Here is a 72,089-nt window from a genome sequence, read left to right as displayed (position 1 = left end):
GGAGGCTGCTACTCTCACACTGGCAAGGAAAGCTCAGAAACATGACACATCCGGCATGACATCACAACGACATTGGCGCCTCTAAGCAGACTCAATTCTCCCCCATCCCTACAATAAGGCAGCACCGTTCTATCCCTGTGGACCTATTAATGGACGGCACGTGGCATCTTGGAAGCAGGAGTAGGAGATGGCCTGACCCAATAGTCCAATGCTACATCTGGGACGTAGTGAAGACCTACCATATCGGCAATGGACCCTGTGCCACAGTACACTATGACGTAGTATAGAGTGTACAGCTGTGATGTGTGAGAGATGGAGAGAGAGCTGGTTGGAGACAACACGTTCAAGACTTTTAGAAGGAAAGGAAAGGAGTGACATTGAATGGAGAATTTGACATTGACATTGAATGGAGAATTTACGTCATGATGTACGATGATAAGAGCGCCCCTCACTTCACACGGCTGTGATTTTTTTTTAATATACTGTATATTATTCACGTACTTGTGAATTATCAGAGCATGGGAACCAGAGACAACCCATACGTTTAATCAATATGCTAAAACTTCAATTAATAAAAAATACAGCTAGATTGTAAGAAGTAATGTAATCTTCATTGAGTCCTATTAGCTTATTTGACTTAAATTAAAAACATCTGGTATTGGAATGCTTCAGTTGCTTTAGTGTGGCTGGTATACTGCATTTTGGTTCTCACTGACAATTTTCACATCATGTATTCGTCACAACCCCGGTTTTTAAATAACATATCACAATGCATAAATTAAGGAAACACTACTACTGCATTCATTCAACCGACAATGACCTACCAAACACTTTACAGCTCACAATAATATGTAATTCAGTCAAGAGAACAGCTCAATTACAGCTACTAAACCACAACTGGACATGAAATTCTGAACCAGATACAAGGCATAAACTTATCAGTACACAAACTACAGTACATTAAAACAAAGCAGAAGGGAGTTCCAGCCACGCCTCTAGCCTATAGCAGGCCAGTCTGGTGCATCTCAGGAGCAGGACATATAGCATGCGAACAAGAACAAGTTTCGATGTGTCAATTACATCTTCGTCATGACCTGACGAAGATGTAATTGACACATCGAAACGTTGTCACTTTTTACCTGCACCCTGATATAATAAAATAAGGGCCTAAATCGGCTGAGCTGCTCCAGTGCCTTCTTGTTCGCATTAAAACAAAGGCCATACAGTCGTATAGTATCAGTGTCATACATATTTTGAAGAAAGACGTGACATTCAGTAATTGGGTCTTAATATGCCGTGGACAAGACAAAGTATTTGGTCTTATGGACATGTTGATGACCCCTGATCCTCAGCCCAACATAAATCACTTTTAAATCACAGATTTTTATTTCAGTGTGGAATTATAGTCACACCTAACCTGGGGGGGGAAAAGAAAATAATGGTCTCTTCTCTGCAAAAGTTCTAAATAAGGAGGGCAAAATCTAACTGTCATTTCCAGGTACAGGGGTATTGAGGCAGAACCTATTCGTTTCGACCTACATAGACTGGGCTGGGTCGTCTAGAGAAAGATTAACGCTCCAGCACCTCTCTCCCAGCATTGTGGGATCATTAGTGAACATTGGTGAAACCACTGCAGAGCACTTGGACGCCACAACTCTGCTGGAATAGTGCCGTCGAAACGGCCTATTTTACTAGGCCTTTGCCAGAGTGCATGTTTCATCTTATGGATGACCGCGCCCTTCTATATTCCTATTCCGCATCTCTCTCTCTCTCTCTCTCTTCCTCTCTTTCTTTCTTCACTGTTTCCCTGTTTCTTTGCTGTTTCTTTGCACTATATTTCTCTCTCTCAGTCCCCCCACCCCCGTCTCTCTGTCTGCTTCTCCCTTCCACTCTCTTCCCCCCGCTCTCTGAGTGCTGCTGTGTGTGGGTACACAGAAAATGAGACAAGGAGAGGGCAGAAGAAACTGGATCAGGGGGTCACCGCCAGGTGTCAACAGCCTCGCTGTCATCCCGACAAGGGAAGCATTTTATCTCGCTGATAAAGCTGGCCGCATCACAGGCAGATTAGAATACAATCTAACAACTGCTCCACTCACACTGTGACAAGTAATGCTGGCAGACAAGGCGAATAGAAGGGAGGAATAGGATTGCTGCAAAACCACCAGGGAAGTAACACATCCCTTCATTCACATTATCCAGCCTCAAAAACATGGCACTCTAAGTGGATTTGGACCACTTTACAGGTAGGGCCCACCGCGTTGGCTCAATGAGTAATGGGAAAGTTGTCCAATGAAAGCATGATTTTCCTTTTTGTCAAGAGGCATTGCTGATTGCTGATTACAGGTGATGCCAACTGATCTGTGGCAGCCTTGTATGTTTATTCTTTTCATGGGCACAGTCTGGAGAAAAACAAAGGCATGCAGTGTGTCAATTATCACCCACACGCCATTGTACAAGATGTTGCTAAAGGAAGAAAGAAGTAAAGTAAATAACTCATAACAACATAACTTTCAGATTAGTAATGTTTTGTACTGAGTAGGTGGTGTTTTTCGAATTAAATGAAAACACTTTCTGTGAAACCCACGTGTCTATAAACAGTACATTATAAACATATACATTATAATCTGATTAAATGCAGCATTTGACACTGACGAAGGCCTGCGCGCCGAAACACGTTTGTCTGTCTGGTATGACTGCTGCTGCAGAGCACTTTGATCATTAAACAAAGACTCTTACTCGACTGGATGTGCGGATTTTAGTTATATGAAGCACCCATAAATACTCTTAATGCTTTTCAAAAATAATTATTACATATTATAAAATATAATACGCAAAACAAGTGGATGCTTTAAGTGGAAAACATTGGATGCTTTAAGTAAAAATCACACCTGTGTGAAGTGAGGGGCGCGCCGCTAATATATTAAAGTCTAACATTAAACCTGTGTATAGGAGGGAGAAAAACAAAAAAAACATTAATCTACAAGCTCATAATGTATCGCGCTCCTTGTAGACCTGCTACTGTAGAAAAATGTCTTCCTATTCTGACATGACCAGAAAAGTAATGATAAGGTTACTGTGCCTTATAATCACATGCTGGCAGTGAAACTAGTATAAAAGATAACCTGTACCCAATAGGTGTTCTTACAGGTTATCTTTAAATCATATTTTCACATTAGCATTTTGTTGTTGTTTGTGGTGTTGCATAAGGGACTCTTTGACCTGCTGCTGGGCATGGTTCTATGGCTGACACAAGACAATTTCTCCCAAGGCTCCACGCAGGCGGCGACATTTGAGAACATGGTGCAAAACCAGGCCTTGGAACTTAATAAGCTGCGGCGGTTTTGCATGAATACCCCAGGAGCTGACAGTGCAGACCTGCCCTAGCTGTGTTGGCAAATGTTTATTTTATTTATTTATTCTTGACAGCAAAGAAAGGGACACTCTGCTCTAACGTTGTCTCCAAATTGATTTTCTTTTCGGCCAAACAAAAAGCAATACATATTTATAATTTGATTATGCAAAATGGCATACTTTGCTAACTATTTTTATTTTGATTTTGTACCTGTTCTATCTCTTTCCTTCTTGTCTGTCTTTGCAAAGTTTGTATCTTCTGCAGTGACATTGGGTCTTTTGTTGTCTTTCCCTCAGACAGCATGTCCTTGGCTCTCCTCCCCCTTCCATCAAACACTCTGCAGCCTTTCACTGCTCTCTCCCACTGTCTGTTTCCCTCTATTAGTCTATCTGTCGCTCCATCTCCCTCTATCATGTCTCTCCACCTGCACTGTTTCTCTCCACAGACTCCACTCAATAACATACTCTCTCTCCAACCAGTCTTTCTCTTTCCATCTCACCCTGTCGGCTCATCTCCTTTATATCACAGTTCTCAAGCACCTCTTTTTGTCTCTCAGATATAATTTCTAAACTTTCTCCCAGACAGTCCAACATATCTTTCTTAACATTCCTACCCCCCCTCTCTCTTTCTCTCTCTCTCTCTCTCTCTCTCTCTCTCTCTCTCTCTCTCTCTCTCTCTCATATCTAATCTCCCTTCCTCCATCTCCTGCTCATTCAGAGCTCTTTAGATCCTTTGTCTTTGTCTTGAAATGTCTTGACATCTAATTGCACATGCTCCAGTTGCTCAGAGCGCATGATGAGACTACAGTCAAACTGTCCTCTGTCCGTTCCCCATAAAGCACAATTGAGCACCAGAGAATTGACCTTGCAAAAGTGATGACACACATGTATCTTTCAAGTACCACTACCTCCTCTCTCTCTCTCTCTCTCTCTCTCGCTCTCTCTCTCTCTCTCTCTCTCTCTCTCTCAACGGTAACACCTGCGAAGGATGTATGGAAGGGGCCCGGAAGCAGGAAGAGTTATACTGTGTGCATAGAGCACATAGAATCCAGTATGGAACTCTACCAGCCATTGTTGTTTTCGTCGACTAAAACTAAGATGAAAAATGTTCGTCATACGATTTTAGTCGACTAAATCTACAGTTGATTTGGTCGACTAAAATGTGTTTTGACAGGCCTTGATGTCGTAATGGCAGATTTTACACTTTGGTTGCATGCTGAAAATAGCAGATCTGCTATTTTCAGCATGCAACCTAGCATAAAACTGGATATCTTGTCCACTAGTCCCTCCCTAACATTTTAGTCTAGTTTTTATTTGTTGACAAAATTGTCAATATATTTAGTCTTAGTTTTAGTCATCATAGATTTGTTTTTATTTCGTTTTAGTCAGTGAAAAAAGGTAGTCGACGAACATTTTTTTATCTTAGTTTTAGTCGACGAAAACAACAATGGCTGGTAGAGTTCCATACTGGATTCTATGTGCTCTATGCACACAGTATAACTCTTCCTGCTTTCCGAGCCCCTTCCATACATCCTTCGCAGGTGTTACCGTTGATACTAATTACTTTTTAGTCCGCTCTGAAGAATTGCCGAAACTCGTCAGCGTTCTCAAATGAACATGAGGAATTGCATCTGAGCCAGTCTTGCATCTTTTATTTTGGAGTGCCGCTTTTTTCCATTTAGTTGGTTTATTAGTTATGTTCAAAGCTGAGCACCCACTGCCTTAAACAAACGGCAGTGTCCAGAGGCACCTGTTTTTTCTTTCGATACTAATTAAGGCTCTGTTCCATTTAGTGTGCAGTAGATCGCAAATGTTTTAATTTCAAGGACCCCCATGAATCTGAGACTCTCAGAGTTACACACCCGTACAGGCCAGAGCCATTTGGAACCCACTCAAGGACACTTTGAGACCCACCATGTTGAAGCAGAGTGTTTCCAGTGAGCCAACATCTCTGTTTGACCAGAATCGAACATAGCCTTGATTAATGTCATCAGTAACACCTGTGAAGGAAGTAGGGAAGGAGCCCAAGTTCGTGCATATGCCCATTCCAACAAAAACAAGTCTATACAACTGCTCAGTATTCCAATAGAAGACCAACATATTGTCTAGTACTATAAACAAAACAAAACTAATACAGTAGGTGGATGGATTTTTCTTTCTTTTTTTTTGATAACTTGTATTTATACTTTTTTATTATAGCTTTTTTTGTAAATTCAGGATGGACGGATGGACAGTCGGACAGACACTAAACGGTAAAGAACACAATCCATAGTAATCTTTCTGTTGGCACCACCCTCACCCCAAAATAACAACAACAACATTAAAGCCAGATTTGTTCCTAGTAAACTGCATTTTCTTTGTGAACTCATGTGGAACTAATCTAACAATATTATCCGAAGCGTCTTGCGTCTCTCTGTGGTGAGAATTGTGTGTGTGTGTTTCTGTGTATCTGGCCGTGTGCCAGGTTCTTCCCTTAATGCCGGTTTAGCATTACATTATAACATTTCTGACTAAAACCAGACTCCACAGGGACAGAGTGAGAGTCTGCCTGGCCAAACTTCTCCTTTTCAGATTTCTATTTTCAGGATAATACCAAAATTACCTATCATTTCAGGCATTTATCCAGAGATAGGGGACAGAATCAGAATAAAAGAGAGAGGGGCAGGGCAGACAACGCAAGAGGATGAAAGAACTGGGATGAAAGTAAGATTGAAAGCGATATGGGGAGGACAAGAGAGGAGAGGGATGGGGAGACAGGGACGAAGAGAGAGGTGGGGTGGAGTGCAGTGGGAGATTATATTTGACTTACCGCACCGCACATTCATCAAACAAGCCATGAGTCGCCTACTGCCAAAAAAAATGGACTGTTTCCGCAACAGATGTTAAATGGCATTCCTGTGGCTGCGTGCAGACACAGTTAAAACAAGCTTGTCAATTATAGCTGCGATGATGAAAGTGTTTCTCTCCGGCCACCATCACTGAGTGGCGGCCACATGAGAGAGGCACTGCTGGGAAGAGTTCTGCCGTATGGTCCACATGTGCACGTGGATCTTTTATCCTAGTCTGCCAGCAATGTATTCACGAAATAAATTACATGTGCAATTAACCTACAATTGCATGTGCATGCCACACACACACACACACACACACACACACACACACACACACACACACACACACACACACACACACACACACACACACCCCCTTTGCGGCCCATGGGTAACTGATCTGGTCCTTTGTTTCATTCGCTGCAACTTTATTCATCATCTTTCCTTGACTGTGCCATTTGAAGGACTTCACAAAGACAGACAGAAAGAAGTCCTCACTTCCCACATTCACACGGCAAGCTTACACCGACCGACTCATTGGAGGCAATGTAGGGTTCAGTGTCTTGCCCAAGGACACTTCGACATGTGGACAAGGGGAGCCGGGATTCGAACCGCCGACCCAGGGATCATTGGACGACCTGCTCTACCTCCTGAGCCACAGCCGCCCTAATGTCATGTCCGTCCGCATTTGGTGGCAGAACATGTTATCTCGCAGAAGAAATTGTTGGGAGAAACTGGGTTTGGATGCAGCCTTTTTGCTTATGTCTTCTGAAAACTGCACTTTCAGGGACAGATCGTAAAGGAGAGGGCCTGAGGGAAGAGTGTTATTGTTAAGTGGAAGGAAGAGGAGCGGTAAGTGTAGCCTACAACACAACACAAGAACAACAGGACCATAACCCAAACGAGCAGAGACAGGTGCATGTTAACCAGAGATGGAAGTGCGATCAATGACATCTTTTGGCCAACAGAATCATTTCTCAGTCTGCCAAGATCCAGGAAGTAAGTGCAGATGAATGTGTGAAAACCTGGAACTTTCAAAAAGCTCCTTGTCTCCAGTGGTGGAAAGTATAGCCTGCATGGGCAGCATTCATTTTCGGGTTTCTGATCCGGTCAGGAGCGGATGATACCGTTACGTCATGTTGTATAGTCATTGTTTTGTAGTCATCAGGCCGGAACCCTCAATCTGGAACTTCCTTTCCCTCAAACCGATTTTTCCGAATAAAAGCCGCAGGCTACGAGAGAAAGAGTCACACTATTATTGGGAAGGTTATTATTCTTCCTGTTTGAGGGAAAGGATGTTCCAGATTGAGGGATCCGGCCTGATGACTACAAAACGAGAGAGAGAGAGAGAGAGAGAGAGAGAGAGAGAGAGAGAGAGAGAGAGAGAGAGCGAGCTAGAGAGAGAGACAGAGAGAGAGAGCTAGAGAGAGAGAGATGGGAAGCATATTTTATGTACTGTGGCTGGAGGGTATCCATGAGGAATGTGACTTGATGTGAGTGGACATGACTTCATGTACGTGTGCTGTACTGTACACGTTCCATACAATAATCAGACTTTTATCTGGATTTGCAAGCTTTCCATGTTCATTTCAGAGAGAGAGAGAGAAAGAGACACACACACACACACACACACACACACACACACACACACACACACACACACACACACACACACACACACACACACACACACACACACACACACACACACACACACACACACACACACACACACACACACACACAGCTAAATGAGTATACAGTGGTTGGCCTTGTGTTGGGACCTGAATAGTGGTTGGAGTGCATTGGCAACACTAGCTTAAAACCAATGGCCTAACAAGTGTTTGTGAAAAGTCATTTATCGATATCAATTAGGGGCTCATAACTCAGAGCAGATTGCCTTACAGACACATTACGGCATCTCAAATACGATTGTTTACTGCTTAGAATTGCTCAAACATTGCAAACTTCCCCAGAACGCAGACACATTGCTGAGAGAGACTTCTTTCTGAGATCGGCCTCAGTGCAACTGCCAAGTCTTTTCTTGCAATGTGCACACACTCACAATTGAGTGCAGACACACAAACGCAGACACACCCGACCACACGCAGGCGCACGCACGCACGCACGCACGCACGCACGCACGCACGCACACACACACACACACACTATGTTTACCGCAAACTTTCTGAGCCGATGCTGAACTTCGGAGTGATCCTTTCCATGGCAAGTTGGAAGGAATGAACTGGTAATTCACCAGGTAAGAGATAGTAGAGGTTTGCATCATCATCATAATGCTGCTAATTCTACTGTGTTGCTTTCAGGAATGGATTTTACAGAATACGTGCAAATAGGGGGAATTCCAGGCCCCATATTAACACATTAAGACCTGAAGGCCGATAAGACAAAATATTTTCTAAATCTTAACAGGTTCGGGGAGTGAGCCCAAGTAGTAACCTGACCAGTTTGTTTTTTGAAGGTTGGGTGAGGAATATACTTTTTTCCCTTTTTGAGCAATGCATTGCTTTTTTATTTGCTGACTGTATGGATTACTTGATTTTAGGAAAATAGGAGATTTTGGTGGTCAATTTTGATGGTCTCACCCAGAGTGAAACTCAAAAGGGTGAGCTTGCAGACATGACTCTCTCTGAGGAGCCGCAGTCTCAAAGATATCACACAATCACAGTTGTTAGATCATGACTGACATGTGCGTTCTCTTTCTCGACCACAGGACGGCCTGTCTTCTTTCCTCCGATATTTTTCATTCTCCTCCTCTCCTCTGGTCTCTTGTCTCTGTTGCAGTGTTGATGTTGACAGCTAATTTTGATTTAGTTTTAGTCAGATATAATAGTTATCTGAAATGTTTCAGTTAAAATATAATATGACTAAATGTCATGAATCTACAGTTGAGTTTGTTGTCAAATGTATTTTGGCAGTGCCTTGATGAACGCCTTGATGAACACCCGAGCGCAACCAAACATACAATTACTTGTCTTTTAGTTCTACTGGATCTCTTCTCCACTAGTCCCTCCCTGACACTTTAGTCTAGCTTTTATTTGCCGTTTTGTCATAATTTTAGTCATCATAGCTATACTCATAGAGTTAGTCCTCATAGCTTAGTTTAGTTTTCGTCAGTGAAGAAAGGTAGTCAACGAACATTTTTCATCATAGATTTAGTCGATGAAATCAACACTGCTGTTCTCTTGTCTGTCGCTCTGTTACCTGATGGGTAGAGTCACTAAGTCAAATAAGTGTTAAATGTTGAGAGATAATGACAACATTAGGAGCATATGAATCTCTGTGCAGATGTGATTATTTGTATGGGCTTTTATTTATATGGGGGTTGCCTGCTGTTCTGCCCCAGATGTTCGTCTATGGCTGCCAACGTGTCCATGAATGTGTTATAGAACACGTGCCGTAGTAAACTTATAGCAAGGAGTAAACAAAGAAAAGAAAAAATAATTAAGAAAAAAAGAAGAAGAAAAAAAATCCCACTCTATTTCAAGGGTATCCACAAAGGATGCCAGATGTACAGCACTTAGTTAAAACGGAGTTGTTTTTAATTTCTATGAAGTACTGCGACTATAGATCGTTGAAAGAAATAATTACAGATGAGATGAGAAAAGTTTGTTTTGTCTTATTTATTCCCTATATTCTGTTTTTCTTTTCGAATGCCTTATGATGCTTTTAAGTTTTAATGCCTTTGCATGAGCACTTTGATTTGACTTTTCTGTATGGAATGTGCTGCGCACATAAGGTTGCCTTGCATTATGCTAGGCTAATTACATGCAGGTAACGAAAAGACCAGGGAGAGTTCCTGTTACCTCGTATACCCTCGAATTGCTTTTATTATACAGCCACCAACCAGTGGAATAGTTGTCCATGTGAAGTCCCTATAGTTTCACTATACCAAGGTTTAACATGGCTCCAGAAAAATTCTAATTAAAATTGTTCTACATTATTCTTAGGATCCCTGGCTCCCCCTTGTTTTGTTTTTTTACATTAGTACACGTTTGCACTGTTGTTCTGTTTGTGTTGTTATTCTGTGTTGAGTGTTTTTATATAGTGGACCACCGCTTCATCTTTGTTTTTGTGTTAATCCTCATCAGGGGTTGTCATTTAATTCACCCACTTTTTGTACCCAAGGATCATATCGTTTAGAGAAATGAGCCGCAAATCAAGCTTGTTTTTGGTCCAAAAAGAATAATTCGAGATATTACGAATACGATTCTAAAAACCGTGTCCCCATAGACAGAGATTTTTTTTAATATATTTTTTTATATATTTATATATATATATATATATATATATATATATATATATACTTTGGAAAATTGCTCTAATCCGGTGTGCACAATAGATTTCCATTTTCTTTCTCTGCAACAAGGGCCAAACCTGGTGTCCACCAGGTGGCATTGAATTGCTTGATGAACCAAATATAACAGGTCTACTTCTCCATTGAATTCAATGGCATGGCCATCATCGTGTTCTATTCAGTCGCCCTATTACTTTGAATGGTGTCCATGTTCTTGATTAGCCTGGCACGGCCAGACCCCTCTGTCAGCAGGTGTGTCTGGGTTCCAGGCTAGTTATTGATGCCATTCTATTCTGCAGGCTGTGCAACAAGTGAACAGATGTATGTGCATAGACAGAGATTAAGATTGTGCACATTCTCTAAGATGGCATCTGTTATTACATTTTATTTTCATAAGATGAGCCCAGAAATAAAACATAATGGTTTTCTATTATAAGGGTTCATACAAGGACTACAGAAGTATAGAAATTCGTCTGAACTGAGTCAGTCATTTACATGTGTCACAGAGCGGTGACATTCAGGGCCCACTCAACTGCAACCGCAAAGGGAAGAGAAGAGAACAGCATAAAAACAAAAGGCGGCTTCTGCCTCAGTGGGTGAGAGCTGCTTCCTGTGGCATGTTTCAGCCTCACCATGGACCTTTAAGCTGACAGTGTCAGGTAGAAATGCTAGTAGTTCAATATCAGAGAACTATATAGTGCCAGCACTCACAGAAATGTCTTCCAGGTAGTGTTGTTCAGAGATAGGCACGCGTACGGGCAAACCACGGACATGTTTTGGCACAATCAAGCCTTCCCCATCACTCTCTATCTATCTTTCCTTGTTTTATGTATTTATCTCTCTTTACCCTCTCTCTCAAATGTTCTGTCTCTGGCTTTCTTCTGTGTATCTCCAACTTACTGCAATTCATGAGGGATTGTCCGGAAAACAATTTCTCCACACTTTTACACCTAACTTGTAATGTGACAATAAACTGAACACTCAAAGTTGGAGTTGGACGTTTCTCTTTCTTCCATTTGCCTCTGTGATGATAGGCCTTTATTATTACCTTTCTACGGTGGAGCACTGTGCGTTTGAGTCTGTCGATCTAGTCTCTGTCTACAAACTTTGAGGCGTCCTCCCTTTGAGAGCTCTAAACCAATGTCAGCATGGCCTGTCAGTGGCACAGCACTGTCCCTCCCACCCTGCCTCTCCTATGATACTTTTAAATGTTTTTTGTTTTTGTTGCTTTCGCCTTTATTTTATATATTTTATGGAGGGACAGACAGTAGGCTGACAGGAAATGGGGAGAGAGATGGGGGGGAAGACATGCAGTAAAGGCTGTCAGGATCGGGAGTCGAACCCGCGGCACACTGCCAGACTGGATTACCAGCCAAGGTGCCTGGACCACTGAGCCACGGCCCAGGCCCTCCTATGATACTTTAAGGCATTTTCACACTCGCAGCGCACCCGCTTCGAATTCTATCGACCCATAATAGTTCTGACTGTGCTTGCTGGGAAATAAAATTATCTATACATAATCCCACGGGAACAAGCAGTGACATTAGAGCGCCCTGTAGATGGAATCAATTATTTTGACCATTTCCGCCTCGTCTTTGCTCAGACCCTTATTTATCCCTGCTGTCTGTCGGGCACTGAAGTGGTAGAGACAGAGAGAGAGAGAGAGAGAGAGAGAGAGAGAGAGAGAGAGAGAGAGAGAGAGGGGTGGGGGTGGTTACATTGGGATAATTAGTGTTTCTGTGGCACCGCTCCAGAACGTGGGGCCCCCACACGCTGTTCCCGCCACTGTGTATTAAAGCGCACGTCTATTCAATCAGGCCGCACGCCACACAGCCCTCCATGCTTTATTAGACTGGCAAATGTGCAGGAGGAAGGCCCCGAGTCTAATTAAGGAAGACTCCTGTTCACCCACCAACACGAGATACACTTTCTTCCACCACTGTTTTCTCTCTCTCTCTCTCTCTCTCTCTCTCTCTCTCTCTCCAATTCATTTCAACACAATTCAAAAGGGCTGTATTGGCATGGGAAACATACGTTTACATTGCCAAAGCAACTGTGAAATAAAACAATCAAAACTAAGAAATGGTCTGAGAGGCAATTAAAATGGAATAAAGAATATGTGTAAACAGCTGTGTCACATTGCAACTTAGCAATCAGAAAGAGAGAGCGCGAGAGAGAGAGAGAGCAAACAGTGGTGGAAGCAAGTGTGTCTTGTGTTGGTGGGTGATCAGGAGTCTTGCAGCGACACATCCAGGGGCCAGTCTATCACATTGGTATCTCTGTTTGTAAGATTTCTGCCCAAGCTGCCTGTCCATTGACTTCAAGTTTAAAATGTAAGTTAAATATGAAAATAAATCATAATAAAATCCGTTCCTTATCCTTTTCCGGATACACAGCTACATGATACTAAATCCGCCTCGGGGCATATGCATATGCAATAGGGGCGGGTTTAGTGTGGCTGCGCCAGGCTAACATGATACAGTGGGTGCATTTTATATGATCCGGTTTCCGCCTATGGTTAAACACACTGACTATACTTTGGGAAAGCATGTGGGGGTAATACTGAATGAGAACTGACCCACCAGTCCAAACTAATAGGAAAAGAGTGCACTGGTAACGCTAGGTCTATTACTACCAACGTTCGTGTTTATTTTTTACAACGGAGTGGCTTCCCTCTTGCTTCGGGGGTAGGAGCAGAGCAGGAAACAAAACATTGCTCTCTGCTTCCTCCAGGTGGGCAGGGTGTCCTCGACGCAAGGTACGCAATGCAAGCAATTTGGTTGCGTTGGCTCGGGATCCGAACCCGGCGCAAGCAGACGGATCACGTAACTGACGCAACGCAAGGGAGAATTTTTTCCCTTGCGTTTCTCAGGTATTCTTGCGTCGATTACGTTCGACTCTGCAAGGCACTTTAGTCGTTACGTCATCTCCTCTACCATAAAGGCGCCAATGTGCCAGAACTGTTCTTTGACGAATTAAGTTTTCTTCTGAGATTGTATCTAAGATAATATCCGAACCTTAACTTGTTCTTTGAACTCCTCCACCTTTCCCATCCGAAGTCCTATCAATTCGGCTAGCCTCAGTCAAGACTCGGACTATTAACAAAGTCCGATTATAGTCAGCACCCCCGCTCTTGTGACTGCGGGCCATTATCAACCCTAACAGTCTAAGGAAACCTACAAGGTGGTACTTGCTCACAAATTGGGCAGCAGAGGGTAAAGTGCCTCTCATTTATAAATACAAGTCTCCTGGTTCACGGAACGAGGCTGATAATTACCATTAGCAATTACTGCTGAGCAAGTACAGACACCCTTGTACCGATGTGGACGAGAGGCTATAAAGATGTGATCTGGAGGAGGAAACGAGCGTGGATGAAAGACGCCTAGGGGCCACACTGCATGGCTCCGCTAATGTGGCACAAGCACATGCTGCAGTTTACGTTAAAGTAGATTTTCTGTGAAACGACGCTGGCTTGACTATAGAGTGTCGTAGTCCCACCCCCAGACGAGCGGCCCGGAAGACCATTTCCAATTCATTTTTCCCATAGACGTTTCAGAAAGTATTTATTTAAAGACCTTTACGCATCGGACAAAGCCAACTCGGATCGTGACAACTCATGAGAACAAACAAAAAAAATTTGGGCCGAACAAATAATTAGAAAGAAGAAGAAAGACTCGGTGGTATAGAGAAATCTACAGAGTACTTCCAATGGAAAGGCTCAGTGCCAAATTAAAAGAGAGAGAAAATAACTTTATGAATATATGGCAACCGCTGATAGATTACTTGCCCAGGGATCTATCTACTGTGATTTATAAAGGAAGTGATTCATTGGATTGGAGAGCCCCAGCTGTACTCTTGCAATTTGCCTTCTGATGTGCCCATGTGTGTTGTGTATGTATATATATATATGTGTATATATTTGTATTTATATATTTTTTTCCCTAATGAATAACTGACTGTATTGTGTATGTGTTGCTCGCCATTTTCTTTTGTTTGTTTTTTTGTTTTGTTTCTGTGCTTTTTGTTTTTCTTGTCTGTTTTCTTGTATTGTGCTTATAATTTATACCTTTCATTCATCTTTATGTGAAAACATAAAAATTCAATAAAAAGTTATTTAAAAAAAAAAAGAAAGAAGAAGAAAAGGGGGTGGGTACAACACTTTTTTTGTTTTTGTTTTTTCCAATTATTTGTTCGGCCCAAAAAAATATGTTTGTCATGAGTTGTCACGATCCGAGTTTGCTTTGTCCGAGGCTTAAAAGGTCTTTAAATAAATACTTTCTGAAACGTCTATGGGAAAAATGCATGGGAAATTATTTTCCGGGCCGCTCATCGTTGATAAAAGGGGAGAATTACAAGCAATAGCAGGTGGAGAAGGCATGACCCTGGCGAAGTGCACAGGTGTATCCATCTGTATCCTTGGTGTAATTCAAGGGAGCTTATTTGCAGATGGTGTAGGGGCTTTTTGAGCTATAATACAGAAGTGCATCTGAAGTACTGTGTTACATGGAAAGTACGAGTCATACTGTAGGTAGCTTCACTATTTCACTCGAGAATTTCCATTTTTCAATACTTTCTACTTCTACTCTTGAATCTCATGCAACTATTGTACTTTTCACTCCAGTACAGTGTTTATTATCTGACAGCTTTATTTACTATAGTTATTTTGCAGATTTAGATCATTATTACACAACATACATTAACCCTTGCATTGTGATAGAAACCCGATGACACTGTTGGAGTTTCATATTTTTTCCTCCCCCACCTCATACTGTAGCTGTTTGGGGTTAGGATTGCATTTTATTATAGCTCGTTTTCAATGATACTGTACTCTATATAGTGACAGTACAGACTGGCAGATACACCAATATCAATATGTATCTGACATGTATCATTTCTACAAATACATTTTCATCATGTCACACACGCACGCACAGACACAGGTGAGCCATGTGTTCACAGGGTCATATGACTGCTTGTGTTCTCCTCTCTGCAGCACAGCACTGTGCCATGTCATTATGTTTTAGCCAGGGTACTCAGTGGTCCCCTGCCATCCATCACCCGGATGGCAGGGGAAGCAGGGAGCTCTCTCTATAAGCTTATCCACGCCGACGGACTCTCTGAATTCATTAAATATTAATGTCAACGTTACACGACTAGAAACGTCATGACCGGTTTGAGAAATATAGTGTGAGAGTTGACAGTAGGAGAGTTGACAGTCTGTGCCCACAGAGTTTTCCCTTTGGGGGACAGTACTACAATTACAGTAATGTTATTTTTCACGCCGTGGCTCATGCAAGAGGCTGTGAGAGGGTCTGTGTATAGAGAGTATGCGCGTGACATCATCAGCATACCAGGAAGTTATGCAGGAACGCCTACTGAGTGGCAAAAAACTACTTTCTGATCTTGACAGCCCATACAGGCTGTCAAGATGGTTGCATTAAACAACGTTAAACTCACTTTGCCACTAGATTTTCCGCTCGATTTTCCATTCACTTTATGCATGCGCATCGCATAGGCTACCCCTCTATATATGTCTAAGTAAATAATTACTAGGGGTGTAACGATAATAGTAACTGCATCGAAAAATTTATTTCAATTTAAAGAAGTGAAGTATATTGAAATGTAAACTTCAACATTGACTTAGTATTGCATCGTGCAAATAATCGGTAGGCCTATTGAATCGTTTTGCAATGTAAATAATCGATTGCATCAATACTAAGTACTGCGTTGTCTTTAGCAATTTTGAGAAAAGAAAGAGGGGTTTAATTAACTTTTCCATTCATTATCACTAGACTTGGTCTATTGATAAATGTGTGTATTCTCTGAGTTCATGTCAAGTTCCCTTAAAAAAACCTGCGCTATCCACATGTTTGACACAGATTTAATTTCTTTGCTAAATAGTTACTGTATCAATTTTAAAACATTGAATTGTCTCGTAACGCCATAATGAACCAATATTGTCCATGTATCGTATCGTCAACCATGTATCGTGATACATATTGTATCACTGTTAAAATATATTGTTACACCCCTAATAATTACCCTTAGGCCTATACATAATGTATAATGTTGGAGATCAGCAAAAACCTGATTTGGCAAAGGTTTTAAATAATCCCTCCAAAGTATTTGAATATGTCAAATGTCATGCAATGTCAGCAGAAGATACTGTAGCATGTAGGCCTACAATTATTTTCTTTTACCTTTTTATTAGTATTTTATCTCTCTTTTTAAGACAATTGTGAAAACTGATACAAGAGATTAAGGCTCTGGCAAAAAAACAGAGGTCATACTGTAGCCAGTGGTTCCCAAAGTGGGGTCCGGGGACCCCCAGGGGTCCTTGAGGGAGTTCCAGGGGGTCCCCAGCTAAATGATAGTTTTGAACCAAATGAACCCTTATGGGTGTGTAACTATGAGAGTGTACGGTCCATTTGGTTCCATGTGTACACTCTCAGAGTTAAATTAACATTGATTTTACAATATAAATTGGGGTCTCAGAGATAGAAATGCTGTTAAATGGGGGTCCGTAGACTAATGCATGTCAAACTGTGGGTCCTTGAAATTAAACGGGTTGAGAATCACTGCTAGAGCCGTAAAAATCTTCTCTTATGGGGGTCCCTGGCATATCTTTTCAAATGGGGGTCCGCAGGCTCATTAGTGTCAATTTGGGGGTCCTTGACATGAAAAAGTTTGGGAACCACTGCTGTAGGCCGATTGAGGGAAACATGTCACCCCAGAGACAGAGGTCTCAGTGGTTCCCAAACGTTTTAGCTCAAGACCCAAAAGAGAAATTAGACGTTTGCCCGGGACCCAAACAAGTGAAAATAGCAGATTCTACAGTACAAGCCCACACAGCTGCACAAAGCGAGTTTAAACTCTTTCAACATTGCCTTGAACATGGCAACTCTTTTTATATTTTGGATTTTATTTATTTTGTATGAAAAGTTGTCTTTATTAATCTTTAGAAATAATAAATATTTTAATGTAGGAATAGAAAAAAAGGGGATATTTACTCGTCTCGACCCAAAAATTTTCACACATAGTGACTATACTTGTGTGAACATTTTAACACCATCCAGAGCACAGATGGAAAATACATGTGTCTTCATCCATTTGAAATCCAATCATGTCAAAAACTAAATTATTTCCACACGCCTCTGCACCATGCAACTGAAAAGCAGATTTGGGTGTGTGGTCATGTGAATATGCTATGCATTACTCCACCATCAATAATTATAGCAATAGCTCATTATATGCTTCTTCTTTTTTCTTTTTTACACTCAATGGACCAGAGACAATTTCAGACATGTAATTCACAACATTAAAATTAATAGGGTTATTAAACACAGAAGAAGAATTTAAAATTAATATGAAAAGACACAAAAGACACAAAGGAATCCACATTAAAGCTACAATCCATTATGTGTTAGTCATTAGCAGTGGTGTGTATTTCCAATACTTTAACTTTTTTTCCCACCACTACATCTCGCATCAAAATATTGTGCTTTAACTACATTTATTTGAAAACTTTAGTTACTATAGTTACTATGTAGATTTGGATTACAGTTACAAATCATATACATCACCCACTTCAGCCGTATATATATTTACAAAATGTGAGCCGTTTTTCCACCACTGTTAGTCACCTGCCTTGACAGCTCACTGTATTCTTTCAGGTTCTTAGAGCAGGGGTTCTCAACCCGTGGGTCGCGACCCCTCGGGGGGTCGCCAAATTATTTTAGGGGGTCCCCAAATTATTTTCAAAAAAAAAAAAAAAAAAAAAAAAATATTTTTATTTTTTTTCACGATTTTTCAAAAATAGCAGACCTACAAGCTCGTAGCGCGCTATGAGCTTGTAGATCTGCTATTTTTAAATAGCTAAATTATAACAATGCTTAAAACACCAAAAGGGGTTCCCGCCCAAAATGGTTTAAGGTTATTGTAGCAGTCAATTTATATTGGGGGTCGGGAGGGGGCGGGGCGGGGGTCCCCTAGACGTTGCCAAAGCATTTTCGGGTGTCCCCGGCCAAAAACGTTGAGAACCCCTGTCTTAGAGGACCATCCCAACTGGCATCAATCAGCCATACACGTATAGGCCTACATATAAAGGACCAGTGGTTTTCAACCCGTTTCATATCAAGTCCATTATTTATTTGGCATTTGAGCCACGGAACACCATTTTGCTGAGATTTAGCCTTTACCTCTCAGACTCCAATAATATTTTGTCCAACAAGTGTATGCTGTATTGATAGTTACATTGTATTGGTACAATTCTTCTACATTATCTAATCGTGTAGACTTCCTGTAAATTAAGTAATGCAGATGTTTAACAACAATTGAACTCTTGAGAGCGTAAAATGAAACCAAATGGATCTAATAAGGGTCCATGTGGTTACTAACTCTCCATCATTTAGCTGAGGACCACCTGGAACCTGCTCAAGGACCACTGGTTGAAACCACTGATATATACTGTAGACCATTTTTCTGTGGCTTTATTCCTGAATTCCAGATTTGTTTGCTAACATAATGAAATGTTACCAAACTTACCGGAATAACTAGGTCAATGTTGGCTAAACATAACTGTGCGCTTAACAAGTCAGGGATGTTTGAATTTGGTTCATTCAGCATATAGACCATTTTCCTGTGCCTTTATTCCTGAATTCCTGGTTTGTTTGGTAACATAATTAAATGTTACCAAACTTACTGGAATAACTGGGTCAATGTTGGCTAAACATCACTGTGCGCTTAATAAGTCAGCAATGTTTGAATGTGGTTCATTAATCAATATTATCTCCAGGGACTTTTAGGCAAGACATTTCCAATTAATCTACACTTATAAATGCATTAAAGCTCAATGACAATGTGACCTTGACAACATTAACTATGTTGCATGATGCATCACTTACAGTCTCTCAAGCAAGTTTCAAGTCTCTGCAAGTTGATTTAAATAACATACTGAAATTAATGGAAAATCAAACAAACCATGTTGTGCTTTGGAAAATTGTTGCCAGTAATGTGAATTATTGCGACCACAGTTCGCAGTTTACTATGGAAATGGTCAAAGCTTGATCCCATGCCAAAGCGACAGCACTCGCCCAGCAGTCTGCCGTCACCCAAGTGGATGCGTGCACACGCCGATCTGCCCCAGCAGAGTGACCTCCACACTCTCACTGAGGAGACTGCCAACGACCGGCGCCGCTGTCTGGCCAGGGAATGCCAGCGGCGCCACCGCCAGAGTCTCACGGAGGACGCCGTCGCGAGCCACCACCGCCTGAACAGAGAGCAGCAGCGGCGCCACAGCCAGAGTCTCACGGAGGACGCCGTCGCGAGCCACCACCGCCTGAACAGAGAGCAGCAGCGGCGCCACAGCCAGAGTCTCACGGAGGACGCCGTCGCGAGCCACCACCGCCTGAACAGAGAGCAGCAGTGGCGCCACAGCCAGAGTCTCACGGAGGACGCCGTCGCGAGCCACCGCCACCTGAACAGAGAGCAGCGCCACCGCCAGAGTCTCACGCTCCAACGGGATGCAGCCGGACGCCGAGGTACCCGCTGAGCTCTCGGGCCTCAGCTTCTTGGAGGAGATGCTCATCGCTCGGTACTTGCCCTGCATGCACTGTACGTGTGTCACCTGCTCGGTGAGGGGTCAGTACGGGTACCACGCCATTGCTTTCAAGCAAGACTTGCATACCTTCGTTCAAAAGCTATACCTTGGACTCCACATGCTCTACACGTTCTCACCCTTAGGCGTCTTACTGGTAGGTATGGTGAATTATATAATAATAACAATAACAATTACAATTACAATTACAATTACTAATTACTAATTACTTATTACTTATTATTATTATTATATATAGCCAGTAGGCTAATTTAAGCAGTGGTGGAAAGTAACTATAAGTACTGTACTGACGTGTTTCAACTTGACTTGAGTATTTCCAATTTCCAATACTTTTTTCTTTTGATTATGATTGAAAAACAACCACTTCAGCCATAAATATATTTCAGCGATGCAACGCATTGTGGGACCTTCTGTATAATTTGTACTTTCTCAGTCTCCGTTTGCACACATCTCATTAGTGACTGCTTTCAGGCAAGCCGATGTTCACTGCCTGCTGTATTATACATTCATCACTAATTTGGAAGGGTTTAATATTGTATCCCCTCCCTCCCCCCAAAAGTTATACCGTCTAAGCTTTAAAGCCAAAGCAGAGAGTCTTACATTAACTTGATTTTGGGGTGTTCTGATGTGTCCATGTGTTGGAATTGTTCAAACAGCTTAGCAAAATTGCTCTATAACAAAAAAAGAGAAAGTGTCTCTTTTTTTTGGTCTTGTGTCTTTAACATCAACCTCCCGAGACTACTGAGCAGAAGGCGGTCTGAGGCATGTCAATGTTAATGTTAAGGATTTAGGTGGAATTTCCTTGTAATGAGGGTGACGGCGGTGTCAGTGGTGGAATAAAAAACAGGACAAATCCCATTGTGTTTGTTGTTGTGCTCAGCATTTCAGAAATAAAAGACACTTAAATCAGCCAACACAGGTTTCCTCCAGTCCAGCCCATTAACTTTCACAAACCAACAAAAGAAGAAAATCAGGGCTGTGATGTGAAGGGCTGCCCTTAATTCACATTGAATAAAGAGTGTGCAGTAGGCTATGCGCATGGCCCAAATCGCTAACAATTATATAGAGAGAGTAATTCGATACAACCCAAAACTAAACAAAGATAACTATAGCATAACTAAATATGCTGTGCGTGCCTAAATAAAGTAGGCTATCGATGTGTGTGTGTGCATATAGGGCGATTCACCTGATTCAATTAGAACAAATGACCCCAGCAGAAGTAGCTTCCATGGTGAGCCAACATAATGTGGTGTGTGGTCTGGTCACTCTGGTGGGCCACATCAGAGTGGTCTGTAGGCCTATGCTACATACAGCATACATACTGTATGCTTCCCAAACAAACACAGGGTCACAGACCAATTTTATTTTCCTATACATTTAAATATATATTTCAAAATATTGTAAAAATATAAATGTAGGCCTATACATTTTAAAGCAAACAAACAAATCTAAGAATTTATTCAATAAATAATAAAAAAAAAACAAAAAAAAATACAATGTGGCGCGAATCGGCGCGTTGTGAGCTTGTAGATCTGCTATTTTCACTAGTTTGGGTCCCGGGCAAACATCTACTTTCTCTTTTGGGTTACGGGCTAAAACGTTTTGGAACCATTGTGCTACATCATGACATAACATAGCGGATGGTTTGATCAGAGTGGCTTTAGATAAACCACATTGTCAGACTTGTACACACAATGATTGATGCGCATCCAACCTCGTACATAATATGATACAGTGAGTGATCATTTACCTTTGATTTCACCTGGGAAACTCCGCACATCATTGCATGGCTGTGTTTTTTACTCTGGGTACACCCGAGCTTAGGCACCAACGCAGACGTTGTGGGAAGATAATGTTCCACTGATACAAATAATACGGGCCATCCATCAGTGACTGCACAGAGCAGCACAGTCCAGTTGCCATGGGGTTTAGAGAGACAATGCTATAGGCCGCTTGTGATGCCACCTTGCCGTTAACAAAGACACTTTGTCCCAATAAGGCAACAGCTCACAAGCCAGGGTCGCACTACCTCGCCCAGAGGTTGGGAAATGATTGATGGAATCTGAAAAGGCTTGTTGCTGATGTAGAAGTAGGCTATACTGCTAGATACAGAATGGACATTTGCCTTCATGGCAAGTTTGGCAACAGTGCCTCATGTGTCAAACATGGAAGAGGAAGTAATCCGCTGCAACGTTGGTGAGTTTGAAAATCATTGAGAGTTTCAGGAACAGGGACGGCCACAGCATCAGGGCTGCCCAATTGTCCGATGGCCCATTATTCCAATGCCCCAATAGTCTGAAAAAATATTAGCTTAGTGTGAGGTCAGGTTAGGCTTCTAGGCTTATATTATAATGTACACATGCTGTCGAACGTACAGTATGGTACTCCGAATCAATGGGCTGTCTAACTAACGGCACAATACCCACCGGGTGGCAGTGGCTCAGTTGGTAGAGTGGCCGCTTGGGAAATGGACTGTTCTCGGTTGGGTCAATATTACGTTTGCGGGACTTTTGAAGTCTGTACTTGTCCTAAATAACTAATTTTAGGCGTTAGGGCATTATAAAACGGTAGACGGTAGAAGTCTGCACCCATGAAGAAAGTGTGAAAATCCTTGACAAAACCATCTCAGAATTAGTTTTCAGAGACACATACATAAGGTATGATATCTCATTTTGTAGCTCTGATCCTCTACCCTGACTCCGCCAGATGGAAGTCGCTTGCTTCACATTTGTTACACGTTTGTGAACTTGTGAACTCAATACCGCCCCATCTGGCGGAGTTAGGTTACCGATCCTCATACTTTAATATAAAATGAAATCAATGTCATCTAGTTCTCTTTTCTTGTGTTTGTCTTTCCAGAGGAGTGTGACCTGCCTCCACACTCCCTATCCCCTCAATTTCCTTTGCTCTGCTGTCAGTACCTCATTGTTGACACATCCTTGCACTTCCCCGGCCTCATATATATTGAAACTACCAAGTGTGAGAGGCTTTCAACATGCACCTCGCATCGTCACACGATTCATTCAGCGAGTGTTTCTGTGAGTTGGTAAATAACAGTCTAACTCGTGTAGCGAGCTGCGGTTCAGCATCACAACCCATGGCAAGATAAATATCCCATTAAGATGGGTGGAACTACTTACTGTGCCTATTACTTTGCTTCTATAGTGTACTACCTTCAGTGCTCTAGATAGTACCACTTAAATGATAAACAAATAAATAAAATAAAATACAAATGAGTGAGAAATGAAATGGGATATGAAATTAAATATGGCTGAGTTGGCATGGTTGTATCAGTAAGGTTCTGGCTGTATTTATTTATTTATTGTTATCACAGAAAGGGGTTTATTAGGAACACATCAGAGGAATGGGAAGCAACAGCTTGAAAACAGATTCTCACTGCAAACTGGTTTCAGCAGGGGGACTTGTGAACTGTGAATTGCTAAGTGATGTACTTCATAAGCAATCTATGCAGCCAATGGCAAAATAACATTGTTATGTTAAGAATATCTCTAATCTCTCTGGAGTAGATTGCTGGTGAACTAAGTTCCACTAAGTTTATCATGCAATGTCAACATAATACTTAACATTTAATATGAAACCTACAATGATTGAACTAAATTCCAGTTGCCTATTAAGAGGCCTACAGAATGCAGGTGTGTAGACCCGGGGCCGGCCTAGTGGTCCGTGCACCTAGGCTGCTAATCTTACAGCGTGTCGTGGGTTCGAGTCCTGATCCCGATGACCTTTGCTGCGTGTCACTCCCCATCTCGCTCCCCCCATTTCCTCTCAGCTTACTTCGTCACTATTATATAAAGGCAGAAGAGCGCAAAAATATCTTTAAAACAAATGTAGGTGTGTATTTCATTGTAGGCTACTTGTGTATTTTATGTATAGTACAAAAAAATGATTTATTGAGCACTCATGCTGTAGCGATAATTCTTTTTTAATTGGTTAATAAAAAAAAGGCTATTTCCCTATATGGCTATGATGCAACACAGTACACTAGCTTCTCCTAGAATACGGCAGTTCGTCTTTGAAACAGTCTTCCCTGAGACCAAGGTCACACACACCTAGGAACTGAACAGATGGCCTCCGTTGCTACAACCAAACGTGCTACGGTCTAATTGGCAGCAGCACTTTAGTTATTGACCATTTCCTCGACTGCTCAATTAGTTTATTAATTGGCGGCGGGTACTTCACTGATTTCCCGTTAACTCGCAGAGCTTCAATCACTCAAGCACCTGCTGAATCAACCCTAATTAACTACAATTAGCCTACCCATCATTTGGATTCGTAAACAAGACATTGCTTTGTTTAGAAGTTAATAGATCTTTCACAGAATCGGGAACTTTTGCTTCTTGTAGGAATGGTTTCAATGTAGGTTTTGTACACCCGGTATTTTCTCATGATTTGTTTCATCATTTTGTTCTGAAGATTCAAAACCAACCAACCCACCCACACACTGACCCACCCGTCCATACTGCAAAGTCACTTCCTTCAGGGCGGTATAGGCTATTCTCGTCAAGGTATAACCAGCCTTTCTAGAGACAGCTGTGGCAACCCTGACAGCGCTGGGCTAGTTATCTTTGAACCCAGGTCCATGCGCCGGTGCCTGCATGGCTTCCCCTTGACAAGACATCTCTCCTCAGCCGTTAAATCTGGAAAGTTCCTTCTGCTATTAGGTGTGTGTGTGTGTGTGTGTGTGTGTGTGTGTGTGTGTGTGTGTGTGTGTGTGTGTGTGTGTGTGTGTGTGTGTGTGTGTGTGTGTGTGTGTGTGTGTGTGTGTGTGTGTGTGTGTGTGTGTGTGTGTGTGTGTGTGTGTGTGTGTGTGTTTTCTAATAAAGTTGTTTTTATTTTATTTTTTGCTATACCTCTGCCCGCCCCCCCATGTATAGCGTCTTTCGGTACTAAGAAAAGCGCTATATAAGTTTGAGATATTATAGGCTATACTGCTAGATACAGAATGGACATTTTCCTTCATGGCAACACTGTGCCTCATGTGTCAGACATAGAAGAGAAAGTACTCCGCGGCAATGTTGGTGAGTTTGACGTTGTTTAGTACAATCAGATAGGACTTTTCTGTTTGGATGAATGGGCTGTCAATGGGAAATTGCATCTAGTTAGCACCTTGCTGGCAAGATGCCGCGGTCTGCATAAGGTCAGGGGCCTCCGTGACATGTTTCGCTCGATATGATGTTGTTATAAGAATCACCAGAATTGCAGCAAGAAAGCAAGAACATAGGGAAGTAGAGTGCTTATGACCTACCTATACTTGTATATTCTCGAATATATTTTGTATATACTGTTGAATATACAGTACACACACACACACACACACACACACACACACACACACACACACACACACACACACACACACGTGCACACGCGAGCGTGCATTCAAGTTTTTGTGTGTCCACGCAAGTCTGTGCATTGTTGCAGCTGCATCTATGTTTGACAGCAGTAACTGTAGCATAGTGTTGTCTGTGTGTGTGTGTGTGCATGCGTGCGTGTGTGCGGGTAGGTGGCTGGGTGTGAGTCACCCCATATCCCTTGCATTGTACGCAACTACGCACGGGGGTGAAATCAGCCCTGAACTCCTTCTGACATATTACTATAGGGTAATGCATCCTGCAACAAGCCCAACCCAGTAGTCACTTTGAGTGGCACCGTATGAAGCCTCGGGTGAACATATGTACTGTATGTCGGACATTACTAACCCTACCCCAAACTCAGTCTTAACGACATGTATGTCGGACTCCGTTGCCTCAGTCTTAACCGGCCATGTATGTTGGATTCGGTCACCTCAGGCTTAACCAGCCATTGTGTAAAACTTTACTTTATCGGCACACACAAAAAAATAAGTGGCGTAAGCAGGATTCGAACCCAGGAGGTTACGGATTGAAAGTCTATTTACTAAGCTACGAGCTGGCTGCCAGAATGGGTTTTCAGGCTCTAGATTATGACAACGCCCAACTCATGTGAAAAGAAAGAACAAGCCCTGCCCAGTAGGGGAGGGGTAAGAAAAGCCCCAGCCAGTAAGGGAGGGGTATAGGGAAGGGAAGCCTCCTCCCTACGGGGCGAAGGTCCCCATCCCCATCCCCTCCCCATATTTCCTATACAGAAGCCATACAGAGGGCTGATGTCACCCTTCTGTGCATTGCACACATTCATGCTTGCTCCTTTAACCCCACCTACACTCCGGTTTCTTAATGAACACCTCAAGCTGTTGCGGCATGCTTCACACGTTCCCCCGGAAGCTATACTACTTTGCTTTGTTTATTTATTAATGCGTTGCTTTTTATGTAGCTGGCTATAGGCGATGCTTGTGCGAGACGCAACAAGGGTGGGTGGTGGTGGGGGGGCTCTCTCTCTCTCGTACATGCCGAGGACTCCGTGACTGTGAATGGTGCCACTGTCTTGGGCAACGCCACTGGAAGCTTTGTAGGGTAATAGGCCCACCCACACGCTCGCTGACAGGTCTGAATGGGTGATTAACGAACACTCCAACGGGGGAGGAGGCGATCATTGGGGAGTGCTGAGAGATCACATGGTCTCACATGCTCTGCTTTTATCTCTTTCTGTTTCTCGATCATACACCCCTCCCCCTCTCATTTTTGAGTGGTGCAAACCACTCCAACAACCAGCTTTGTTTGTATCCGTGTTTGTGTGTACCTGTACGTGGGGCCCAAAAGAATGAGCATGGTTACTATGGTCACTGACATTACGTCAGACCACAGCTGATCAGGCTATATAAGACCATGCACCACTCAGTTCACACGGGTGTGATTTTTTTTCCTATGTCCCTCACTAGTGGTGGAAAGTTAAGACTGTACTTAAGTACAATTTTGAGGTATTTTTGAGTGGTGTAAACAACTCCTACGACTGGCTTTGTTAGTTTACGTGTCTGTCTGTCTGTCTGTCTGTTCGTACCAAAAAATGAGCTTGGTTGCTATGGTCACCCAGTTCACACGGGTGTGATTTCATTACGTCAGACATTACGTCAGACCACAGCTGATCAGTCTAAGACCTTACACCACTCAGTTCACACGGGTGTTATTTTTTACTTGACTCAGAGATTAAAATAGGGTGCATTTTGCATCCCAGAACGCAGTTTATAGTTAAGGGACGCAATAAAACAACGACCACTGTTTTTTATTGTCTCCACCAGGCCGAAGGCATGGGGAGAGAGTATGTTTTGCACTCCGTCCGTCCGTCCGTGTGTGTGTCCGTCCGTCCGTCCGTCCGTCCGTCCTTCCGTCTGTGAGCAGCTAATCTCCGGCACCGTTAACCCGGTCGATGCCATATTTTGCACTCACACTCCCTGGATGCCAACGATGAACCTCTGCCCCAAAAATTTCAGAACGGCCTGTTATAGCGCCACCAGGAGGCCGCTTTGTGCAAAACAAGTTTTTGGACAGTACACCTACAGATTTTGTCCAAACATCACGCACATTGGTACATAGTCTCTCTAGAGCCATTCAACGAAACGGGTCTTTCAGATTTCTCTGACTCCATCCTGATTGGCTAAGATTGGCTTCCAAAGTTCGCAGGAGTGCTCAGTTTCAAACAAAATGCTGCAAATCATGAACACATCGTGTGATTTCCGTGAAATTGTGCACGCACATTCCCACTAGGCAGAGGAAGAAATGCCAAATGAACATTTTCAACTCAGCCTCATGGTGGCGCTATAACTGACCGAAAAGTGTTTTTACCTCTAACTGCACGGATCTGTGGATAACTTTGTATGCCAACTCCCTAGAGGCCAAGGAAAAACCTTTGCCTGGAATTTTTCACATCTGCTCTTTATAGCGCCACCAGGAGGCCGACATATGTAAAACACATTTTCTAATATTACTCCTTCAGATTTGATCCAAATGTCACGCAAATCGGTACACATGCTCTTCATAGCCATGTGATCCAAGACGGGTTTTTTGATTTATCATAATCCACCCTCATTGGCTACGATTGGCTTCTAAACCTTTCAGGAGTAGCCCGCTTTGTACCCGTTTTGTACAAATCGACACAACTACTCAACGCAGCGTCCGATTGTGGTGAAACTGTGCATGCATATTCCCACTAGGATTTGGAAGAAATGCCACTTGACAGTTTTCAAATCAGCCTCATGGTGGCGCTACAACAGGCCAAGCCGCGTCACACGCACACACACACACACACACACACACACACACACACACACACACACACACACACACACACACACACACACACACACACACACACACACACACACAAGTTTATATTGCTCCTAAACATTTTGCCAAACATCACACACACACTCCTATCCTCCTGGTGGAGACCTGTGCCCAGAAGGGCACTTTTTCTAGTTCTAGTTTATTTTGCTAGCTTTAGTTATAATAATCATTTCTTCTTCTGTTTTCTACATGAATATAACCACATTATAACCATATAAAATGAAACGGGAGTTAAATGCTGCAAATTGTAAAATGTCCCTCTAAAAGACCATCCCTGCATCCAATTTCCAATACTTTTACTTCTACTCCACTACATCTCGGATCCAAATATTTTACTTTTACTCCACTACATTTATTTGAAAACTTCAGTTACTAGTTACTTTGTAGATTTTGATTATTATGACAAAACATACATTTAACCACTTCAGCCCTATCACTATTGCGCCACGGTGCGACGCATTGTGAGCTAGATCTGCTATTTTCAAAATATTTTTTTATACATTTTGATAACTTGAAATGGGGCATTCTGCATAATGAGTAACCTACTTTTACTTTTGGTACTTTAAGTACATTTTTATACCAATATCTTTGTACTTTCACTCAAGTACATTTTGAATTCCGGACTTTTACTTGTAATGGAGTATTTCTATATTGCAGTATTGATACGTTTACTTAACCCATTCAGGACGGAAACCCCTATTGGTGTTTTAAGGATTATGGCTTGTAGATCTGCTATTTTTGAAAAATCGTGAAAATGTGTGCACATCTTTGAATATATAACATTTTATTCAAATCTTTGCTTATGGGGGGGTCCCTGGAAAAACATATTTTTGGATGGGGGGCCTGCGGCCAAATACAGATGATTCTGGGGGTCCTTGACATGAAAAATGTTGAGCACCATTGACATAGAAACATTATCATCATTATCAGAAAACTTTTAGGATTTAGAAGATATTGTTTTTGAATCGGCCTCAGTCCTAAATGGGTAAGTACTTTTTCCACCACTGTCCCTCACCCCCCTCCATCTGCCTTGCTGCCTCTAAGCCCCCCTTCTTGCTCAGCCCATCTCTTTTGCTTTGCTCTCTCACCTTACACAGCGTAGCGTAGTCTCTCTTATCTGCAGGCTTTCACGGTGCAGAAACGCTGTTGTGCAACCTCAGCTGGAGATGCCCGTGAAGCCCTACGAAACACGCACGCGTGCACGCACGCACGTGCGCACATGCGCACGCACGCACGCACACCAGAGCCTGAGTTGGCTGTGCCTGCATGTGCACTGCTGGTGTCACACACCAAGAATAGGGACTTTAAGCAACAACGGCTATGGCAGTCGGCTCCGGCAACCGGAAATGGATCAGTGCTCAATACATAAACCGGCTTGACGTCGCAGCCCTTTCTACTACGGAGGAACCTACACTTACACGTAGTGTCTACAACGCCATGTCATAACCATGTTTATTGAAATTATTGCTGTCATACATTTACACCGATTGCTCCATCACCTCTCTTATGTTGTGTAATGTGTTGGCATGCTCTGAATGAAGAAATAACACTAATACCATATGTCATATGTTTATTAAAACGGTTTTAGAATAACACAGATTGCTCCAGCACCTTCCTCTTTCCACTGCTGATCATGTCCAGTGCATGTAAGAGTTAAGCAATATCGACAAGTTAGCTGACACGAGACAGGGTGTTTTAAAAAAAAGTGTTTATGTTTGACACATGCTGCATAGATGCGTCACCATGGGAACCAATGTCGCCGTCGCTGACGGCTGTTTGCTTAACGATTTTGACAGCTACGGCGACTGCGTCATAGTCGCCGTACTTCCGCCTAGCGGAGCCGGCCTGAAAACCGTTGTTGCTTAAAGTCCCTATTATCTCACAACGGTTGGGTAGCCTCTTAAGTCTGTTGTTTTTTTGGTGTGCAACACTGACGAGCAACTATACATCAGGCAAGACTCTAACCTGAGTAACCTCTAACCCCAACCCCCAAACCCAAACGACTGTATGTCACGATCCGTGACCGGTTCTGTCACTCTGCTGTGTTTTCTGGGTTTTTAGTTAAAGGTTTTACTTTACACTTTTACCTTTTATTTTGTAGTATCCAGTGTCTTTTGGTTTCCTGTGTTTCCCATGTTTACCTGCCTTGTCTAACCCTGTGATTAGTCTTCTCCACCTGTGTCCTGTTAGTCTCCCAGCCAATCCCTGTGTTGATTTGTCTGTTGTATCCACCTTTAGTGAGTCCATGTCTATTTATATTCCCCTGTTTTTTCAGTTCCTTGCTGGTTCGTTGTTTATATGTTGCCTGTAAGTATTTGTAACCAGTTTCCTTGTATGTTTCAATCCCCTAGTTTTCCCAGTATAGTTTTCCCTGTATTCCTGTGTGCCTAGTGTTCTGATGCCTCTACCGTTTTTGACCTTGCCTGTACCTGGATTGCTCCTCCTGTTTTGTTTTGCAATAAACCACTGAACCTGACTTTCCCTGCCACTGCCTCTCATCCTGCATTTGGGTCCTACACTAAACCTGACTCACACCGTGACACTGTATGCCAAATCCTAACCTGGCCTGAACCCAACCCGAATCTTTCCATTATTGTAACGCCTAACTCTAAACATCTTTTTAAACCATAAAACATAAAACCATTTATCTTAGGACCAGGAATATTGTCCTCGCGGATGCACACCATTGTCTCTCTCTTTTCTCACAATGTCCTCCAGCATCCCAAGGTGTATAAGCTGGGTCATTGTGTTCGCAGTCACGCGCTCCTCCGGGGATCCTCTATCAATCTGAATAAGACACGGTGACGAGGCAGCGCGCACATTTTATCCATACCTGACTGTCCTTCCCCCCAGAGATCTTGTTGTGGCGGGGATGTCACAGCCCAGAAACCCTTCCATGTCAGGGATAAGCGGAGCTCAATCTGCAACGGAAAAAGGAGGCCTATTTTATCGTGTTATATAAAGGGCCAGGTTGATGGGCTTTCTAAAAATATCGGAGTCTTGTAGACATTCTTATCACTATTAAAAGGACACGCCGGCTCATTGTTCCACTTTTCTTTTACGTCTCTCTTTCTCTCTCTCTCTCTCTCTCTCTCTCTCTCACGTTCTCTCAGTCTGACTCTGCCCCCCCCCCCTCTCTCTCTCTCTCTCTCTCTCTCTCTCTCTCTCTCAGTCTGACTCTGTCCTCTCTCTCTCTCTCTCTCTCTCTCTCTCTCTCTCTCTCTGTTCTGTATTAGTGGCCTGAATCCAAGATGAGCCAGTGTCCCACCCATCTCACTTGTATTCTCCTTCTCTCTCTACAACTGCGTTAAGATCTTCCTGGTATTCCCAGTAGGCACACTGATGGACCAGTCTACGGCATTTGCGGTCGCAATCTGGACGTCATTTATCTTTCTCCCTGTGATCCCCCAAATTGCACTTGGATGTTGTAAATGTTCTCTTTGGCAGGATGTTTATGTGTTTAATGTCCGCCTGAGCACGTGTGGATCTATGAACTCTGAGAGATGGTGATGATGATGGATCATAATGATGTGGAGGCAGGCACGGAGCTTTTGAACCAATAAGGGGATTAGGGTCAATGCACCAAATGGGAAGGGGTTAAATGACTTCACAGCCCCTTTTTTTTAAGATGATAAATATGCGTGGACAAAGACGGTGAAGATAACAAACGACAACCTGCCGTGCTATTTGCTGTAGGGTTTTAGCTGGCTGGGAAAGTTTGCTTGCCTGAAAAAGAACAAAAACAAATAAACGAACACAACGCAACGACGTTTGTGACACATGCATGGCCATTATAAATGGAACGACTTAAATCGTTCCAGACGTGCATGGCCCAAAGCAGGGCGATGCCCGAAACTTACTTACTTACTTAGTCTCCTCTTGCACTTCAGGGCGCGTAAAACCGACCATAGTAACCAGGTCTCTCCATCTGGGTCTGTTGTGGGCAAGATGTTGTGCTTGTGCCATAGTCATGTTACAAGCTTTAAGGTCCTGGGCTATTACATCCAACCAGCGGGTGGAGAGGGCACCTCTTGGTCGTCTCCAACCAGCTTGCTGGGGATTGAAGGCCAGGATTGTGCGTGTTGGGTGTTGCTCTGACAGGCGAATGACATGGCCATACCAACGCACTCGCCGCATTGCTGCAAGGAGAGATGCTGGGAGTTGTTGGGTGAGTTCTCTTAAAGTCTGGTTAGTGACATGCTGGTTCCACGAGACACCCGAAGTCTAAGGTTTTCTCAAGTGGAAACGTTCATTTTGAAAATACCAAAAGAGAAGTTGATGATAACAACTAACCTGGACATGAACAACAACACATCCTAGTCCCAATTCCTCCAATTCCAACGCACGGGTTCCCTTGTTTTCACGTCACTGTATGTATGACCTTCATGATATATAATGCCCCTATAGTAACACAGTCTCTGGCTCGTGTACTCACTGGGGAACTGGTGTGCTTCCGGCAGGGAATGCACAATGGGCCTTTCCATCTCCATTGTCTTAATTGCTTCTTCCTCCTTGATGTTTTCCACATTCTCTGCACATGGTTATTGTTAGCCATGTGTGCTGTTGTCTATCTATACACGTATGCGAACACAGGGCTGGCTGTTTCATTGTCTAACTGACATATGGCAAACTCAAAGTAAAGGCTCATTGTTTCTTTTGATAGTGTAAGGAGGCTGTTTCAGAAGACGTGATTGCTGAGATTAAAGAGAGAAACGCACACACGCACAAGTGCACGCACACACACTGTACTTTGTTTTCTATTCAGTTGGCTTGGGGGAGAGAGATGAAATGCAATTTGTACATTGAAAATTGGCTATTGTCTTTGCAGCATTGCAGCGCCGTGACATTGTGATGACATTGGCCATAGTCTCCAGGCACCACAAGGACACAGCAGAAGGAACCTGGTTCAAGTGAATACTGTAGGTAGGGCTGTTACGACCCCCAGTCTAGGGTTGGGAGAAAGACAAACTGAACATGAAATGTATTTGTCGCTTTACTGTATGTTGACAAACACAAGCATGTGGGTGTCAGTCTCTAAATTGGCCCTCATCATTTTCTAGGTCTAATTTGATGCTAGTTGAACAGACTGACTGCTGTTCCCATAACAACATAGACATATTTGCTTCCCCTTTTGCGTTTTCTATTTGCATGTTTCCATGATGCTCATTGACATTGGGATTGCCTGCAGTGTTGAGTCAAGATGCTAGTGCCTAATACAGCATCCATTCATTCATTCATTCATTCATTCATTCATTCATTCATTCATTCATTCATTCATTCATTCCCTCTGAACATGAATTGAATAAATTGGAAAAGCAGGTAAAAATTACCTTAATCCTCTCCCCTTCATTCTGCAGGAAATGGCCCTGCTCTGCAGGGACGGTGGTTTACAGCCGCCATCTGTTGCATTTTCCATTAACAAAATCTATTTCTTCATTTACCCACACATGCTCAGACAATTCTATGGCTCCCTCGACACTCCTAAATCCTGCATCGGAAGTGAATGTAAACACGAATTTGCCTCAGAGAACACATTTTCAGATTAGTCCTGTAATAAGCATATTCATGGAGAAATATGGCTGTAACGTTTTGTTCATGTTCACATTGAGGCATGTGTCATGTCAAGGACCCCCAAATTGACACGAATTAGACCGCGGACCCCCATTTGAAATGACATGCCAGGGACCCCCATAAGAGAAGATTTGTACTGCTCTAGCAGTGATTCTCAACCAGTTTAATTTCAACACCCCCAGTTTTACATGCATTTAGGCTACGGACCCCCCCCCCCCTTTAATGGCATTTCTATCTCTGGGACCCCAATTTATATTGTAAAATCTATGTTAATTTAACTCTGAGAGTGTACAAACGGAACCAAATGGAGCCTTTAGGGTCCATTTGTACACTCTCGGAGTTACAGACCCATAAGGGTCCATTTGGTTCCAAACTATAATTTAGCTGGGTACCCCCTGGAACTCCCTCAAGGACCCCTGGGGGTCCCCGGACCCCAGTTTTGGAACCACTGCTATACTGGACGAGTCAGAATGGCATTCCAGAGCAGCAACTTGAGCACGTACTGTACTGTACAGTAGGTAGTAGTGATGTGCCGACCGGCTTTTTTTCATAACCCACCCGTCCCGCCCCGCCGCGGGAGCTAACCTGCACCAACCCGCCCCGCAAAACAATATATTAATCAACGACCTGCCCGCGACCCGCAAGAATATAGAGTAGCCTACCGACCGGCTTTTCAACACTCAGCAAGTCCATTCAATTGCTTTCGAGAGAGAGAGGGAAGGGGAGGGGCCCAGTCCCCCCCCCCCCCCTCCCCATCAATTTACATCTGTGCGCTTGCCGTTCCATTCAAAACAATGAAATAATGGCATTAACCAATACATATAGGCTACATTTCAGGGACGAATAGTTTTCATAATCCTCATGGGGGCCCGTGCCGCTCCCCCCACAGACTATACGTCACTGCTACATTTCATATGGCTTCTCCAACAGCCGAACAGTCGGCGTCATGATCGTTCTATAGCCAGGACTAGGCTACTGACATGGAGGAGACCTCAAAACAATAAAATAAGCAAATAAATATAACGGGCGGGAGGGAGGGAGAGAGAGCCCCATACAGGTTCGGTTTTAGTGTATACAATTCATATTTTCCCTGTCTTGTATCATTGTGTACAATACATGAGAGAACATTGAACAATGACTAGTGAGTGTCCTGTCCTACAACATTACATGGGACAATCAAATGAAGTTGACGTGCAGCGGCCGGGGTCGGGATATCGGAATAATGAGGATATCATTGGCAGCTGTGCATACTTGATCTAATAAGCAACACATTGAACAAGCTAGATGATTTCAGGAGGACAGAGACAGGAGAGCAGGAGAGAGAGAGAGAGAGACAGATAGATAGGAGAGGGAGAGAAGGTACCGGAATGCCTTTTTTTCTCCTTTTTTGGGGGGTTGACCCACCGCACCCACCGCGCGATAATTACGCTGAAAACCTTGCGCCGTCCGCCCGCCCCGCGGACCTGCGGGCAACGGGCCGGCCCTATAGGTATAGGCTAGGTCAGGGATGGGCAACTCTGTTGATGGTGAGGGCCACTATATTTCCACACCCACTCCAGAGGGCCACATTGTATATTACGTTACTGTAGCAAAAATAGCCGATCTATCGGCTATTTTTTGCTATTTGAATTTAAATCCTGTTTTTTTTTTTTGCTATTTTTGAATTGAAATCCTGAAAAGTTCAAATTTTATTTAATTTCAAATGCCTTTCAAATGCCTCTAATTATAGTTATGTTAACTTACAAACTAAATACAAATACTGTACATTGGACATAAGTAAATAACAATGTAATACTACTCATTAAGCTACTAATTCAGACTGAAGTAATTGAAGCGGGTCATGTTTGCAAATCAATAATATATCAGCATTCTGACATTAAGTGGTGCATGGGGCCGCATGTGGCCCCCGGGCCGCCAGTTGCCCATGTATGGGCTAGGTGGTTTGGGGTGTTGCTCATGGACACTTAACACTTTCAGCGCCTCCTGCTGGCCATTTGAAATGACCGCAGGGAGCCAGCTATAAACCCTATATAGGCGCCATTCTATTACCATCAATACAGCCCAATACAACGAGTAGAGGCGCAAAAACTGGCTGCATAATATAACCCTTACTACATGCCATCTGACGGGTTTGGCGACCTCCGGGGTTAAATCTTAACCCGTCATCTGACGGGTTGCGAGGCGATCTGGCGTCCATCGTGTTAAGACAGGTTGCATGCTCGTTGATGGGCCCTGCTGGGGGAGGGGTGGTCTCTCCATCCCAATGCTCTTTAGTACAGTTTACAGTTTCCACAGCTGATATTTTGCATTTCTAAACAAATTTGTTCAACGCAAGATGCTGCATTCAAGTTCAGGAACTTCGGGGAAAAAAGCAATTTGTTCTTTTTTTAGCATGCACACTTCATGATTATTGTAAGTAGTGTATATTCATCTCTCTGCACCGCGGTGCCAAGTGCAGCAGCAGAGGGATGGCCACCAATAAGCCGGGCATATATCATGTCACCATTCCCTGATGGGTTTATTGATTTCCGTGCTCTCTCCGGCGCCATCTCTCAAACTTTTCAACGCCACAACTAACTGAGATAGATATTTTCCAACAGCCCAAAATTGATCATTACTTAGCCAATTGGGAAGAAGACATAAAAAGGTCCTGACTGTAAGTTCCGCCTCCCCACTCGCCCGAAGATCTATTCTATAGACTGGAAGAGGAAGCTCAAGTGGATGAATTATCTTAAGCATACTGTAAATGTTCCATGTTTTAAGACAATGTGTTCACATTAGATAAATCTTACTATAAATTGCACACAATCTCTGCATGTCACATAATCACATAATTATACACACCTCAGGAAAGCTTTGTGTCCTAAACATCTACAACTAGTGGGAATGTGCGTGCATAATGTCACGGAAATCTGCACACTGTGTTCATGATTTGGGGCATTTTGGTGAAGCGGACAGGTCCTTGTTGATCACATGCTTGACTATAGAGATAGTGTATACCGATTTGCATGATGTATGGATAAAATGTGTAGGAGTAATATAAAGAAATCTGTTTATAAAAAATCGGCCTCATAACAGGTCGTTGTAGAGGGTTGGAGCAGAGGTTTGTCGTTGGCAGTGTGTGTGCACCGTTTGGCATGGCCAACGGTGCCGGAGATTAGCTGTACACGGACACACACACACACACACACACACACACACACACACACACACACACACACACACACACACACACACACACACACACACACACACACAGCCACATTCCGTGACCTATTCTGCATTTTGCATGCGTTTTTTGGTTTTTAGTTATTTTGTGTTTTAGCCTACTTTACTGTTTTCCTGTGAGTTTGTTTTATTGTGTTCCATGTTTCTTATTTCCAGTTAGAGTTGATCTTGCACTGTGTACCTTTTATGTTGTACTATTGTTTTGTGCCTTCCTGTCTGCCCCTGTATTCTGTACCTGCCTTGTCTCACCAGTACTGTGATGTTTTGCACTTGCGTCTTTTTAGTTTTAGCCTATCCCTGTGTTGATTGTCAGTTAGTTTCACCTGTGTCCTGTACCCACTGTGTCTATATATACTCCCCTGTTTTTTCAGTTCCTTGTCGGATTATTAGTGTTAGTCACAGTTTTCTGTCCCAAGTTATCCTTGCTCCTGTGTGTTATTTTCTCAGTGCTCCTCGTGTTCCTTGTTTTTGGTGTTAATAAACACAATGGTCCTCATTCACAACGGCGTTTACGCTCATACCGTTACGTAACGTGAGCGGAGCGTGAGCGGACAGGCATTTACGTCGATTCCCACATTACGTGGGAATTCATGAACTTCAACGTGAACTTGACGGTGACGTCGGATGGTCGGAATCTCCGCTAAAAGCTGCGCCACCTCAGAGGGTCGTGTACTGCTTGCGTAGATTTATTCAGAAGGCTTTAGTCTTCATGCTGACTCAATTAAAAGTCCCCAAACCTCAGATAAAATATGTAGGCATGTGTCAACATTGGTCAGCACATAAAAAAAATGATAGCTTATATAAAAGCCAAGTATCACTTGTATGCCTAAATGCAAGCATTCTAGAGGCAGGTTAGCCTAGAGTCCCATACAGAAACTGCCCCTGCAAGCCCGACACCTTTTTATTTATTTATTAGGATATTTCTAGCATGCGCGATTGCGCTGCTCACTTGACAGCTTTCTACTCGCAGTGCAACGCGTTGTGAGCTTGTAGATCGGCTCTCGCGGACTCGCGCTACATGTTAAAAAACAAACTCACAATTATTATAAGAACATACACTTATCTGCATTCTGCACTGTACGAATCCAACGTTGTTTAGTGTAGTAATGCCTGCAGTAGGCCTATTGAAATTGTTTTGTTACGGAGCTCCTTTGAGTCACACTGTCGGTGTGTGTGTGTGTGTGTGTGGACAGTCCAATCTGGGTGAAATTCACATTGGAAAATGAATATAACGGCGAGCCTGGCCCGGACAGAACAGATTATTTCTATGGTTCACAGACATGCCGGTCTGACAGACAGACAGCAGTCACGAGGGCTAATTAGCCCTATAGAAATATAGAAGTCCACATTATTGCATCAGCGCGTGCAATTCGGCCAGTCATAGTTTTAAGCCAGTGCACCTTAATTAATTATAATATGGGGAACTTATAGCTAGGCTGTAGGCTACTACATTGATCTCATCATGAGATCAATCAAGTTTGGTGCCAAATGTCCCGTGAATCATTTTAATTTTTAATATGACGACATCATGAAATGAACCTGCACTCAGATCTGACAAAGAGGAGGCTACCCGCCGTATATGGTTGAAAATTTAAATAGCCATAGGCCTATGCCTACGTGTCCATGATCAGAACAAATCCATTCTCCACATGGCATTCAGACAGATGACAGTGAGATGATATTAATCTATTCCCCGCATGAATCAATGCAGCTCTGATAAAAATATCGGATATATGTTTTACCTCTGCAAAGGTGTGAGTGAGCAATTGTTCAATAGAAAATAAAAGGCTTTATAATATAATTGCCAAGTATAGGCTAGCTTGCTGCCTTGGTCCCGAACTTAAATAAATAAATGGCCAAGCTGCATTTTATACCGTAAGTCAGCTTGCCATTGCCGTAGCGGTGCGGAGCAGCGTTCACCGTTTTGTAAGCTTGGGAAAATGATTTATATAGTTTAATGGTAGGCTATAGACAATATAAAGAATCACGCACAAATATAATGGTATATGGATGTAAAAAAAGAGACTGCAGGTGGTGGTCGTCGCTCCGGCGCTTGACATGGTCAGATCATTTTCTTTTAATTTCCTGTCCTTTGATGGATTGAGTGTCAGTTTGTACAGTTTGTATGGTAGGCCTATAGTGGTATACTTTATACAATGGTGCAAAAACTTGTTTGTGGTCCTGTGGAATTATGAAATTAATAGAGGGCTATATTCATGATATATCTGCACAGCACTGACTGACCGCGGCAGTATAGCCTAATTTCTGTCCAGCAATCATTTTAATTTTAATTTGTGAAGCCACTATACTGGAAAATATCATTATTTTGTTGCATTCCGTCAAGAGGACCTCTATTTCGTTTGAGCTGTAAGGCCTATAGTTCTTTTTTGTTTTTTTTACTGCTGTCTGCTGAGTCATGCTTGACGCCTTTTATGGTGTGAAATGGGGCGTGGATCAATGCAAATGAAGTTATCCGCTGATTTTCCGATCATTTGGCACCCGCTCGCATTCACCTGCGTACCTCACAACATACACCTGCGTACCTGTGGTACACACCGCTCTTTGAATTGCACGGCAAAACAACGTTGCGTGATCGGACGGAATTTCCCGCATCTGTTTACGCTTCCGTTCCGCTTCCGTTACACTCTTGCGTATTTCTCCTTTGTGAATGAGGACCAATGAACCTGTTCCTGACTGTCGTCCTGCGTTTGGGTCCTACCCTCTCTGGTCTCGAACCGTGACACACACGGACGTAATGCAAAATACTGTATACTAACTCTCCCCTGCCTTCGGCTGGTGGAGACAATAGTTGCAAAACGGGTGAAGTGGCCCTTTAAGTATCGCAATACTTCCACCTTATCACAATATTTGGGTGATATCAAAAGGATATATCTAATATATCTCTCCCATGGACCCCAAAAATTGAGATTGTTCTTTCATCCATTGTGTGAATGTGTGTGTGCTTGAGCGCGTGCGTGTGCGTGTGCGTTGTGTCACCACTAGTATCACCACAGAGAATCTCCCTCTGTCTGAATGGCCTCTGCCAACACCCTGTTCCTTAGGAACAAATCTGCTAATAATGCCATCATGGCGGGATGGGGGGGGGGGGGTGTGAGGCAATAAAAGTTGCCAAGGGAAGGAGGTGGTTGGGGTACGGGGGAGGGGAGGGGGGGATTTTAATGTGCTCTGTTCTCTCGGACGCAATTACAGCTCCCGTCATGTGGAGCTTTATCTTTCTCTGGTCTCTCTCTGGACTGGAAAATGAACATTTAGAACATTGAGTATATAGAACTCTAGATTCTAGAGTCACTCGCGTTTAGTGTTCTAGGTCCTCATTCACAACGGCGTTTACGCTCATACCGTTACGTAACGTGAGCGGAGCGTGAGCGGACTGGCATTTACGTGGATTCCCACATTACGTGGGAATTCATGAACTTGAACGTGAACTTGACGGTGACGTCGGATGGTCGGAATCTCCGCTAAAAGCTGCGCCACCTCAGAGGGTCGTGTACTGCTTGCGTAGATTGATTCAGAAGGCTTTAGTCTTCATGCTGAATTAATTAAAAGTCCCCAAATCTCAGATAAAATATGTAGGCATGTGTCCAAAACACATAACAAAATGATAGCTTATATAAAAGCCAAGTATCACTTGGATGCCTAAATGCATGCATTCTAGAGGCAGGTTAGCCTAGAGTCCCATACAGAAACTGCCCCTGCAAACCCGACACCTTTTTATTTATTTATTAGGATATTTCTAGCATGCGCGATTGCGCTGCACTTGACAGCTTTCTACTCGCAGTGCAACGCGTTGTGAGCTTGTAGATCGGCTCTCGCGGACTCGCGCTGCATGTTAAAAAACAAACTCACAATTATAATAAGAACATACACTTATCTGCATTCTGCACTGTACGAATTCATTGGAAAATGAATTAGCCCTATAAAAAAATAGAAGTCCACATTATTGCATCAGCGCGTGCTATTCGGCCAGTCATAGTTTTAAGCCAGTGCACCTTAATTAATTATAATATGGGGAACTTATAGCTGGGCTGTAGGCTACTACATTGATGAGATCAATCAAGTTTTGTGCCAAATGTCCCGCGAAATTCGCGAATCATTTTAATATGACATCATCATAAATGAACCTGCACTTAGATCTGACAAAGAGGAGGCTACCCGCCGTATATGGTTGAAATTTTAAATAGCTATAGGCCTATGCCTACGTGTCCATGATCAGAACAAATCCATTCTCCACATGGCATTCAGACAGATGACAGTGAGATGATATTAATCTATTCCCCTGAATCAATGCAGCTCTGATAAAAATATCGGATATATGTTTTACCTCTGCAAAGGTGTGAGTGAGCAATTGTTTAATAGAAAAGAAAAGGCTTTATAATATAATTGCCAAGTATACGCTAGCTTGCTGCCTTGGTCCCGAACTTAAATAAATAAATGGCCAAGCTGCATTTTATACCGTAAGTCAGCTTGACATTGCTGCAGCGGTGCGGAGCAGCGTTCACCGTTTTGTAAGCTTGGGGAAATGATTTATATAGTTTAATGGTATAGGCTATAGACAATATAAAGAATCACGCACAAATGTAATGGTATATGGATGTAAAAAAAGAGACTGCAGGTGGTGGTCGTCGCTCCGGCGCTTGACATGGTCAGATCATTTTCTTTTAATTTCCTAATATAGCCTAATTTCTTTCCAGCAATCATTTTTATTTTAATTTGTGAAGCCACTATACTGGAAAATATCATTATTTTGTTGCATTCCGTCAGGAGGACCTCTATTTCGTTTGAGCTGTAAGGCCTATAGTTCTTTTTTGTTTTTTTTACTGCTGTCTGCTGAGTCATGCTTGACGCCTTTTATGGTGTGAAATGGGGCGTGGATCAATGCAAATGAAGTTATCCGCTGATTTTCCGATCATTTGGCACCCGCTCGCATTCACCTGCGTACCTCACAACATACACCTGCGTACCTGTGGTACACACCGCTCTTTGAATTGCACGGCAAAACAACGTTGCGTGATCGGACGGAATTTCCCGCATCAGTTTACGCTTCCGTTCCTATTTCTCCTTTGTGAATGAGGACCATAGGTCCTCATTCACAAAGGAGAAATACGCAAGAGTGTAACGGAAGCGGAACGGAAGCGTAAACTGATGCGGGAAATTCCGTCCGATCACGCAACGTTGTTTTGCCGTGCAATTCAAAGAGCGGTGTGTACCACAGGTACGCAGGTGTATGTTGTGAGGTACGCAGGTGAATGCGAGCGGGTGCCAAATGATCGGAAAATCAGCGGATAACTTCATTTGCATTGATCCACGCCCCATTTCACACCATAAAAGGCGTCAAGCATGACTCAGCAGACAGCAGTAAAAAAAACAAAAAATAACTATAGGCCGCAGCTCAAAAGAAATAGAGGTCCTCCTGACGGAATGCAACAAAATAATGATATTTTCCAGTATAGTGGCTTCACACATTAAAATAAAAATGATTGCTGGAAAGAAATTAGGCTATACTGCCGCGGTCAGTCAGTGCTGTGCAGATATATCATGAATATAGCCCTCTATTAATTTCATAGTTCCACAGGACCACAAACAAGTTTTTGCACCATTGTATAAAGTATACCACTATAGGCCTACCATACAAACTGTACAAACTGACACTCAATCCATCAAAGGACAGGAAATTAAAAGAAAATGATCTGACCATGTCAAGCGCCGGAGCGACGACCACCACCTGCAGTCTCTTTTTTTACATCCATATACCATTACATTTGTGCGTGATTCTTTATATTGTCTATATCCTACCATTAAACTATATAAATCATTTTCCCAAGCTTACAAAACGGTGAACGCTGCTCTGCACCGCTACAGCAATGTCAAGCTGACTTACCGTTTAAAATGCAGCTTGGCCATTTATTTATTTAAGTTCGGGACCAAGGCAGCAAGCTAGCCTATACTTGGCAATTATATTATAAAGCCTTTTCTTTTTTATTGAACAATTGCTCACTCACACCTTTGCAGAGGTAAAACATATATCCGATATTTTTATCAGAGCTGCATTGATTCATGCGGGGAATAGATTAATATCATCTCACTGTCATCTGTCTGAATGCCATGTGGAGAATGGATTTGTTCTGATCATGGACACGTAGTCCACACGCACACACCGACAGTGTGACTCAAAGGAGCTCCGTAACAAAACAATTTCAATAGGCCTACTGCAGGCATTACTACACTAAACAACGTTGGATTCGTACAGTGCAGAATGCAGATAAGTGTATGTTCTTATAATAATTGTGAGTTTGTTTTTTAACATGCAGCGCGAGTCCGCGAGAGCCGATCTACAAGCTCACAACGCGTTGCACTGCGAGTAGAAAGCTGTCAAGTGAGCAGCGCAATCGCGCATGCTAGAAATATCCTAATAAATAAATAAAAAGGTGTCGGGCTTGCAGGGGCAGTTTCTGTATGGGACTCTAGGCTAACCTGCCTCTAGAATGCTTGCATTTAGGCATACAAGTGATACTTGGCTTTTATATAAGCTATCATTTTTTTTATGTGCTGACCAATGTTGACACATGCCTACATATTTTATCTGAGGTTTGGGGACTTTTAATTGAGTCAGCATGAAGACTAAAGCCTTCTGAATAAATCTACGCAAGCAGTACACGACCCTCTGAGGTGGCGCAGCTTTTAGCGGAGATTCCGACCATCCGACGTCACCGTCAAGTTCACGTTGAAGTTCATGAATTCCCACGTAATGTGGGAATCGACGTAAATGCCTGTCCGCTCACGCTCCGCTCACGTTACGTAACGGTATGAGCGTAAACGCCGTTGTGAATGAGGACCCTAGAGTCTAGGGTCCTCATTCACAACGGCGTTTACGCTCATAAAGTGACGTTACGTGAGCGGAGCGTGAGCGGACAGGCATTTACGTGGATTCCCACATTACGTGGGAATTCATGAACTTGAACGTGAACTTGACGGTGACGTGGGTTGGTCGGAAATTCCGCTGAAAGCTGCGCCACCTCTCATGGTCGTGTACGGCTTGCGTAGATTTATTAAGAAGGCTTTAGTCTTCATGCTGAATCAATTAAAAGTCCCCAAATCTCAGATAAAATATGTAGGCATGTGTCCCCAACATTGGTCGCACATAAAAAAAATATAGCCTATATAAAAGCCAAGTATCACTTGTATGCCTAAATGCATGCATTCTAGAGGCAGGTTAGCCTAGAGTGCCATACAGAAACTGCCCCTGCAAGCCCGACACCTTTTTTATTTATTTATTAGGATATTTCTAGCATGCGCGATTGCGCTGCTCACTTGACAGCTTTCTACTCGCAGTGCAACGCGCTGTGAGCTTGTAGATCGGCTCTCGCAGTCTCGCAGACTCGCGCTGCATGTTAAAAAACAAACTCACAATTATAATAAGAACATACACTTATCTGCATTCTGCACTGTACGAATCCAACGTTGTTTAGTGTAGTAATGTCTGCAGTATAGGCCTATTTAAATTGTTTCGTTATGGAGCTCCTTTGAGTCAGTCTGACTGTCGGTGCGTGTGTGTGTGTGTGTGAGGGGGGATTAGCCCTATATAAAAAAAATAGAAGACCACATTAGCCTATTTGAATGAATGGCATCAGCGTGTTTGAAAGTCGGCCAGTCATATCATAGTTTTAAGCCAGCTCACCTCCACTCGCGCTTGTTCACAAACATGACGGACAGACAGACAAGAAAGGCTGTTGATGATGATTTTTATTACCACTGTAACTCGCTGATCAGCATGTTGACAGAGACTCAGCCAATTAAAGTTTCACGTAGGCCTAAATGCATTTGCTGCAAGCACCTATCTGCCTCCATTTGCGTCGTGGTATTAATTTATAATATGTATATTGATCACATGCGGACGCCACACAGAATAGCCAACTCTTACCTGCAGCTGAGGAAACATACAACGCAGTTGGGTCGGATGAAATATAGCCTTAAGTCCAAATCCCACAAGAAAAAAAAGAAAGAAAATATGTCCTGTGTCCATGCATGTCCTGGATATATTTGCTTTCCAAATCCGACAGTGCAGGGCAGGGAATCAATCACCGCAGTAGACTAATCAATAGGGCCTTTTATCATTGCCGAGTTTTAATATAGCATTTGGTTGTGTGGTGAACAATACAAATTAACTTCTTTCTCATTATGTGAAAGTAACTGTAACATCAGTTAACTTATTAACGTTCTGACATTTAACAAGGAGTGAAGCAATGCGTGCCAAGTTGGCAAGTTTCGTTTATAATTATATACAAAACTTGCGCTGTTTGCTTGAAGATCTGTCCATGCAGAGACCCGCCTGTCAAAATTAACTGCTCTACATGCTCATCGCGGCTGTTGTATAGGCCTATCTCACAGCCCGTTTTTCACGCCCACTTCCGGTAAATAGTGGTGACTTTAACATGGGCATTTACACGTTTTTTTCTCTGGAGAATCTAAGTACATTTTCTAATGTAAAAATGTGACAGACCAATATTATTATGAAGCAAACAAGATGGTTAATCAGGTCGAGAAGATAGAACAAACCTTACCTTGAGAAAACAAAAGTTGTAGACTTCTTAAATAACCTCTTTTAACATGTAGCGTCTATGGAGTGACGTCACGCTATCACCACTAACCCCGAAAGGGGGCGTATTTAGGGGGGCGGGGAAATTCTGTGAGATAGGCTTATTTAAAGCCCGGTGCAGGCTATGATGACGTATTTCGATATTTCCTGTTGCCTTATATGGTGTGGGATGGGCGTTCTAACCAGGCGACACCAGGCGAATCGCTTGGGAAAAATGCGGAAAGGCTACACTCTGCGATCCGCACAAATGAAGTGATTACACCAGCTTCCCTGAATACGACGGGAGCAAATCGCAGCGTGATCGGACAGAGAAATACGATGATATTTAGTATCTGTTTACGCATACGTTACACTGCGGTGTATTTCTCCTTTGTGAATGAGGACCTAGAACACTAAACGTGAGTGATTTTCACCCGCGGACAATTACAAAATTGTAATTTTCATAATGTTGTTGATGTCTGAGGTGGGTGGGTCTTTCAGTACCTTCAGATTAGGTCTACTTCAAAGTAGACCTAACATACTGTAAGCACCTGATGCTTACGAATGAATGAATGAATGAATGAATGAATGAATGAATGAATGAATGAAATATTTATTTTCGTGTCATGCCACTTTGGCCCATCCCATATGGGATTATATGACACATTTAACAAAGTACATTGAAAACAACTGACATTACAGTCCTTCCTGTTCATATTCCATAATGCAATATTAAATACATGAATACATATTTGTACAGCATTTGAACAAAACAAAAACAAAAAAACAAGGCCATTTTACATGTAAATGGCCCTCCTCAGCATTGACCAGGCCTTTTCAAGGAATGAGGAAAATGAAAAGGTGTACTTTTGAAATAGGCGTTTCAGTTTCAGTTTCTCGAAGTCCTCCAACAGTATGTTGTGCGTGCCAACTGCCAACATAGGTGGGCAAAAACAAACGGAAGCCTAAGTGTCCAGTTTTAATTTGTAATACTACAGACTTATTTGACAGCAGGCTTTTATTATTGGGTTTTTTTTTACTTTGAAAGCAAAACAGTAATGCCCAACACGTTTAGCCATGTAAATTACTCCCATCACATTTCCAGATTGCTTTCCCCAAGTGTAATCTTTAAGGGTTTCAAATCGAACTACCCCTTTGCATACTAATTACCGTCATCTTGGGATAAACATGTCTTGAGAATGTTTAATGGAGTTAGTCACTGCCGTGACCCCCCTCCCCAGCCCCCCCCCCCCCCCCCCCCCTTCTTCGCGGCTCCTGGCTGGATTTCAGGCAAGGTCTTTTCTGATCAAGTTAATTACTTTGAGGAGACCAGACAGTGAGGCTAATTAAGAAGTATGTCTGACTGAACTATGGTCAATGACAGCCCGCAGACTACCACTGAGTTTTGACCCAGAATCACTAATGCCTCGCAATTTAGGAATTACGGGCCTGACAAACTACCCGATCGGAGCTCGACGAGCCACTGTCACAGTGTGTAATGGACGCCGGCACTGTCGTTATGTGGTGCAAAGGTGTGTGAGGCACAGAGGGTGGTGCAGGTTTCCCCCTGGGTGACTCGCAGAAGTCCTCGTTAATCAGGAGCGTTCTAACCCAACACTTGATTACTTCAAGTGACCCCACACAGTAAAATCACCAGTGATGACTTAAAAATAAACTGGCAACTGAGGCCTCATTCACACGTATCAAACACAATCAAACAAATGTTTGTTCATTTCTTTGGTTTTTTAGGCCACCACAATGCTTTTCCAATGGGAGTCACATGGTTTTACCAAACATTTGTGTTTGATTGCTGATTGCTTGTGGTGTTCTGAGTTTGACAGCAAATTTTGATTTTAGTTTTAGTCACATTTTAGTCACCTGTAATGTTAGTCTAGTTTTAGTCGACTGAATATCATAAGATTTTAGTCGACTGAATCTACAGTTGATTTAGTATTTAGATCTAAGAGTTGGCTGTCTGAAGTGAAAACAGACAGGGAAATATGAGAGAGCTGAAGTAAACAAGACGGAGACAAACACAGACGAGTGAGAGGGAGTGAAGGACTGAGAGACAATGACGAAGACACAAAGAGAGACAGAGAAGAAAACAGAGGTGCGTGCGTGAGTGTGCATGAATCCAACACGGACACGCAAGGGATGACTCCAGCAGCTGGCAATAAACAAGAGCCTTCCTCGTGAAACTCTCTCATATTGTCAGCGGTGCCAGCAGCCGCGGAGGAGGCTGAATTATTTATGAGCAGCGTTTTGGAAACCAATGAGAATTCTGTGGACGGGGACGGGCGACGCATGTCCAGCATGGCCTTATTGTGGTGGCAGCCTACGGGCCCCCTGCTATGATGAATGGCTGTTATCTACACCCCTCGGTGTATGACGGCCATCTGCTATGAAAGTCCTTAAGGGCCAATCGGAGACGCGCTTGGAATATCTGGGTCAGATAATGTGGCCGCCACATGTATGGGCCAGAGTGTGTGCATGCACGCAGTGTGCGTGTGCGTATGGCATGTGGGTGGCTTGGTGTGTGTAAATGGTGCATTTAGATAGCATTTACATAGAGCATTAATGATGTGCATTATATTTATATTCACCCATTCACACAGTGATGGCGGCGGAAACCATGCAAGGCATCAACCTGCACATCAGGAGCAATTCGGGGTTCAGCGTCTTGCTCAAGGACACTTCGACAGCAACTCTGGGGGAGCCTGCGGAATCGAATTGGGAACCTTATGGTTCTACCGGCCCCTGAGCCACTGCCGCCCCTACCGCTGCCCTGCCGTGTGTGTGTGTGTGTGTGTGTGTTTGGTGGTAGTACGGACTGAAGAAATGGTTGCTGACCACGCCGGAGTTCTGCAATCTCGCTCTGTGGCAAGCGTCCATCCAAACCTCCTTATCAGCCTGGACAGAACTCCCGTCCACCGTTTGAATTCCTCACGGGCACTTGGCTCTGAATCAGGATGAGGATGGAGTTATTTCATTGTATTCACCCTGCTGCTGTTGGTGACATCACAGAGGAGAGAGAGAGAGAGAGAGGAGAGAGAGAGAGAGAGGAGAGAGAGAGAGAGAGAGGAGAGAGAGAGAGAGAGAGAGAGAGAGAGAGAGAGAGAGAGAGAGAGAGAGAGAGAGAGAGAGAGAGAGAGAGAGAGAGAGAGAGAGAGAGAGAGAGAGAGAGAGAGAGAGAGAGAGATCCATAAACTGAAACAGTAGATTATTGCAGCGAACCTGCGTCGACTGCGTTGCTCGAATACAACGACAACATCATAAAAGTTTAAACTCTCTCATGCAATTGCAAGTCCGGTCCAGGAGCTTTGAGTCACCAAATGTAGCACAACCTTCATGTTTCCGCCTCAAAGACAAGTAAAGTATGAGTAAGAACACAGGGTTGTGAGAGTCGTGCTTCTCCCCGTGTCCGACGCTGTCAGAGTACATCCAGGTGGGTGGATTGAGTGGGATCCCGAGGCAGAGGCAGCGCTAAATGGTTAAGTAGGTTTGTTTGCTCCTTGGGGGGCTCAGAGCCCTTTCTGGACCCAAAGAGATGAGACTGCTGGAGCAATTAATCATGGTACTATTGGCAAGGAGGCTAGTAGCCACTCAAGGACAGGCTTTGGAGATCCATTAGGCCCAGTCCTACCACTCCCATGCTAGGGAAAGCCCAGAGGAATGCGTACACACACATGAAAGCACGCAAACCCCCCTTTCTTCTTTTTCATAATATTTTTCCCTGTATATCTTCCACTGCCCCCCCCCCCAACTTACTTATGTGCGTTGTCGGAATTGGTCACCTCAGTCAACCTCGGCTGGTAGAGAATGTAGGAAAATGACAGTCATCCCCCACAATACTTCGCTCTTCCTGAATCTACCCACGAGAAATGATTACAAAGGAACAGTAACCCGAAGTTCCAGCTAGCTAGGGGGGCTTGGGTTATAGGGTTGCGGAGATGGTGAAACGGGTGTTTCAAATGGCACAAGCATGTAGGACAAGCGGCTGTGAACCCTGTAAGTACACTGACTCTGACTCCTTGCCAGGCATAGTCTGACAAGGGTGTCAGGAATATGAGAGATGCCAGTTGCAGAGTGAAGGGGATCGGGAGGGGGAGAGAGCGTGATCGGGATCTGTCGGCCAATCCGAGGCCATTGCCGGTCAGGACTGCTTATACTGTATGTCAGAGAGACGGCACCATGCTGGGCTTTGCGTTTAAACACAAGTACAGGCCAGTGTTGATTTTGACAGCAAATTGTGGTTTTTAGTTTTAGTCAGTCGGGGACCCCCACACAGAGTTGCACTACTCAGTCCACACAACAACTCTAAGGTATAGCCTATATTAATTACATAGTAAAATGTTGAAAATGAGTGGTATTCCCCTTTTAAGTATACGTAAGTAAATGTACTACTTACGGTAGTTACTTTCCACCACTGCCTCCGGAAAACGGACAACGGGAACCCGAAACAGTGGTAATTCTGCGTGAGATTGAGTCTGACGAGTGGAGATGAGAAGGTTATCAGCCCTCCTGTTGTCACAGCCACCGTTGCTGGGGAGATAAGATGATCAACCAATAATTGCCGTTTTGGTTCTTATAATTATGCTTTTAAGGGAGGGAGACGAGGGCGTAAACAATGAGGACGATCGAGTCGCACGCACGCACGCACGCACGCACGCACGCACGCACGCACGCACGCACGCACGCACGCACACACACACACACACACACACACAGCTAAGAGAGATAAGCGGGGGTGGACTCCTGGATATCCGTGAGATTGATGCCACCTTGAAGAGAGAGAGCGACAGAGAGAGAGAGTGAGAGAGAGACAGAGAGAGAGAGAGGGAGTCTGCCTGGTAATTACGGTGAGAACGTGTGTAACTAACTACCATGTTCTGAGCCGCCAATGAGCACAGGCTCCCTGACTGTGCACCATACCCAATTACGAGGAGAGGAGAGGAGAGGAGAGGAGAGGAGAGGAGAGGAGAGGAGAGGAGAGGAGAGGAGAGGAGAGGAGAGGAGAGGAGAGGAGAGGAGACTGGCCATTTTCCTCGTCAGTGACCTTCAGACTAATGTATCCCAAGAGAGGCAGCTATTTTCTGAATCTTAGTGGAAGATGTCCCCAAGCTCGTGTGTGTGTGTGTGTGTGTGTGTGTGTGTGTGTGTGTGACTGTGTGACTGTGTGTGTGTGTGTGTGTGTGTGTGTGTGCGTGTGTGCGTGTGTGCGTGCGTGCGTGCGTGCGTGCGTGTGTGTCGCTGGAGATTTCTACCGGTTGAAACATCTGGCAATATGTAAATTCAAGTTAGGAGCTAGACTCCATGGTTTCCATAGCACTGGGTTGTGGGTGGGAGATGGTGGGTATACAAGGAAATGTAAACATCCCTGTGTGTGCTAAGACCTGTCACTGGGGAAAGGACAACATATCACCAAGGTCTCTCTCTCTCTCTCTCTTTCTTTCTCTCAGATATCTCCACCTCTGTCCTCTATAAATATATAGATTATCAGTATCACCCATTCATTTTTCCCCGAGGTTATCAATTCAAGCGCATACTGTATGTGTATATCACAGAGACCGCAAGAAAATGTGTTCAAAATTTAAGTTTACAATTGCTGTCAATGAAGAACTGCCCCAGGCAGTAAACAAAACGGTATACAGGAGGACTGCAGCCAAACTCCACCATTTTCCATTTTGGGTAGCCATTGTCAGAGTTGCTTATCGTGTGTATATTCTCCATTTGTAGCTATGTGGTGACTAGAAAGGGGAACTTGTGGATTGCAGCTGCCAGGAACCTATAGGAAGCTGCAGGGGGAAAATAGCATTTATATGATTGGACAATCTGTTCATGATTTCTGGCATTTCTGTTGTAAAATGTGCCCCTCCCGCAAACTTTGCATTATAGCCATAAGGAATGGAAGATGAAAAATGTGTATGATACATTTTCATGATTCCACAGATAATGTGCAGTGATGTGTTATAGACAGAAGTCTGAGCAGAAGTAATACAATGTGTGTTTTGAGGAAAATGCTAAATTGTTGTTCACAAGTTATCAGGCCAAAATGCGAAACGGCCTGGTATGGAAATATTGTGGGTGCATTGTGTTCCTTGGCCTACTTGCAGCATGCACAAGGTGTACACTGTACACAGTGTTCGCAGGGAAATAAAATATTATAGTTTGACATAATTACCAGTCCACCTCATTACAAATTAAGGCATAATGGAAGACCTGACCTTTCCTTTTACACTGAACATTTTAGTAAACACCCATTTCACTTTCCATAAATGTCGTATTGCTGGCTTGCTAAATACTAATAAGCTACTGATTTGTTATGATTGAGACATAATGAAAGGCTAGTGACATCCATTAAGAACCTTGCAAAAACATTTCAGTCGCTATTCGACAGTATACCTGTGAGAGAGTTAACCCATTCTGGGAGGGAACCCATTTTGGTGTTTTAAGCATTGTTATGCTATAGCTGTTGAAAAATAGCAGATCTACAAGCTCATAGCGTGGCACAGAGTGCCGCGCTATGAGCTTGTAGATCTGCTATTTTTGAAAATTCGTAAAAATGTATTGGCACAAATCTTTATATATATAACGTTTTTAACTCATATCTTTGCTTCTGGGGGGGTCTCTGGAACAACATATTTACAGATGGGGGTCGGCAGCAAATTACATATATTTTTGGGGGTCCTTGACATGAAAATGTTTGAGAACCACTGACATAGAAACATAAGGTTTTTCAGGAAACTGTAAGGATTTAGAAGGCATTTGTAGAATCGTCCTCAGGTCTACAATTGAAACAGGTGCCAGCCATCGATTGCACAAACATCTGTAATTATCCGCTGAAGGGACCGATCGTTCATCAGAGTACGCTGGAATAACAAATAAGCTTAACACATCGATAATTAGCCGTTTACACAGGTGCGCTCAATCGTTATGCTATGCCTATTTAAAATGGTTAACGTACAGCACCTTCAATCAATGCAGTTAGTGGTGTTACGCCTGTCACAGTCGCTGTGTGGTAACTATTTGGGAAATCTGAGTGATTTGGGGTTCTGTATAAGGAACAGGGCTCTATTTTCGTCAATGCTAAACCCCTTATCCCTAAACGTCTTTGCCTTTTTTTCTCCACTATTTTGAAAAACATTTTTGAATAGTTTAAATAGCCAATCTACAAGTTCACAACGTGTTGATGTAGATTGGCTAGTTGAACTTTTCAAAATAGTAAAAACAAAATGGACGAAAATTGAGACCAGTCAGTGTGTATTCAGCATGCACGCACGTACACACACTACAATTCTGCAAGAACATACATTAAATACAGTATGTACACACATAATGGAGACAAGTAGACAACAGTCAAAAGTGACTCGGAGTCGAATTTTCAGGTGACAGCAGAAACTAGTCAACTTGCTATAGAACTGTGACTTATGTGACTTCTTCAGTTATAGAGAGAGAGAGAGAGAGAGAGAAAAGGCACATGGGAGAAGTTTCAGAAAGCCCTGAAGGGAAACTTCTCCTAGTGTAGACTACTATATGCAAGTTGGGGTTTTGGCCTAAGGGTGGCGCTAGCGTAATTCCCCACCAGTTTCACATCCCTCTCTCTCATACGCATTCATTGTCTACCTCTCTCCATCTGTCTGGAGAATGATGACATTGTGCCAGGATTGTGCATGTGCATGAAAAGGCACAGGGCACTGCCGGGGCATAAATGATTACATCATCATGGTGCAACCAGAGAAGACGGCTATAAGACATTTTGTCGACTAAAACTATGACGAAAAAAGTCGACTACCTTTTTCCACTGACGAAAACTAAATCAAAATTAAAATACAGGTCCTCTTATGTCTGGTTGCGCTCAGGTGTTGCACTCTGACAATAGCAGATCTACAAGCTCACAGCGCGTCGTGCGACAATTCATTTATCCAAATGATGTTGCTTTTTATTGTATTGTATGTAATTAGTGCTCAACATGTGCTCTAATTGCACCAGTGAATTTGCAATCTCTAAATTTGCAGTCAAACTGTATACCTTTACAGTCAAACAACATTACACTCACAGAGAGGGATATATTTATCGCCTCCGCAGCAACAATGTCAACTTGACATGAGTTGCAAGGTCTCCATTTTGAAAATGAGTGAACAGTGAATGAATAGCTTGTGATTTTCAGTGTCTGCTTTTGTCATTGGCCAAGCAAGCCCCAAGACTTACTAATGGTAATTACAGGTTGACTTCCTCATGTATGGCCCTGATTACTCCTCCTTTGCAAAAGTACAGAGGACTTTCAATTGATTACTAATTCACCCTGACACGTGATTTAGTGGGAATAAAAAAAAGTTGCACAATTGAGATATGATCCTCCTTATGCCTCTGAGACCTTTTTCCCCTCGTTTTCTGGCATACAATCAAGGACATGAATCTCTGAAGCTCTTCTGTAACAAGGCTTATATTGCTGCAAAAAAAAGAATAATGAACTCAGTGGAGCCCCGTGGCCCTTTTTAATGTAATCCAGCTACTGTCTCCCACAACGTATTTCATCAAGCTTCAATAAAACGATACATGAAAAGTGACACATTATTTTACCCAAGGCAATCTGAGCTGCTCCGAGACAAAACAATCAAAGAAAGCAATCTGAAAAATCACAGTCAACAGTCTCGACAAGTGCAAGGTAAAATTACAAAAGATTTAATTTTGGCAGCACAGTAACAATCAAGCTTCAGGCGGCTCTGGTAACATTAGAGAGCGAACCTTCCAATGATACAGGGCAGACACGGCGTGTTTGATTGTAAAAGAAGAAGTAAAAAAAAAAGAAGTCATGTCAGAGGTGTACTTCTGTGTTCAAACAAAGAATCCCATCAGAAGGGGAAAGCACACATTGTTTCTCTCTCTCGGTCTCTCTCTGTCTCTCTCTCTCTCTCTCTCTCTGCTCACAATCAATATAGACCCACTCTAGTTTCTAAGATTAGATCCAATGTTTCAATACTGAATGCCTCAACACCTTGCTACAGTGGTACGTTGGCATAACAAGGTATTCAGCACGAGGCATGAAATGCCTGGGTTAGCTTGCCATTTAAGATTCATTTAGATGCAAGATAACACAGAGGTACCAGAGTATTATTTAAGATACCTTTGCTGTGCTGCTTATGGAAGCAATTACCCTAAGATGTATGGGTCTTAACAAAATAAATGGATTTTCTACTATATATAAAAAAACGAAATGTACTGTATTTTCCACAGGATGTTGAATGGCCTTTGAAAGGGCTGTGCTCCCAGAGGCCTGATGGCATTTTCAAGTCCATCAATCAATAAAGAGCGGCAAAGCAGAACGGATGGGGTGAGTGGCTACCAACATAACTTGTATGTAATTTATCTCTGACTTATAGGAGCTTTAATTCATATTTCAGTGGAGACCTTCCTTTGAGTCATTTTTAAGTTTTGGTTCCCAATGGGGAACCAAGAACACTGTCAAACCTTGATTGATTTCCTCTGTGTCGTGCCCAAGGACAGGGATTCCCAGACTGTGGTCTACAGACCCATTGGGGGTGAACCGACCATTCGCTAGGGGTCCCTGATACCATGCCTCGTGAACATTTTATTGATCTCTCTGATCTCCTGCTGCTATGGCTCAGTATTGGGGTGGTTGAAAACAGCCCCCAGTAGCCCACTTAACACAGCCGACGCGAATCGCGTATCAATACGTTATCAATTAATCAAACGTCGGGTGCGAATCACGTATCAATACGTTTCAATCACTTTTTTATAGCATACTTTCATTCATCTTTTTACCCACCCGGACAATGAAGAACCATCGCCCTATCATTGCTGCTTAGTCCCGCTCACGTGATCAGAAAAAAAAAAAAAAAAAAAAAAAAACCCTCCCCTCCTGAAAACAGGAGGGCGGGCCGCTTTACGTGTAGAAGCCAGTGTAATGGATGCGCCCATGCCGATCTCGTCTGTGTGTGAAAATAATCAAATTTCACCTAACCTCGCCTCACCAGGCTTTCCTCCACCTATTGGCTTTTATACTCGATTCCCCCCTCCCCTCCTGTTTCTCCTGCAGGAGGAGGGCCTTGCGAGATGGGGGCTCATGTCTCGGAAAAAAACATGAACGGAAAGCTGTTACGCTGCCTAACACATGATCTGCAGATTCTGCACCAGACATTGCACAACGTCTGCAACACACATGGACAGATGCATGTTTACTTCTTCATACTGTAGCGACCAAACGATCCCCGAGCCTACAATACTACGAACTAACAAACGAACTACAGTATCGAGAGGGGCCGCCATGACAACAGACAGTCTACCGTTGGTGGATCACGTATCGCCATGCAGAGCCGTCATAATCGGAGATCGCTCAGACGTGTGATTGTAACGCTTTTTTATTCATTATAATTGTAGTGATAAGACCGCAATGAACGCGTCGGGGACGTAATCGACCCGGGTGTAATGTATAACGAACTTTTCCGCGTCCTAAACCGTGCATGCCCAGGCATGTTCCCTATACTAGCTTGAAAAACAAAATCAGCTCATGATGACAACGCGTCTCACCGTTATACTATAGTTCTGAACCGAACGGTGGAATGGGACTTTTTATAGCCGTACGATCAAGACTTTTGCTGCCCAATGTGCCCATGACCCCCCCCCCCCCCCCAATGTTACTGCGATCAAAACAATGAAAGCAGTGAATCATCATCATCATCTAAAGGATGCAGAGTTATGAAGGTTTATAGTCAGACATTGACAGGCAGATATAACAATAAACACAATAAATATGCTATACATCCTATACACCGAATGAAAGCCCTGAATGTGTACTTTTACGAGGAAAAGAGTAAACATTGATCCCATGTACAGTCTGTCATAAATTGGTTACTGGGTGGATGCACATTGCGCCCACCAGATATAACTGCAGAGAAGACATGGACCCGAACTCAATATTCACAAAATAAGGCCTATAGCGACATATAAATACTATATACCGTATGAAACAGAAGACTCTCTGCTTTCATAAGAAAAAAACTTCTACTGTAGTAATAATAAAAATCACACCCCTGTGAAGTGAGCGGTGCAACTGTTCTCTACAGTTGCGCGGTGCAACTGTAGAGAACAGTTGCACCGCTCACTTCACAGGGGTGTGATTTTTATTATTACAGTAGAAGTTTACAGACCAAACTGTAAATAAAAGGTTTACATGACTTTCTGTCTCAGTCCGTATATAGCGAGCTGTAGTGAATAAGTACAGAACAGTTGCAACGCTCACTTCACAGGGGTGTGATTTTTATTATTACAGTAGAAGTTTACAGACCAAACTGTAAATAAAAGGTTTACATGACTTTCTGCCTCAGTCCGTATATAGCGAGCTGTATTGAATAAGCAGAGAACAGAATATGGGACAGAGTTGCACCACTCACTTCACATGGGTGTGATTTTTATTATTACTACAGTAGAAGTTTTTTTCTTATGAAAGCAGAGAGTCTTCTGTTTCATACGGTATATAGTATTTATATGTCGCTATAGGCCTTATTTTGTGAATATTGAGGAGTTCACGTCCATGTCTTCTCTGAAGTTATCTGGTGGGCACAAGCTGCATTCAATAACCAATTACTGTCTAACTGTACATGGGATCAATGTTTACTCTTTTCCTCGTAAAAGTACACATTCAGGGCTTTCATTCGGTGTATAGGATGTATAGGATATTTATTGGGTTCAATTTTATATCTGCCTGTCAATGTCTCTGACTTTAAACCATCCATAACTCTGCTCGCTGTTCAAGATAACCACTTCCAGGCAAATGCAGGTGTTGCAAAAAGGTCAATATCTCCAGAATGGAACATGGTAAAATCAAAATGTATTTTTTAAATTGAAGTGGACAAGTTCAGCTTTCTTTTGATGTATGCGTGTGATTCTCGCTATAAGAGAACATTTTGCTGTGGGCCCCCGAACAAGGCCTTTGTGCAATGTTAAACGGTAGCAACATCCAAATAGGCCTGTCGAGATCTTGTAGCAATCAAAGTGTTAACAACAGCATACTCACACTCGCATTCAATTCAGAATCAACGACTATCGTTAAGAAGGCCTCAACACTTGATGAGCACCCCCCCACACACACACAGACACACACACACACACACACACACACAAAAGCTGACGACATTCTCTTTACTTTATTTACTCAAGTGAGATGCAAATGAGATGCAAGAAAATTAAAGTCCATTACAGATATAGATAAATACTTCAATCCAGTATTATGTTCTCGAAAGGATATGAAGCTGTGAATAGACATTGGCTGGGTTTCCCAAACGCAATATGCATAGTGAGTATGCGTGTGGTTCTTCTCAACAACACCCTCTTTCACTGTGAACATAGATATTCCGTGCATAGATGTGCCACGCAATGGTAGGCCTGAGGCCTATATTGGTAGGCCTGAGGCCTATATTGGTAGGCCTGATGCCTGGTATGGTAGGCCTGAGCATAGATATTAAAGAAATAGATGCCTCATTGGCCGCTGCAGTTCGTTGGAGCCATGTGTCCCCCATTTACAATGGGGGAGGAAGTACGCAGGAAGAGTGGAAGGCTCGCTACGTCACACTGCCACTCAAGTGACTACTGGCCAATCACAGCGCATCTTTTCCGGGACTTATCAGACCCGAACATGCGCTCTGTGACGCACACTCATGCTCCCGCGGTGCTTCGTAAGGAATCTCAGGATTTGTTTTTCCCTCCCTTGAGCACATACACTCCAGAGCCGAAAGGGGCGTCTACCTTTATATGTTTATGGGCCTGAGGCCTGGTATGGTATAGCCTGGCTAATAAGCCAGACTAATATCACACAACAACGGCTGATTCGGTCTGGCTTATTAGCCAGGCTAGGTATGGTAGGCCTGATGCCTGGTATGGTAGGCCTGAGGCCTATATTGGTAGGCCTGAGGCCTGGTATGGTAGGCCTGATGCCTATATTGGTAGGCCTGAGGCCTACTATACCGGCCTTACCGGTCAATAAAATAATGCTGAATTAACTAGCTTGTATTGGTAACTTTGACTGCACAATAGCCTACCTATTTCTAGGCCTTGTCTAGTCCTATATTTATTAACCCACAATCGAATGTTATTTAATTGAATTCACTTGCACAATGGGACAGCAGTGTTTTCATATACGCCTCCTATACATTTACCTTACCGACATCACTTTGTCATTTAATTTAATAATGTTTGGACTGCTAGACAGCTGACAGTAGGCTCTCTTCACTCTTAATTCATTTTATATATATATATATATATATATATATATATATATATATATATATATATGGACATTTTATTTCTTTGATGCTGAAGTAGGCCTAAACATGTTTGTTTAATTTCAAAGTTAAATTTATATTTAAATGACATCACACATTTCTCTGCGAATGGTTTTACTACTGTCACATGTCGACAGGTGTGTGTAGGCTAAAAGAAACAGATTTGCTTCTAAATGTATTCATGCAGGAGGCCTTACGTGCGCAATGAGGACAGGTATGGCTGTGCGCTCTAGTCTAGGTTGTCTATTTCTATGTTGTTGTGTTTGACAGTGTTTCCCAAAAAAGGACATAGTGTCTGATTGGCTGCCATGCAGCCTGCCAGCCTAGAGAGGTGTGCTACGAAGGTGTGCTACGAAGGTGTGCTAGAGAAGCTACGTGCAACATAACATGTATTTGGGAAACCCATGCAGCCAATGATGTGTATGACATTAACATGGGCCTTTAATAAGTCCAAATAAAATTGTGTCAGTTTGTTCGTTTTTTCAGTTGAGTATAAACCATCAGTCAGTCACACATCCACAATGGTTATGCTATAATTTGGCTGTGCCAATGTGAAATTATAGCTACAGTACACCTGCAGTAATATGACATTGATGTAAAACTCTAATACTAAGGAGCCTCATTATTACCAACCAGGGCAAGCTGAGAGTAATTAGAATTAATGTATAACTGGCCAACTGAACGCCGCACACAATTATATGAAGCTTCCATGTTGTAGGTCGGTGAGACCGCCTGATGGGGAAGGAGCAGACACAGCCTGGGGCTGCATGTCTAGGTACAGATGGGTGAGGCTGGGCTGCTTCAGATGTGAATGGGAAGTGAAACAGAAACGCACCATGTGGTAACAAAGCTCGAGAATATCAGGCCAACGGGCAGAGTTCCTGAGTAGAGAGGTGGTTGAGGCGTAAATAATACATCCACTCAACAGGAGACTGGATGAGTTTCTGCGATGCAGGGTAACTTTAGCTAAATGATTTTGTGGGTGGTGGCGTAATTGTCTGTGCTGTGTGTGTGTGTGTGTGTGTGTGTGTGTGTGTGTGTGTGTGTGTGTGTGTGTGTGTGTGTGTGTGTGTGTGTGTGTGTGTGTGTGCGTGTGTGCTTGCGTGCGTGCGCGTCTGTGTGTGTGTTATATGCCGTTGTGTGTGTGTGTGGTGGAGAGTGTGTGCGCGCGCGTCTGTGTGTGTGTGTGTTATTATGCCGTTTTGTGTGTGTGGTGGAGATATTACATTTTCTCAACACAAAGCATGTACTATTTCACCGAATGTCTGTCAACTGATGGCCACACAACACCAACAATATTGATGATTCTTGAGCAACTAGAGAAAAATATAATTCTCAAGTGTATCTTATACTTGAAGCCATGCCACACACATTTCCATCACAGACACACACAGGATAATAAAGCAAGGTTCCAAGGGCAGCTGCCATGGTTTAATGTCTTTATCCTCATTCGAATGAGTATCTTTCTCAAAGGAATCCTTCCACAGCAGTTTGCCTGAAATCCATTCAGGCATTGTGATAGTCACCTGTGTGGCGTGTCAACTGGGATTCCATGGTAGTGAGTTGGCTTTGAGAAACATAATGGCCTTTCAAAGGAATAATCATGCAGGAGATACTTTTGGCTAAGGTGAATTGACACGCAACACTCTCTATTCCCCCTGTCATTCTGAATAATGTGACGACAACCTGAGTCATGGATGAAAGATGGAGCCCCTATAGAGTGTACATCTACACCAGAAAACTTCATCAAGCTCTGTCTTCCATGCAAGACTGCTAGAACTAATGGCACCATCTCTCAAAGTGCTGGAGCCCTGAGTCATCTGTAGGCATCTTTTAAGGCTAGATAAACATTTGCTGTTCAGGAACAAACCAGATGCCTATTGGAGATTAAATGTTGACAGATTCCCATTACTGCAAGAACTTTGTCAAACTCAATTAAGCAATACATATGGTCCTACAGTAACATTATTCAGGGTAGACAAGCGAGCAAATGCACAAATGGGAAACAAAACAGAAAAGCATGGTTACATATTACACCTGTCCTTGCTTCCCTACACTGGCTCCCAGTTCGCTTTAGAATTTAGAATTTTAAATAATTATTGTTTGTTTTCAAAGCCCAAAATGGGCTTGACCCGATACCTCTGTCACCATCTTTTCACCTCATTTGAGATGGATAGTACAACAGAAAGAATTGCCCTTCTTCTATAAAACTTGACTGTGTGTGTTTAGCAGTGTTAAACACTGCCGTAACACTGCTGTTGTGATCCATATGTGTGCCCCTGACGGCGGCCTTGGTGTGTGACTCTCAAAGCCGACCCATGAACAGTATTTGTGCCAAGTTTGGTGCGGATCCGAGCAAAGCACCTGACGAAGCCTACACGGCGAAACGTGTCGTGCAACCAAGCCATGGCAATCAGATCAGAGCCCACCTGAGTTCCTGTGCAATAAGCCTTAGCCCTCGTGGGTGAACACCAGGGCCTTATGCTCTCGCCTCTTCATGCGCTGCAATGGCTCCAACTTAAGCAGGTTCTCAACAGATGGTGACATTCAACACCCCAGTGGAAGTCCCAGAGCTTTGGCCCCAGAAGTTTGACGTTGTTTTTCAAAAGCTGAGCCAACATCTGTCACGAGTGCCATATTAAAGTGAAAAGTGAAGGGGTATATAGCTTAGTTCCAACCGAGAGAGAGAGAGAGAGAGAGAGAGAGAGAGAGAGAGAGAGAGAGAGAGAGAGAGAGAGAGAGAGAGAGAGAGAGAGAGAGAGAGAGAGAGAGAGAGAGAGAGAGAGAGAGAGAGAGAGAGAGAGAGGTGGGGGGGAGAGATGGTTGTCTGCAGTAAATTCTCAAAGGAAAGAGAAATGATCCAACGAGTGCACCCCCAGTGAGCATGCACAAGGAAGGACACAACTTTACACCCCCGGTGGGCATGCACAAACACAAGTGTGCATCCCCCATGTGAGCATGCACAAGCACATACAGTGGAGTTCCATTCCTTTTTGCCTCAGTCTCAAAAGGACATTTATCAGAACCCAGAGGTACCTCTGATAGACACACCCACAGACCCACCCCAGATTCTCAGCCACACCCACAGGTTTATTTTAATATGTGGAGTGGCCATTCAACCACCAGGTGGCTTCAAGCCATGATGAGCAGAGCTGCACTGAGTGTGTGCACCCCGGGATTATATTAATTAAACCAACCAACGGGAGTGGTGCCCGGTATGAGGTGCATTCCTATTAACTGTAGGTTAATATAGGAGTTCTAGTCACCGAAACATTGAAATGAGAGGTATACGTCTGAATGCAGTGGGTGCATGGCCATTACTGCAGCCAGAATCACTGTAGCCTAATGTCTGCTGCCCAACAGACTTGTGATATCTTGACATGTCAACTAAAGCATTCCCAATGCCAGTGTGTTCCGTCCGTGCACCCTCGGAACTCCAAATGGATATTGATGTTGATAACCAACTACAGAGACAGATAAAGAATGGCACAAGGAGGCTTGAATTCAAGACATCCTATATAAGATGTTGGCTATTTGAGAGTATTCATCAGCCGCATAAAAATGTCTCTCGCTCGCTCTCTCTGCACGGAGTAGAGAGAGAGAGAGAGAGTGTGTGTGTGTGTGTGTGTGTGTGTGTGTGTGTGTGTGTGTGTGTGTGTGTGTGTGTGTGTGTGTGTGTGTGTGTGTGTGTGTGTGTGTGTGTGTGTGTGTGTGTGTGTGTGTGTGTGTGTGTGTGTGTGTGTGTGTGCGTGCGTGTTAGGGGTGGGACGATATGGGTACCTCACGATACGATATATATCGCGATATTAGGCCCTCGATAACGATAATATCACGGTATTCGATATATTGCGATATATCGATATATTGTATGAAATTTCATCAACGATATATCACGATATCTGCAACTACAAAATATGTAGTGCAAACTGAAAAAACGCTATTTTCGTGCTCGGACACAGAAAGGGACACACACATGTCTATAGGAGTGGTTGCACCACTCAAACACTAAATTAATACTCAATAAACTCCCCCTTTTGACTCATACCCTCATCATAATACCTCACAAACACTACCAACTGACCATTATCACTGGTATCATCATAATGCCTCACAAACACCACCAACTGACCATTATCACTGGTATCATTATAATACCTCACAAACACCACCAACTGACCATTATCACTGGTATCATCATAATACCTCACAAACACCACCAACTGACCATTATCACTGGTGTCAGTGGACTTGTATTCCCACAAAGCGGTTTGGACAAATCACTATCCAGTAATTCAGTACTTCTGGTTACTGTGGAATGTGCTTTATTTTAGCTGTCATTTCCTCCTTTTCTCCTTATTTCAAATTATTATTTTTTAAATAATTTTAATAATCGATATTGATTATTTATTGCGGGAGGACGTATCGATATATATCGCAATATCGATATTTCAGCACACCCCTAGTGTGTGTGTGTGTGTGTGTGTGTGTGTGTGTGTGTGTGTGTGTGTGTGTGTGTGTGTGTGTGTGTGTGTGTGTGTGTGTGTGTGTGTGTGTGTGTGTGTAACAGGACAGGAGGATCATCTGTCTGCGATTATACTTCTCCTTTTTGGCTTTCAGTGGAGACTTGTAATGCCAACCACTCTGCAAATACAGCAAGAGGCCAACTACAACAATTAACCTGCCGGCATGTTTTTGGGCACCTCTGTAGCCCTTGCCACGTGAAAATTACATAAAACTACAAATCGCGGATCCTGTGACCGGCCATCTTAAACCGGAAGTCAGAGCCGCATCCTGTCCGTCGCTCAATCGGGTCCTAAACTATAGCATGCAACACGATAATATGCTAACCGGAGCGAGGCGCGAGGATTTTATTGGCATCCTATAGGCCTACTTCCCATACTTCATCTAATTTCACCAAATCTGAGCATTAATTCCAAGATATACTCCGCTAAAGATCGCGGCCATTTTGGGACTCTATAGAGATCGGAAGACTGTTTTTGTTTTCTCCCGTTCGTTTCAAGATGGATGCCGTTTCAGGCCATAGGCGGCTGCCGTAAGAGGCCTGCCGTAAACGGACGTCGTAAAACGTATATTTACGACAATGACAGACAAGTGATAAGGTTTGTAAAACGTATTGATGTGGTTATGGCGTGAAATGTGTTAATCCCTTGCTACTCCCCAAGCATGATGAAATCACTGCAACATCGTGGCCTGTAGACCTCCATGTCAGAGTAGGTTAGAGAGAAGGTGGGTCATTTTGTGTGGGACTCATACTGTATGTCATCATGCAGCATAGCCAAGTACGGCCATATGGTGAGCCACAAAGGCCCTATCTTAAACCTCCCCAGATCCCAAAGTCCCAAGTGGCAGTGGCAGTGAAGCAGCAGGCAGTGGGTGTGCCCACAGGTGAGGATGGGAATCCAAGTTCAGGTGGCTCTGGTTTGGTTGGTAGCAGTGGCGGAAGTTAAGCTCTGCCGCACAGCTCTGGCCCCTGGCCAGCCATGGTCCCACTTTTTCATGCATGGTTCCACTTCACTCGTTGAAAAAGTTTGTACGTGTCTGCGATTTCCACTCCCATCCACATGCACACGCACACATACACACTCACACACGCATGCAGACTCCTGCACGCCACCTGAATGCTCCCAGAGTATAAATCCTCTGGCTCACCTTGGCAGTCAGGCTTACTGCAACAATTTTGACTCGATCTGTACTCTCTGTAGAACTCACCCACAGCCAGCGCCTCACCTGTCCCATCCATGGGGCTCAGAATGAAACATCCATGTCATACCCCAGGAGGACGTCGAGGAGAACGTTGCCCCACGAGGATGAACGGATAGAGGCTGAGAGAGAGCGAGTTGCCTTGGGCAAAGCGGGGGCTTCGGTTGGCATCCCAAAGTAACCTTTTAAAATGCAATCGAGGTGTTGGGGAAGCCAGACCTCACAGGGACAGCCTGGGCTGCTTATCTATTCAGCAACACCACCAAAGTCTGCCAGAATACAGCGCTATAAGCAGTGCAGGCCAGGGGACTGGCAGAAAGGTCATTCACAATCACAGTCATATGCAAAATCCAGCTGCCTCCCTCTGCCCTGCACACGCATATTGACAGCCCCATGCTGAAATATCGGATGTAATATAAAACAACCAGAGAGGGAGTGAGAGTCAGAGAGAGATAAATGTAATTTCAAGAAACACGTCCAATCGATTTTTCAAAGAAATAACCAGTGTTATTGCTTTCTTTTTTATTCTTTCTTTTTTATTCTTTCTTTTTTGTATTTTTGTTTCCAGTGGATATTCATAAACATCCCACTGGTCTATAGTTGTATGTTCAGCAGAAATAAGTGACAGATAAATGAATCATACAGCACATGTCTGCAAGGACGCTCACTATCCTCGACTTTAACCCTCGAGTTGGCTGCCTGCACTGCATGAGTGCTGAGTCAGGCTTTCCCCAAACGAGCTTTAATATTGTTCATCATTTATCTGTTTGATATACAAACAACCAGCAAATATTTTATGCATACACGGCCACGGGCAGTGCTGGAGTTTTTTTTTTGCTCAATTCTGTAATGATAAATAATCCATTACGGAGATATGACTGTAAGCATTGGACATGGTGGCATGGAAATAAATCTATGGGCTATATATTTATTATTTAAAGTTTTCCTTTGGGTTTTAGGCTGACATCGCCCCAGTTTAGCATGAAGCAAACGCATGTAAAAATTGCCTTGGAAACACATTCTTGTGTGATGATGAGCTAATAGCAGTTGCTCTTTTGTTGGGTTTTCACCAGACCCTATCAGAACATTTCTAAGACTCAATTCTGGGCCCAACCCACTGTTTGAGAAAAACAGGCTATGGCATTAGAATTAAATAATAATTGATGCTATGAAGTAGCTCAATTTGCTGATTTTGATATTCCACGAGACAAGCATGTTTTGGTGACAAAGCTGAACCATTGATCTTGAAAGGCAATGACAAGCATGATATGTCTTATCGGTGAAAACAGGCAAACACCCAATTATTATATAATTATAGAACTAACTATTCCACTATCTGTACACAACATTTTTCTTAGAAATCAATGCTCTCTGATGTGCCGTTGCTAAGACCTTTGCATCTTGCAGTGGAGAGAGAGAGAGAGAGAGAGAGAGAGAGAGAGAGAGAGAGAGGGGAGCAGGGCAAGTGGGCAACGGTAACCCATAGCGGAGGGAGGCTTTCAGTGTAATCAATCTCCAAAAAGGCTTTTAATGGAATCAATGGAGAGAAAGGGGGATTGATTTCTTCACAGTATACTGCCATTTTTAGATATTCACTCAGTGTCAGAACTCCTGGGTGGACTGAAAACTTCTATCCAGCGATATAGGTTAATTGCATATTGAATTAAGTGGGCCCCATTTGTTAAGTGCATGGCACACTTTTTGCCTGGTGATTGTTAAGTTAGACTAGAAGGCTGCAGCAGCAGTGTGGGATTTAAAAGGTGAATTCTGAATATAAAGCCTGTATTTCAATGCTTCATTCATAATGTATGGGGTTTACTTAATGCTGACTCTAGAATTTAGTATGAAATTTAATTCATAAATGTCAGGATGTGTTATCTACTGAGGATGGATTGTGGAGGAATTAGCTGGGAGAATAGGCAGGTATGGCAGCCATGCCAAAATCCCTTGCCCCCTCCTCCCTTACTGTAATGGACCCTACACTTTTATTTTGAAGGGTATGGCCGTAAGTGGAAGCCAGCTCCTTCCGTCACAAGAGAGGGCTATTTAAGTCCCGCATATGTGTTCGTGTGTGTATAAATGTATGTAGATCTATACTGTCTTGTATATGGTTGACTATTTTTTGTTCATGAACATTTTGCTTTTTGTTTTGACCTCGCTAAAATGCGAGTGTGTAAATACTGTGGCAGAAAGACTGATACACAAAGAAGGGGTAGGACCTGATACGTTTTTAACTAAACTTCTTCCTATTCCTTTTTCGAACATTTCCATCCAGCTGTCTAAAAACCCGGAAGAGACGCCCACAACGAGCGGCTCATGAAATCCCAAGTGTGCTTACACCCTGTAGGTGAAAAGATTAAGCCTCCATAAGTCAATGAATATTGCTCCAAACAAATATATATTTTTACAAAAATTGGTTGGTCATGCCAAACAGCACTGAAACAAATCTTCCTCAAATTGGCCAAAGTGGGGCATTGTATAGCCATTGATCGAAAATGTGAATTTTGAACAGGCATATGCCAGGCCTCCTTTTGGTCCGATATCTCAAACCCTCACCCTAACTTTAACCTCCCACGGGGCAGCAGTGGCACACCTAAACCTAACCTTAACCCTCTCCCAACCCTTAACGCACCCCTCACCAACCTTAATCCGGTCGTTTTAATGCACCCCTCACCAACCTTAATCCGGTCGTTTTAACGCACCCCTCCCCAACCTTAATCCAGTCGGACCAATGTATGCCTCCCGACCTACCTAGCCGCTTACTCTCTCTCCCTCTTTCTCTCTACCTCTCTCTCCCTGTGCCCCTCCACCTCTTTTTCCTGTAATGCAGCTCGCCCCGTACGTCACACTGTGACTGTAACATTTCATTACCTTTGGAAGTGTTAATTAGCTCTATATTGTGATCGTAAATCATTGCCATACAGTGTTTGTTCAATAACCCGCCCCCCGGTTTGTCCAACCCATTAACTCTTTTTTTGCACGCGATGTGGTATAGCATAAGCATAGCTAAGCTGTGCCAGCCATAGGCTCCCATTGTACGAGCCTCTGTTGTGAGCAGTGATCATTAGCATTAGCGCACACCCTTTACCTCTCGCCAGAAACGGTTATATGTCGGGAGAGATGCGAGGAAAAGTCACAAATGACATCCGAAGATCGGATGCGCGGTGGCTCACCATGGACAGCACTCGAAGCTTTAGAGGTACAGGGCTTTGAAAATCCTCCTTTTAATGGAGAATGGATGTAAAGATCCCGTCCGAATATATTCGTAGATGGCAGAAAAATAATTGATAAACAGAAAGCACATTTTCAGAGCAGGATAACAATTGTATCCAATCAGCAGAGAGATACATTTTCTAAGAACTTCTGCCATTCTCCTATCACAGCTCACAGCCTTCAACATCAGCACATGACCATGCAGGGTCAAATTTTGGAGAGATTAGATTAGAGAGATTGAGCTCCCCTCTCTCTAGTTCGTCCTAAAACAAACCCTGCAGCAACGACTCCAGTCATCTCAATCCTCCATATATCTGTCTAGCTTCGCCAGTACTTTCTTCCCCTGCTGGGAGCTCCCGGTATCAATGGCAGTGAGCTAGCCACCCATCCCACACAGATGCTTGATGGTAACATGTCTTCAGCCTGGTTGAAGTTCATTATTGCACATGTATAGCATTCTGGTGTGGCACAGTGGCCAGGGACCTCTGTAGGGCATGCAGGCTTCCAGCACTCACAGCCATATAGAACACACGCAACAGTCGCTGAGAATAAGCTGAGCTTGATATGGTGGGAAGGTTGGATTTCCACCCATTGGAAATGCCCTTCAGATCCCTCCATGCAAGTGATTTTCTCACTTTTAAGGTCGCATTGACCCATGAGCCCAGGTATTTAAAGTCAATTACTTCTTTCCGGGCATTGCCACCTGTTGAGGTGGATGATCTGTGATGGTGTTATATACACTGGTGATAACCTCAGTTTGTTCTCATTAGAAGTGGATGGTCTGTGAGGGTGTTATAGGCAATAACCTTGGTTTTCTTGGCATGTATCGCAACACCAACCTTGGCACACTCTGACAGAACTCTGGTCAGGAGCACCTGTGCCTTCCCTACATGTTCAGGCAGACGCCATCTGCATAGTCTAGGTCTGTTAAGAGCCAAGTTCTTGCTCCCCGCCATTGATAGCCTGCATAAGAGCACAGTCTATATAGGACTACAATGAAGAGGAAGGATTCAGTCATTCATATTTTTAATTGCTCCTCAACAAACAATGCTATCCATCAACAAACTCTACATTGTGGAAGGGGATGTAGTTTCAGGATTCAGATTTTACATTTTGTTATTTTTCTATTTCCTGAAAATTGGCACTGGGAACTCCTTATATGGTTATGGCTGAGTCATGGTGGCATTAGCCTCAGAAACCCAGACATTTTTATTTCCAGGGAGAAAAAAGAAGTCTGGGACCAAGTCCACTTCAATTCGGCATAGAGTAGCGCAAACGTCGATCACTCTCTGCTGATTTCTGATCGTCTGCACCTTTGTTAAATTGACGCACACACACACACACACACACACACACACACACACACACACACACACACACACACACACACACACACACACACACACACACACACACACACACACACACACACACACACACTCCTCTCTCTCTCTGTCGCTCTAATTAATTAGTCTCATGTCACGCAGCTGCGTCTAGATTCTCCCGGGCGATCCTGCCGGGAGCTGCCTATGCCATAGAAAGCATAGGTGGACCGCCCAGGCTAGGGTCGCATGAGCGTGATGTCAGAGGTCCGTTCAAACCAATTTTAATATAGGATATATCAGAGGTCGCGCTTGGATTTTAAAATGCCGGTCAGCGGTCACAATGTCTGGAATGTCAACGCTACCCCGCTACTAAAAATACCGGTAGCGCTCAAATCCTGCTTACAGGATTTAATACAGTACAGTACAAAACTTTGACACACAGTATGAGTATGTTGACAAATTGTGTCAACAAACGCAGAGAAGACCTGGAACCCACAACCAATCTGGAATTACTAATTGCACTCCACGTAGAGCTCAACTACATATTATTTCAAGCATTTTTTTAGCAGTTTTTCGGAGTAGGTGTCACTCTTTTTATAATTAATGGAAGACATGTTTTGTTACATCACTTCAATGTTTCCACTCCACCATATGGGAAGCTGTGAGTTTTGTCAACCCTGAGCACATACAGTATAAGCTATTAAGCTATTACTTTGCCTTAATTGGCACAGTTCCTGTGACCCAACATGTGTGACCCCAGGGAAATAATGATATTATAAGTAGAAGTGGAGGTCAAGACAATTATCATATGAAATGCTAGTAAGCACAAAGCCCCCAGAACGGCTGGCCAACGTTGAAGCGCTCAGCCCTACTGGTCAAAGCTGGGACCGCAGGTAGGCCTGTGCATTTAGCACAAGTAAACCCTGTGCAGCTGCAGGGTTTAACATTGAGCGCTCGTTAGCACTTCCGCATTTTGGACACCAAATTTTGGTGCCCAAATCGAAAAAATACGGAAGTAGAGCGTTCTTCCGGGAGCCTCAAAACGCCTATAAGCAACTTCCATTGAAATGAATAACGGGGGGCGTGGCTGTTGCTCTGGTCCGCACACATTATAACTATGGTAAGCACCTGAACCATTTCAACTCTACATGGAGCAACATTGATGGGTGTGACTGTGGCACTAGTGGGAGGAGTATAGCAGGGCTAGTGAGGACCATAGAGTCTGAGTATCTCAGTTGGTACTTGGTAGAGCTCTTTGGATCACAACAAGGTTGGGTTCGATCCCGGGCACTGCCAACTCAGCGTGTGGTATGAGTAGCATGGCATGGGTGTGGCAAGTCGCACAGCAAGTCCTGGGAGCTGATGGTAGACGTGGCGCTCCACCTCAGCAATCCATCTGCCAGGGGTCTAGTGCATTGTAACAGGGACAGACTCCCCCGTGTTACCGGCTGATACCAACAATAAGCCACTCCCGACCTACTTACAGTTGTCCACTATGCCAGTGATTAGAAGTAGGTCGGGAGTGGCTTATTGTCGGTATCAGCCGGTAACATGCGGGAGTCTATCCCCGTTACAATGTGCTAGACCCCTGGGAGATGGATTGCTGAGATGGAGCACCACACCTACGATCAGCTCCCAGTACTTCCCGCACAACTAGCTGCACCAAGCCGTGCTACTCATTCGCTGAGTTGGCGGTGCCAGGGATCGAACCCATGAATTTATGGTCCAAAGGCGAGAGCTCTACCGACTGAGCTATACCCGGACACAAATTATGATTAACTGTTTTTTTTAAGACCCCCAATTGTATAAGTATCCGGCAGCCACAGACCCCTCTCTGTCTCCAGTTATTTTTCCCCCGCCCATTCCTCATCTCCTTATGATTTCCCCCCTCTCCCCCTTGTCCAAGCATTGAGTCTCCCTCTTGCACTACTTAGAAATTAGAAATGGTTGCTTGTATGTACTTGAAGAGGAGGCTCATGATGATTGCATTTGCAAGTCTCTCTGGATAACAATATCAGCCAGCCACCACCTCACAATCTGATACTTTGTAGCGCAAATGGCATCTAATCCAAGATCGAGCGTCTGTCTGTGCACGCACTCAGCTCATATAGTGTAAGGCAGTTACAGTATACGACATCATGTGTACTGGAAAATGACATAAGGTACTTTCAGACAGGCATCGATTAACGCAGACGTTGTTGCCTGGATCAACTACAGGCCTGTCTGCTCCAGATCTGCCCATGAGGGGTGCGACAACGCATGCCTAAAAAAAAGCTCAATATAATCCAGGTCTAGTTAGCCACTGGCGTGTGCACGAAACGAGCATGTGTGCGACAATTTCACGGGACCGCGCTCACGTAAATACACTTGCGTTGTTGCCCCTCGACATCTCTGCACGTACAAGAACACAGCAAAATGCAGGTCTCATTGAAAATGAATTACTAGGCACGTTAATCGCTGCCCATCTGAAATGACCTATATTTTGTGTCATCACAGTTCATGATCACAGTTTTGATGGTTTACAGTATACCCATGTGTCCCTCTCCATCCGACACCGCTCAACCAATACAATCAACATCAAACTTTGCATGCACTCACTTTGCATGAATACATTCCACCCCAGATTTTTCAAATCAAATCGGCCTTGTGGTGGCGCTATAATAGGCCACTTTGCATGTAGGCCTATAACACTTGAACTATAGGTCGTACAATAAAAAATAAATACATTACATTACAGCGCTCCCTTTCGTCCTACATAGGCCTATATGCAAGATTTTACAATTCACGCGACACAGACTGCTCTGTACGCTT

Source organism: Electrona antarctica, assembly GCF_951216825.1.
Source record: "Electrona antarctica genome assembly, chromosome: 20".
Lineage (NCBI taxonomy): Eukaryota > Metazoa > Chordata > Actinopteri > Myctophiformes > Myctophidae > Electrona > Electrona antarctica.
Note: the sequence above shows the minus strand (reverse complement) of the source record.